The 72089-nt window shown below is 36.4% G+C and overlaps 1 protein-coding gene, 1 long non-coding RNA gene and 2 pseudogenes across 2 annotated transcripts; 3 read left to right on the forward strand and 1 right to left on the reverse strand.

Moving 5' to 3' along the window:
• The first annotated feature begins 11601 nt into the window (after positions 1–11601).
• On the forward strand, positions 11602–15982 carry LOC113293159 (annotated as a pseudogene).
• A 7534-nt stretch (positions 15983–23516) lies between these two features.
• Positions 23517–24918, reverse strand: LOC113299044. The gene is made up of 2 exons (XR_003334557.1): positions 24335–24918; positions 23517–24213 (listed from the first exon to the last, which is right to left on the reverse strand). It is a non-coding gene; the product is annotated as an uncharacterized LOC113299044 (long non-coding RNA).
• A 13718-nt stretch (positions 24919–38636) lies between these two features.
• LOC113299045 lies at positions 38637–44168 on the forward strand (annotated as a pseudogene).
• Positions 44169–44907: 739 nt separating this feature from the next.
• Positions 44908–47892, forward strand: LOC113299047 (laccase-6-like). Its single transcript, XM_026547970.1, has 6 exons — positions 44908–45056; positions 45155–45306; positions 45408–45652; positions 45758–45889; positions 46261–47202; positions 47419–47892. Exons 1-6 carry the CDS (start codon positions 44961–44963, stop codon positions 47547–47549), a joined length of 1698 nt encoding a protein of 565 aa, XP_026403755.1. The 5' UTR covers positions 44908–44960; the 3' UTR covers positions 47550–47892.
• Positions 47893–72089: the final 24197 nt, after the last annotated feature.

Consider the following 72089-nt stretch of genomic DNA (forward strand, 5'->3'; position numbering starts at 1 on the left):
ATTTTGTTATTCTCTTGTAGAATACCAAATAAAGCTTTCTACTGCATCCATCGTCTCTCACAAAAGTGTGTTGTCACGATGTGCAAACGGCCAAGAAAATCCCACTTTCCTTATTGGGTTGCGGTTCACAAACGGGTCCAAGCCCATTTTTTGGTCTTATAAAGAAGAAGTTCGTGCACCCTCTTCTTCATCACCCGTTCGCGTACGTAAACCTCTAAGGTTTTGTGTGTTTCCTCCATTGAAGCCTTCTTGGAGAAATTGAAAGAAAGGGTGTTCAAGATTCACTCCAAGTAAGTAAATTCCTCTTGTTCCTTTCAATTTCTTAGATCTCATGATGAACTCTAAGGGCTCAAAAAGAAGCTCCAAAAGCTCAAATACCTCTAGCATGGATTCTCCTTGTGATCAAAATTCTCTTAGGATTAGGTTTGTGGATGATTCTTGTGCTAGAAGTTTTGAAAAGATTTCATCTAAAGGTTTTATCCTAGAAAAGAAATTGGATCTCTCTAGTGGGCATGAAGAGGATTTAGCTTGCTTCAAAAAATTCAATCTTGGAAATATCTTTGATGGTCATGGTCATGGTCAAGGATTTGATTCTCTCACAAGAATTTTCTATGCCAACATTCATGATGTTGATCTTAATAAGATGGAATTCAAATCCATGATAAGTAGAAAAATATTTCTTGTTGATAGAGAATTAATTTCAAAGATTACCAACATTCTGTTGGGAAACGTGCGTCTTCCTAGACCAAGTGATGAACGTCCATCATGTGATGAAATCTCTATTGGGCTTTGTAGCAAGAAGGTAGCTTGGAATCAAGGAAAGTTTCCTACTAATGATCTTAGTATTGCGTTAATGGCGTTTGGAAAACTTGGTACCTCGAATCTTTGTCCCTCCACAATTGAGAATTCTTGGTGGAGTCATGAGTTTGCGGAATTGATTTATTTCCTTGAATCGGGTGTTCAAAGTCTCGATATTTGTGGTCTTATCATCTTTCAAATGACTTCAACCATCAAGATGTTAGGTTACCCTTGCTTTATTGGTCAAATTTGCCGTGATCGTGGCTTTGATCCAATTGGCAACTCTCTCGGGGTTCCCAAACCAGTTCGTCCCTGTATCTTCAGACGCATAAGGGAGAATGTATGCAAAAGACAAAGAGATGCTTCACTTAACGATTGTGACCATACCACCTTGAGCCTTCTTCAAAAAATTCACAAGGGCATGTGTAAGGTCGATTCAAGGGTGAAGTGCGTACAAGAACAATTGTCATTGGTTGCAACTAAGTTTCCCGAGCTCAAGGAAGAGTTGAAAACAATTCAAGCATCTTGGAGTATTTCCGATGAGGAAGACAATGAGTAAAAGATGATCTTATTGCCTAGTAAATATTCTATTCTCTTGTTTTTTGTTAGAAGAATAACTAGAGTTTGGAATAGCCATTATTGTGATTTCACATAGCTATGTCCAAGGTTTTCATCTTCATGTTTTTATATTTATTGGTTTAAATTCTAAATTTGTTTGGAAGATGATTTTTGCAGTATTAATATTTATGGTTTTATATATTTCAATATTGTTATGGGATATGTGTGTTTGTGTCCGTGAACTATGATTGTCCCATACCTTGTCAAAAGTAAAGTCTTTCGTATGTCGATATGCATGTACTGATAAAAGAATGAATAGACTTTTGAAAAATACAAAAGTTAAGCCTATTATGTCAATTATTGATGGAAGATAGGTTAAAATATTTTGTTTGCAAGGATTATGTCTATTGAATGTCGTTATGCGAATAGTGATGGAAAGTAGAATGAATCCTTGTGTATTCCGCAGTATTGATCTTCCCTGATCCATATTCTATATATTACTGTGAGGCTCCGTAAAGTGTCTTATGTTGAGCACTAAATGGCCAAGTTGATTATTTTTATGATTAGCTTAGTTGTTGTTCCGCCAGATACTTTATGTCGAGCATATTCAACTAAATTAATCATCTTGTTTGGTTATTTAGTTGTTGCTCCGTAAGTTTTCTTATGATGAGCATGACCAACTAAATTGATTACTTTTGTGATTAGTTTGGTTGTGTATTTCGATTAGATTAAGGTCCAATTACAAAATGGTCCTACTTTTTATAATTCGGTTACAAAAGGGTCATACTTTTGTAATTTTCTTACAAAATGGTCATGTTCTGTCCGACATAAATGCTGGAAAAAAAAAACGATCTTACTTGTCCCAAAAATACCCTCTATTTTAACTCAAAGATTTAACTGCAGTTAAACCATCAGACCTGGCAACTTTTATGCAATCCTGAAGACAATCATCTTCCTGTTCTTTTATACACCTGCAATGGCCTGTGACATTGTCTTATACACTTGCAATCCCACCACTAGACCTTCCTCCGACCTCTAAATCTTGAATCTCATGATCCTCTACCGCTCATAAATGAACTTGTAGTTGATGATGTTGTTAGAGCATAGATCGGTCGACCTCGTATGTGTTGTTATCTCACGAATGTTTGTCAATGTTAGTGATCAAAACCATGAGTCTTGATTTATAGCCTACATAGCTAAGTCTCGGACTAGGATAGAAAAGTGTAGTTGAGCCGAAGGACTTCATGGCGATTCATCATACAACGACGAAGATCTACTCAAGGAACTGTGGAACTTCATCAACAAAACGGTATGTGGAGACTTGAACTTATCTATCACTCAAAAGTCTATCTCTTCTATCTCCTACATCTTATGAGACAAAATTTGTATGCTATATAGACTGGATCATACACATTTGATATTTCAAGCCGAGTATATCTCGCCTATCTATATCTCGAAATCATGTGTTGGTAAAGCATTTCTCTTTGATCAAGTTTATCTTCACCTAGTGACGAAAGTCATGAAAAGTTTCAATTACTTTGAGAATTGCTCTGACGCGAAACGGTCTGTGAATAACGGCTATATAACGTCCTCTGAGAATGTATCAATGATTGGAATGAGAGTTTAGATTACATAACCATGTATTCCTTAATCCGAAGTTTTCGAACTTTGTTGATTGAGAGAAACCGAAGGAATTGGCTTTGCCAAGTCCGCGAACCCAGTCCGCGAACTGACGGAAGTTCTTGTACCGAGAATTTCTGCTGGGATTTTTCAAAAACTCGTTTGCGTGTAAGTCCACGAACTCAGTCCGCGAACCTAGTCCGCGAACTGGCGAAAGTCTCTTTGCCGAGATTTTCTGCTGAGTTTGGAAAACACCATCGGTTGTCTTAAGTCCGCGAACTTGTTTGTGAGATTAAGAGGTTATGATCTAAAGATGTACTCTGAACATGAAACTTAAATTACTAAGGAATGTTTTATGCAAAAACCGTGGCTATAAAGTTCATGAGCCGATTCAATCGAATCAAATCATCTTTGTTTCAATTGTGTCTTGTGTAGTTACATAAGATCTCATAGCAATTGAAAAACTCTTTAACTAGTTCATTTGAGTCAATTGAACTAGTTATGGTGAAGAAGAACAAGGTTAATATGAAATGCTAATATGGTTAACCTTTTGGGTTACTCTGTTGAACCAACATACACGTACACGTTTGGGCATGGTTTTCACAAACCCAATAAACGTATACCCAAGTGTGTGTGACAAGCTAAGTTTTCGATCTAACGGTTGAGAAATATTAGCTTGAATCTAAATCAGGTTTTCATCTAACGATGAATATGGATTGCTTTGTAACTAAGGCAAAACCCTGATTTGAAGACTATATAAAGGAGACATATAGCATTGTGAAAAACTAATCCCCAAACGTCTATGTGATACTAGTGCGCTCGCTAGAGTCGATTCTCCTTTAACCTTTGGTTTTCTTCTCTAAAACCAGGTTAACGACTTAAAGACTTCATTGGGATTGTGAAGCCAGACCGATACTACTTTTATCGTAGTTGTGTGATCTGATCTTGCATCTTCTATCATACGAGTACAATCTTTGATTGGCTTGAGATTGTGAGAGTTATCCGATAGGAAAGATAAAGAAGTCACAAACATCTTCGTCTCACTGTTTGTGATTCCTCGACAAACCGCATGTGTAGTCAGGAAGGATTGTAGAGAGGTGATTGATTAATCTAGGCTGTTCTTCGGGAATATAAGACCGTATTATCAATTGGTTCTTGTTCACCTTGATTTCATATCTTAAGACGGAACAAAACCTAGGGTTTATCTATGGGAGACAGATTTATCCTTTGATAGACTTTTCTGTGTGAGACGGATTTGTTTATTATCAAGTCTGCGATTTTGGGTTGCAGCAACTCTTGGTTGTGGGTGAGATCAGCTAAGGGAATCAAGTGCGCAGTATCCTGCTGGGATCAGAGGCGTAGGAGTACAACTGTACCTTGGATCGGTGGGAGACTGATTGGGGTTCAACTATAGTCCAGTCCGAAGTTAGCTTGGAGTAGGCTAGTGTCTGTAGCGGCAAAGGTAAGAGTGTTCATGTCTCTGAGGATGATCAGTCTGAGGATGATTTTTCGGATGAAGATCTTGACAAATCAGTCTCCTTGATCACAAGACAGTTTAGGGATCTTCTGTTGAAGATAAGTAAACGGTTTTCAAGAGACAAACCTAAGTCATCAGACAAACCTCACGATCGCGTACCTCCTAAAAACAGGGATGATGACGAGGCTGATGACGAGGACATGCCTCGGTGCTTTAAGTGTAAGGGTTTTGGCCATTTTGCTAACGAATGCCCAAATCGTAGAAAATACACTGGGAACAAAGGTCTAGCTGTAACACTTGATGAAATGTCTGAAACCTATGATTCCGATGAAGATGGGAAATCAAGTGTAGGGCTTCTTTGTAAAAATATCAATTTTGATACTTGTATCAATACATATATCAACCTCAATGGGTTCGGAGAAGAGGGAAACCCAATCAAGCTGGAAGACTCTTTGAATCCGATAACTGGAAACCCTTTCAGCGATGTTTCAGGATCAACTGTAAGGCATGGGTTAAACGCGCCTACTTCCTCCTTTTATTTTCAGATTGATGGGGTGTTGTGGGTAGGGCGTAGGTTAAACACACCTACTCCCTCTTCTTTTTCAAATAGATGAGGTGGGGTGGGTAGGGTTTGGTTGAACGCGCCTACTCTCTCTTCTTTTTCAGATAGATGGGGTGGGGTGTGTAGGGCATTGGTTAAACGCGTATACTCTCTCATTTACTTTTCATTTTGATAGGGTGTTGTGGGTAGGGAGTGGATTAAGCGCACCTACTCCCTCCTTTTCTTTTAAGATTGATGGGGTGTTGTGGGTAGGGCTTTGGTTAAACGCGCCTACTCCCTCTTCTTTGTCAAATAGATGAGGTGGGGTGGGTAGGGAGTAGGTTAAACGCGCCTACTCCCTCTCTCTCTTTTTTTTTTTTTGCTATTGTAGGATGGGGTCGGTAGGGCGTAGTCTGAACGCGCCTACTCCCTCTTGGTAGGCTATCTTGTTGGGCGTCTTTGGCATTCCCGTAGTCTTTTGTAGATTTGTCGGCCGACCGGACGCCTTTGACATTCATGTAGCCCTTTTGTTTATTCGTCAGCCGACCAGACACCTTTGGCGTTCCTGTAGCCTTTTGTTTATTCGTCAGCCGACCGGGCGCCTTTGGCATTCCCGCAACCTTTTGTTTATTCGTCAGCCGACCGGACGTCTTTGGCATTCCCGTAACCTTTTTTTTATTCGTCATCCGACCGGGCGCCTTTGGCATTCCCGTAGCTTCTTGTAGATTTGTCAGCTGACCGGGCGCCTTTGGCATTCCCGTAGCCTTTTGTAGATTTTTCAGCTGACCGGGCGGCTTTGGCATTCCTGTAGCCTTTTGTAGATTTGTCAGCCGACCAGGCGCCTTTGGCATTCCCGTGGCTTTTCACATCGTATTGCTCATGAGTTCAAAAGAGAAATTATTTTTACCATAACAAGAGGGGTTGTTTACAAGCTAGGTGTGATTCACCCTTCCATATTCCTCCTTTTTTTTTAATTGGGTTCTTCGCCTTTTCCTGCTCAATGGCGGGGAAAGGGGTCGTATTCAATTGATTGCTTTGCTGCCTCGAGTTCTCCAGAGGCGCGTTTTCGTGCGAATATGCTCCTTATGGCAAAACATTCCACCGTCGGATGTTCCAACCTCCGATGGTAGTGGCAATACTTGGTCGCGTTCTTGTCCATCTTGTTGACGTCTACCACTATTGGGGGCAGCTGGATTTCCTTTCTTGTGACCCGTTGGTTCAGGATCTCAATCGCGTGCTCTCTACTGCAGAGCAGGAGAGGTGGTGGATTTGAGTCTCTCCTGGTCCATACTCTTCTCCTTTGGCCTCCATCTACTGCTTGAAATTAGTTTCCTCTCTCCTTGTTAGTATTGGATCTTACATTACGTGGCGCCTCAGATATGGTATTAACTGTGTGGCGCCAGTTAGGGTCTGTGGGTACTTCTTCTACACAGTCAGCGATTCTTTCAGCTGCTTTTTCTAGCTCGACGAACGTCTGAAACCTGAAGTTGATTAAACTTCCTTTGAAGGCTGGTATCATCCCTCACACACATATTTCAACGAGCGCTCCTTCGCTGATGTCTTCATGACAATCTAGCGCCAGACATCGAAACCGCAAGATGTATTTTCCTATCTCCTCGCTTGTCCGTTGACCGCTCTTGCTCAAATCTATTGACGTAATTTTCCTCTTGGCTGAATAGAATTTCCCAAGGAAAAGCACAGACATGGTTGGCCAAGAATCCACACTTTCGCCTTTAAATTGTCGTACCAAGTGAATGTCGTGCATGTTAGTGACTTGGGAAATTCCCTTAAGCACAACTTCCATCGGAGGCATTGTCATTCATTGTCGATAGGAATCGGCTAAGGTGTTCCCGCGCGTTTCCTTGTCCATCATACGTCTTGAATTTTGGAGAAGCATAATCTTCGGGGTATTGATATTCTCGGATACTTGCTGGGTATGGGCTGCTCACGAGGCAGTGATTGTCTTGTTTCATCACGTGGTAATTTTGCTCCAAGTACTTTTCTATCTCTTCCTGTGATGTCATAATCTTGACATTTTGGCGTCCTTCGCCCTTTGTTGCTTCCTTGGGAGCACTTTGGCCCGCTTTTACTGCTTGTGTTATCCAATCCTCTAGCTCATGTCTTCTTTGCAAGCCCTCATTTAGCTCCTTTTGTATGTATTGCAAAACCGGAGATGGGGGCTCCGGTATTACTTGCATGTTTTTCTCCTGAGTTGCGCTTACCTCTCTGTTTTGGGATCCGCGTCCTATCGATTGCTTGATGGTATCTTGGGCTAGTATTTCTTCTGGCTATCGTCGTCTATTGTTACTTCGTCCATGTTGATGGGCTGATCGACGCATTTATGTGTCTAATTTGTCCTCAATGTTTCGTATTGTTAGTACCTGTTTTCGTCCTTATTATGGTGTTTTGTGTGTTTGTACGTATTTTTTGGAAATAAATATTGATGGAAAATTCGGCTCAAAAAGTTGTTAAAGGCAACCCGGAGGAACGTGTTATTCGGACTCTCTATTTCGGATAGGGGGCACCTCAGATGATAAGGGGTACCCATTTGATATTCACACCCAAGCATCTTGTTAAGGGGCGACCTTTTCTTCCCCATTTGAATTCGAAATTGGCGGGAAAAATGTGTTTGAAACTGCCAGAACTAGGGTTCGAGTTTTGGAAGCCTTTTAGTGAGACTAAAGAGCTGGAACAGTTTGGGTATCTTCCTTTGAGCCTAACATGATTGTTTTGGGTCTTTGGTTTGATGGTTCGATGGATTTTGGCTAGAACTCGAGTTAGAAGAAATCAGGGAGTTACGGGTTTTGCATGAGAAAACCCGAGAGTTGTTGTTTTTGATCTTGGAGACTTATGGAGTGATTCAATCACTCAAATGGATTGATATGGGCCTGTTACATCTAAACAAGACTGGTAAGTCCATCAAAACCGGTGAAACTGGGCTGTAATTGTGGATAGAAGAAAACAGGGAGGTTTGTTTGGCCGAGAAGACATTCACGGGAAATAGCGTGAAGATAATGTTCCTGCATGAGTTTTACTTCACCAGGGACTCATTATAAGCGTGTTTGGAGCATGACTGAGATTAACAAGGAAGGTCGGACAGCTGCAAATGCATGATTGTGAAAGAAAGGAAAGAAAATATCTCCAAAATATTTTCTTTCACTGCCGAATATTGGAAGGATTTTTCGGAGTAATGAGCGAAGATTCTTGTCCCTGTTGAGTATAAATAGCCTATTAGGGTAGCAGAGAAGGGGACGGAGAGTTTGGGAGAATTACAGAGCACCAGAGAGTCGAGAAGAGCAAATTGCAGAAACTCCATTTCTGCTGCTGCAAAGCTGAAGAACATGAAGAACAGACTTACCAGGACAGTCGTTTTCCAACAGTGACAACGACACTTAGCCGTGGGTCGTACAGCTATAGTGACAGCGACAGTTCTCATTTATCGTTCTCTGTAACAGCTAGTTTGTAACAGAAATAAGTGTTACAAACCCGATTTTTAATATTTTCTCTCCATTCCATCATTTGTACACCACCTTTGAGTAATAATAATGATTTTTGAGCGTGTTTCCAACATGATGAGCGGCTAATTCTCTCACAACCAAGGCAATGAGGAAGCTATTTACGCATGAATAATTGGTAATTATTTATTTTCTCTAATTTATAATTTATAATTCACTCAATCACTGCTTTTGCAGAGTTTTTAATTGTTTGAAAATTTTTCTTCATTAGCTGTGATTCAATTAGATAGGTTATGCTTTGTTTAGATAATCTATGCTTAGGGGATACAATTAATTTTTGAGAATTTGCCTGATTATTTGTGAATTAAGAAAAAAGAGACTTAAAAGATAATTAGAGTTTTGGGTTATTTACCATCATTCATTCATGTGTAATAGTGGAATCAGTGTCTTGGTTATTTTCTCATATCTTGAAATCAAATTTTGAGTTAAGTTTTCTTTAATTTTTAAGTCTAAATTCTTTTGCTTTCACAAGTCTCAACGAACCTTTTTACTACAACTCAATTGAAAATCACATCATGGGCCGATCGGTTAATCATTTTTTGCTGCGCCTGAGCTAGTGCTTCCTGGATGCGCCATGGTGAGCTATGCACGAGCCTCCGGGTGCGGTCGCCAAATGTTAAGGGGTGATTTTAGTTTTGGTTCTACCCGTCCTAGCTACACCAAGTGACCTCAACTTTCTAGGAATGGTAAGAGAGGGAGTTCCCTTTCCATTGTACCTTGTCCTTCCTTATATAGATTTTCCAAAAGCCCCTTCGTTTTATGACATCAGGCCACATGTCCTAAACCTCCTTAATTACTTCTAATGTCATTCCTTCCTTAATATAACCTCCTCCTTATTCATTAATTCCTTTCTTGTCCTTTTCGTCTCATAGGTATTTTCTCATTGAACTTGGGTTAAGTCAAGTCCCCATGTCTCATGTTAGGTTTGCCATCCCTTTTGGGGGACCCTATGCCCGGTAAGAAATATTATTTCTCATCTATCAACAACAGTACACAAACTAAATCCATTAATTCGGCCAGTTATAGTCAATGTGAACGGTTTCATCATTATATCGCATCCATATCTGTGAGGACCACCAATACGATACTGATACTGCGAACCATGGAATGAAGAGACATCGCTTAAAACCACCAAAAAAAAATATGCGGCCAAAATCAAGCAGGAAGGTGAATTGCACGTATGAATCTCACAGTTGTCGACCATACGCTAACGTCAAAATTGGTGTTCCACTGACTGATGGTTTTTTTTTAACCAAGGAAAGAACTTATATTAAACATGAGTAATTGATACATCACAATTTATGTAGGGAATTAACAAAGGAGGTGGATGAAACAACCAATCCCCACATAGATTATGTTTATAAGCTGCCTTCGCTATTGCATCTACAGCTTTATTACCAGACCTATACACAAAATTACAAGACCAACCATGATTAATATTACATATGTTTACACATTTTCGTAGAAGAGGAATACTCTGCCAGTGACAAAGAGAAGATTGTTGTTGAAGAAAAGAACAAATTCCCAGATTATCAGATTCAAAAATCACATGAGACCAACCATTTGAATCTGCCAGTTGCATAGCCTCCAACATTGCCCATGCTTCGGCCTGTTGAGCATTACTAGCTCTTCTCAAGGATCCCCTTCCCATGACATATGCCCCTGTAGAGTTCCGAATTATAATTCCAATACCAGCTAACAAAGAACTAGAATTTTAAGAAGCATCGATATTAATTTTTAGGTACTGCAAAGGAGGAGGTACCCATTTATGATGTAAAAGCTTATTATGAACATTAGGATGATTGTAGTTAGCAGGAGTGTTTCCTAGATGATGCTGGAGAATGTATGAAGTGACCTGATGGACTACAGAGTTATGGTTGGGAGTGGTATTGTTAAAAACAACACTACATCGAAGCTTCCATATGAAATGCATGATGCACATAGCTAAGTGAACAATCTCAGGGGACTTCTGGATGTTGATGATGGAGACTTTGAGTTGCCAAGTCTGAATCCAAGATAAGAGAGAAGAGTGCTGCAAAATAAAGTGAAACTGATGAGGTAAAAAATACTGCCATATTGCCCTAGAGAAAGGGCAATGAAGTAATAGATGGTCCAGATCTTCCATTTGATTGTGGTTGCAAAGTACACAGTGTAAATCAGCATTATGCACATGGGTGAAAATTCTTGCTTTGACTGGAACAGCATTGTGAATAGCTCCCCACAGGAAAATCTGAAATTTGTAAGGTACTTTCAACTTCCAAAAAGATAACCAAAAATGTTGAGATAAACCCATGGAGTTATTTGTTAGGATATCTTTATCACACAACATCTTATAAGTTGAGGCAGTAGTAAAAATACCGGTGGTTGTAAAGGGCCAGATTAATTTATCCTCTTGATCTAACTGAATGGGAATGGTTAAAATGGAGTTCACCTGATCAGCTGTAAAGAGAAGGCGAAGAAGCGACACATTCCACTGTTCAGTATCAATATCTATAAGATCAGAAACCAACTGATAGTTAGAAGTATTCAAATCACCCCAGTCCTGTAAAGCAGAATTCAGCGAAGGAATCCAGTTAGAAGTCCAGATGTTGATATGAGCTCCATTACCAACTTATCATTTAGCATTTTTCAACACAATCTCGAGCCCAATAGAGATACTTTGCCAAATCCAACTTGAATTTAAGTTAACCGGTGGAGGGAAGAAACGCAGGTCATGATGAGGAAAATGTTTACCTTTCAACAACTTCGCCCATAAAGCATCTTGGTTATGTAACAGTTGCCAAGCTAGTTTCGCAAGAAAAACTAAGTTATAGTTGTATAAATTTGTAAGTCCTAAACCACCTAGCCTTTTAGGTAAACATACCTTTCTCCAAGAAATGTACTTGTGAGAATGTGGCTTGATGTAACTGCGGAGTAAAGAGCATTTTATATTGAACTAAACTACGAGAATTCTTTTTGTTTTTTACTTGTCCGCGCTGTCTTTACTTGTCCGCGCTGTCTTGTGGGACACAATAAAACCTACGAGAATTCTTTTTGTTTTTTTTTCTGTTTTTTGTTTTTGTTCTTTTTGTTACCAAGGAAGAAACAAAGCTGGTGCTGGGCCTGCCTCGTAATCTAACAGAATTTTAAATCAAAATTTCTGTTCTGGCCGGTTTATTCATCTTCTTCTCAATGTCATCTACTGCTGCTGCATGCATCTGTACTCGTTTAAGTATGATTTTTACTTCGATCTTTCCACTCATACTCGAGCCCATTTTCCACTCCAAATAAAATGCGCAGATCCTTAATCTTCGTTATCCAAATAATCCCAAACCCTAATTTTATTTTACCTATTGTAATCTATTTTTTCTTGATTACCACCATGAATATAGTGCCTTGTTCTTCGTGTAATGATTTAGGTCATGCAAAATCATCAATTCCATTAATTTCCTTCTTAGAAAAAGTACAAGAAACAGCCCTTGATACTTTTGGTAGTGTCAATTTTGATCCTAAACTATACATAGATATGTCATTGAAATTCAATTTATCAAAGACTGAAAAAGTGGTAAAGATTAAAAAGTGGTAAAGTTTCTGTTAAAGATCTTTCAGGGTTTATTAAGATGTATTTGAATGAAGCAGGGAGCGATCTTGTTTATCATGAGCCTATTGATTTTGAATATGAACCAAGTGGATTTTTGCCAAAAGTTGAGAATTTGAAAGTTAGAAAGTGGGCATTGGAAATTCATTCTTTATGGAAGAATTTGAGTAGGAAAGTTGATGACAAAGTTATTGAGAATCCAGATTTATATACACTTCTACCATTGAAGTATCCAACGGTGATTCCTGGTTCAAGATTCAGAGAAGTTTATTACTGGGATTCTTATCGGGTCATAAGGTTAGTAGTACTAACGGCAATTATGTTTTACCGGTCGATAGTTTTAGAATAATGTATATTTTCCAGGCAAGATGTATGTTGGGGCAAGATCTACGTTGTTATATTTGAGTCTTAAATGAGTGTACACAGCGTGTATGAAAGAGTTTTAATGTTAATATCTCTGATTGAAGTTCAAAGTTGTCTTAAAAGGTTTGTTTATTGTTGTTTTAAATCAGAACATGCTCATTGGAATTGCTATCTGTTTTATTCAGGGGTTTGTTAGCAAGCCCAATGTATGAAAGTGCAAAATCAATCGTGTACAATCTTATTTCCCTTGTAGATGAGTATGGATTTATCTTAAATGGTGCCAGAGCATATTACAGTAATCGAAGGTAATTCATTATGCCTATCCTTTCTATGTTATATGTTAATCATGCTTAGTTGTTTTATTTTTGTCAATCCAATTTAGCTACTTGTCTCAATAAACCTGATAAATTGTAAGCAATAGTGCATTTAGAAAATCTGTATACAAACCTTGGAATGCTATTCATTCTTCGATTTGAGTTTCAGTCACGAGCTTCATTTGTTCTTCTTGTTGCAGCCAACCTCCACTCTTGAGCGCAATGGTATCCGAGATATACAATAGAACTAATGACTTGTCTTTTATAAAAAAATCCCTACCTGCGCTACTCAAAGAACATAAATTTTGGAATTCAGGTATTGTAAGATGATTGCTTTTCCAGAAATGCACACTCTTCTTCTTCTTTTCTGTTATTTGCTTTACTACATTAATGTGGGTATTAGTTTTATCTTTTGTCTTGATGAATAACAATTATGCCCCTTATTGAAAAAATCTCGTTTTGTACCTTAATGCTTTATATTGATGAAGGTATTTTACTTGTTACTTTCTATTTTAGGTGTACATAAGGTAAAAATACAAGATTCTAAAGGATGCATTCATAGTCTAAGTCGTTATTATGCGATGTGGAATAAACCTAGACCGGAGTCCTTTACAATTGTATGTATTTCTTTTCAAACCTGGGATCCCCTGCAAGTTGTGACACATTTGTATTTTGTAAATGACTACTGATATAGTATGTATTATAATCTCTTACAGGATAAGGAATCTGCTTTGAAGCTTTTGAATGACTGTGATAAGCAACATTTCTACCGAGAACTAGCTTCAACGGCTGAATCTGGATGGGATTTCAGTACGAGATGGATGAGGTTATATTAGTATACCTCATTTTTGTGGTGATATGGCTTCATTTGAACTACTATTATACAATATGTGTATAATGGATCTCGTTTTATATCAATCTTAAGTAGTTATTGTGTATATGTTTCCACAGAAATCAATCAGATCTTACAACCTTAGCTACAACTTCTATATTACCGGTGGATTTGAATACATATGTACTTAAGGTATGTTAAAACATCTCAAAACATTGTTTAAGTGGTGTTTGGTTCATAATCCAAATGTGATTTTAATTTTTATGCAAACAAGGTACACAGTTCAATTTCTTTTCAAAATGATATCGTCCTGAAACCAGTCCAAAATTTAATATAGGAGTGTATATATAATATATACATATTGTTCAGGCCCAAAAAAGTTTGTGATACTAGAATAATTTAAAGAAAACAACCTTGATATTTGAATTGTACCTTACTTTTTAAGAACTTGTTTCAAATTTGAACCAGACATGAGTGTAGTAATAGGTGAATGAGCATACGTTTAGTCGTTTACAGGATCTGACGTGTTGATTTACATATGTCTCAGATGGAGCTTGACATAGCTTTCATGGCAAAAACCATTGGAGATAGGTTAACTGCAGAACACTTTTTGGAAGCTTCTGAAGCAAGACGAACGGCGATAAACTCAATCTTTTGGAATACTGAAAAGGGACAGTGGTTTGACTACTGGCTTTCGAATAACTGTGAGGTATCCAATTCATTTGAAATTTGATAAACTATCATAGTAAATCTTGTTTATCGCATTTCGTGCTTATTGATACACCTAGAGGTTTTTTTAGGAAGTTCACCAGTGGGAAGCTCAAGGCGAGAATCAAATTAGTTTTGCATCAAATTTCGTTCCTATATGGATTGAGTTATTTAACTCTGGTATTTACTTTGACTTCTAATTGCAAATATTGCATCTGTAATCTATTCTTATTTCATGTTCAGTTTTGTTATTTTTCCTTTTAGTTTTTATGATCATTTTATTCTGTTAACTGAAATATAAACTTTTAATTGAGAAAGTAAAAGATTGACTAGATTCCTTTAATATCTTTCAGATGATTCCACTGTGAAGAAAGTTGTGAAAAGCCTTCAAAGTTCGGGACTACTTTGTGCTGCTGGAATCGCAACCACCCTATCACATTCAAGTGAACAATGGTTAGTAAACTATATTGTCATGAGTGTAAGTTGACCTCATTTTTCTCTTGTAGTCGCTATCTTTAACTTAATTTAATATCGTGTGAGCCGATGGCTCACCAGTCGCTATCTTTAACATTTTGCAATTAGAATAGCCATGGAAACTTAAACTTTACATTTAATTCGGATTTGTTTTACTAAAGCCATATAGGAATAACATCATTGGACAACGCAGATTATAATGGTATGTAGTTTGATAATGTGTTCTATGTAGCATCTCTGTATTTCTTTATTCTCTTTTCTTCAAATGTTTTGAAAACGAGAAACTGAACAGGGATTTTCCAAATGGTTGGGCTCCACTGCAACACGTGATTGTTGAAGGTCTAGCAAGGTCTAGTTTGAAAGAAGCGGGGTCTATGGCCGAGGACATTGCAATCAGATGGATAAGAACAAACTATGAAACTTACAAGGAAACAGGAACAATGCACGAAAAGTATGACGTTGAAGCTTGTGGGAAGTTTGGAGGAGGGGGTGAATACGTGCCTCAGGTAAGAACAAAATATAGTATAGCGCATTAAGTTACTCTTCGTAATGATAGCTTAATTAAGCTGTGGTTTATCCAGGTACAACTTTGACATTAGCACAATGTTTGAAAACCAATAGAGCTATTTACCATGAAAATATTCTGCAGTTTTTAAAATCTCCATTATTTTTAGCATATACAATCCCAATTTCCAAATCTTTAAACTATACTCCCTCCGTCCCTAATTAGATGACCTACATAAATAAGTGGAGTGATAGATTAGTATTATTATAAGGAATATGTAAAATTTGATAGCCATATTTATATTCATTAGATAGGTGTTTTAAAATGCTTTCCGATGATACAAAGTTTACGAAAATCCGTTGTATAGTTTGAGAGATAAATCATTTCTAAATTTACTAGTAAATTTTAACTAGGTCATCTAATTAGGGACGGAGGTAGTATTTCATTTCTCAAAGATCTACCACATGTGAAGGGAAATAATTTTCAATCTTATCCACTTTGATGTGTTCGCTGTTCCTTATGCTGAGGTTGTTAGCTTGATTAAGATTCTTGTTTTGGATGTCTTTGGTGCAGACAGGTTTTGGCTGGTCGAACGGAGTTGTTTTAGCATTTCTGGAGGAATTTGGATGGCCACAAGATCTAGAAATAGGTTGTTAACTATATTGTTTAAATATTTCTTAAAATTATGCATCATTAGCAATTTCTTAAAATTATGCATCATTAGCAAAAAAGAAAGAAAAAAAAACTCATAAAATATAATGCGCACAATTTTAAAATTTCAGTAAGGAAATCAGAGGTTTGATCATATACTGTGTTTAGATTGAAGGTAGTCTCTTCATGTCTTACAGCATGCATATCGGTCCATTAGGGGAAACAGAACTTTTCTTTTTTTTTGAGGAAATAGAACTCTAGTAAGCGATAGAGTGTGGTAATGTCGTAAAGAGATGAGTGACGCTAGCAAGTCTCTACTCTGTCCAAGTAGAACCATGTACACGTTGATAAAATGGAAGGAGAAAAAAGAGCAAAGTGGTGACATAAAGTAGCGGCAGTGCTATTCAACTCCCTCTTTTCTACCTCTCTACAATCTAAACCCCATATCTGGAAAATGGTGAACCCCATATCTGGAAAATGGATGTAAATCTATATCTAAATGTGTGGTTTAGATATAGGGAGGTGGAAAAGAGAGAGTTGAATATCATTTCCAATAAAGTAGCAACCTGGCTGTAGCAAAATAAATTCACAACCTCTAAGAAAATGAATAAAACCTGGCTAGTTTGAGCCATGGCTCAGACCGGCCAGTCTGACCAGTGAACCAGTCCAAAATCTGGGTTGGATTAATAGTGACCCAACAATTTCTCCAAAAGTGTGTTAAAAATGTTGAATCAGTGTTTTAAAACCCATCCCAGACCGAAGGTCTGATCGGAAAACCAGTGACCAGTCCAAAATCTGGGTTGGGCTAATAGTGACCCGGCAAAAAACCGTGTTAGAAATGTCGAATCGGCTGACCCGGGCAGTCCAACTGCTGACCCAGTTGGTTTTTTACCGGTTCACCGTTGTTTTTACTTTGGAAGATCTATTATTTATTTTTCTCTTTGCGATTGAATAAATACAAGTCTACAACTGTTTAAAAAGATGTAGCACCATGACATGTTTTAGTTTGTGGATTCATCATTGTTTGATGTGTGTAAAATGGTAAATGATTGCAATTTTTTTTTCTTAGTTTACATCTAAAATAGTTATCATGAATCAGGCTGTTTTGATTTTTTTTGGATATGAATATCAAATTGTTTGTTGGTATGGAAGATATATTAGATGAAATTGTGATAATATTGATAATCATAATGATGATTTTGGTGAATCAGTTAGCATTGTGATAACTTGCTAAATGTATTAATTAAAAAATTTCATGATAATTTGTGGCTTCTAACAGCCTTTTATGGTTGCCCTTACAAACCAAATAAAATTGATTCTTGGAAGTTTTTAGAAGGAGTCATGCTGTCATGCGCGCGTTCGCATGACGACACAAATGAACCCGCATGTCATAGCCATTGGATTTTCATCATCCTTGTTAGATCTAATTATCAATGATTTTATATTATTTGCTAAGATTTTGTTAGTTGAACATCCCTAAATTCTGTAGGTTTTTTAACTAAACCCATATGGATGTTAATAGATAATAATATTTTGTTCTTCATGTTTCTTAACTCTGTTTCTCCGTGAATTTGGAAATTCTCTTTGAATGCTACTTTAATCTTTTTTTAACTCATGTTGATCAAACGATTTCCTACCAAGGAGGTTCACCAGAGTGCTAAAATTAGTCAAGGTGATATATTCATTTACCATAGAAAATTGGGTATCAAATCTATTGTATAGGTTAAGTTAATGGAGATTGTATTTTCAGTAGTACTAGGAAACATTGATCATATTGTAATAACTAAGAAGGAATATTGAGGAATGAAAATGACAATTTGGATGATGATTGAATTGGTTCGGTGCAATTAGATGGTATAGAGGTGTTAGAGCACTGCTCGGTCGAACTCGCATGCGTTGTTATCTCAAACATGTTTGTCAATGTTAGTGATCAAAACTATAAGTCTTGATTTCTAGCATATTTTATAAATGTCTCGGACTAGGACATAGATTGTGTGGTTGAGCTTAGTTTTCACGGCGTTCATCATTTGAAGACGAAGAACTACTAAGGGGAGCATGTGGAACTTCATCGACAAAAGTTATGTGGAGACTTGAACTCATCTATCACTTGGAAATTCTATTTCTACTCTATCTCCTATATTGAGACATAAGTCGTATTACGATATAGTTTTTTATATACACATCTGAGATTTCGAGCTGAGTTTAACTCGCTTACATATTTCTCGAAATATGGGTTGGCAAGCTTTCACTTCGACCAAGTTCATCTCATATCATGTGAAAATTGCCGAGTAGCATCTTACATGGTTTGTTTGATACAATCATTTGGTGTTGTCTTGGAATGTTTCGTTATGATTATTTCAATAACCTGAAAATTGCTTTGATGTAATAGTGTGTGAAAACGACTATTGTCATCCTCTAAGAAAGTTTCAATGATTGAAATAAGAGTTTAGAACACTTAACCGTTATTGGATATGTCATATTGTGTACTCTTGCACATATGTAATCCATGTCCGGGAACCATAGTATGCGCACCCATTTGCGTACCTGTTGGTTTGAGAAATCCGGGAACCTAAGTATGCGTACCCATTTGCGTACTGGCGTACAAGTTCATGTCCGAGAATTTATGCTGGGATTTGAAGTTTGCGTACGTGTTTGCATACTGGTGTAACTCAATCTTAGTCCGGGTATTTCAAGTATGCGTACTCGTTTGCATACTTGAAGGTTAAAGTTCTAAAATCGGTTTTAAACATGAACATAAACATTTATATAATAAGGAATGCAATCTTTGCAAACCGTGGCTATAATGTTCATGATTGATTCAAGTGAATCAAACTGATTTTGCTTCAATTGTGTTCTTGTATAATTCTATGAGAATATAGCAATTGAACAACTCTTTAACTAGTTTCATTTGAGTTATTTGAACTAGTTATGGTTAAGATGAATAAGGTTGATATGAGAGCAATCATATGTCTAACCTCGGTTAACTATTTGTGAACCAACATGGTGTACACGTTTAGGTACGGTTACATAAACCTAAATGAGGGTACATTTCATTTGTGTGTAACAAGCTAAGTTCGATCTGACGGTTGAAAGATATTAGCTTGGTTGAATCAGGTTTTTCATCTAACGGTGAATATTGAATGCTTTGTTACCAAGGTAACTTGGATTGCAAAACCTGATTTGAAAACTATATAAAGGAGAACTCTAGCAACTGGGAAACCTAATCCCCACACCTCCTGTGTGTTACTAGTTGCATAACTAGAGTTGATTCTCCTTTAACCTTAGGTTTCTATCGAGACCCTGTAGGTTAAAGACTTCAAAGACTTTATTGGGATTGTGAAGCCAGATCCAACTATTTTCTTTGTAGTTGCGTGTTCTGATCTTGCCCGATACTATCGTATTGAGTACAATTGAAATAATTGACTCGAGATTAATTTCTTCGATAGGAAAGATAAAAGTAATCACAAACATCTTCGTCTCATCGTTTGTGATTCCACAATATCTTATTTCGCTAGTCGATTAAGATTATTGTGAGGTGATTGAAATACTAGGATGTTCTTCGGGAATATAAGTCTGGTTTATCAATTGGTTCATGTTCACCTTGATTTATCAAAAGACGGAACAAAAACTCTTGGGTATTTCTGTGGGAGACAGAATTATTCAATCTATAGACTTTTCTGTGTGAGACAGATTTGTTTATCAAGTCTTCGACTTTTGGTCGTAGCAACTCTTGGTTGTCGGTGAGATCAACTAAGGGAATCGAGTGCGTAGTATCATGATGGGATCAGAGACATAAGGAACGCAACTGTACCTTGAATCAGTGTGAGATTAGTTAGGGTTCAACTACAGTGCAGTCCGAAGTTAAATGGTAGTAGGCTGGAGTCTGTAGCGGCTTAATACAGTGTGGTGTTCAATCTGGACTAGGTCCCACGGTTTTTCTACATTTGCGGTTTCCTCGCTAACAAAATTCTGGCGTCTATGTTATTTCTTTTCCGCATTATATTTTTTTATATAATTGGAATATCATAGGTTGTGTGTTAAGATCAATCAATTAGAATATCCAACCTTTGGTTGTTGATTTACACTGATTGACACTTGAACATTGGTCTTTGGTACCGTTCAAGTAACTCCTCTTATATTAAATCGGGCTTGCAGATTTCTGTTTGCTGATTGCGGATTAAATTAAGAGTTAAAGATATTGAGATCTTTGATATACTTTACTCTAGATTGAATCTGACTGTAGTTGATTCTCTAGAAGGTGTATTGGAGTAAGTCCTCTCAGATTGCCAAATGAATTGTTGGGTGTGGTTATTAGAACCCCGCATGTTCAATTGGTATTAGAGAAGGCAAACACATTAAAGACCCCATAAGTCTGTGTTTGTAGCGATCTGATATGGACAGAGGTGTTATCTCTATAAACGTACCACCAGTCTTCGATGGCTCAAATTACTTGTGGTGGAAAATTTCTATGTGTGCCTTTCTTCAAGCGCGTGATTTTCAATCATGGGTTTATGTAGTTAATGGCTATAATGCTCCCGTTGTGGCAATAGGGAATGCGACAGTTCCTAAGGATATTGGTGCATATGACGCTGCTAAGATGCTTGTTGCAAAGCAAAACTCCGACGGTTTTAATGCCATCATACATGTCATTACCCCAGATCTTCAGCACCATGTGACTACGTGCACTCGGTCTAAAGATCTAAGGGAATACCAGTGAAAATGAAGCTAGGCTTCAAAACCTTAATTCTGATTGGGAAAACCTTCATGTGGCAGATGAAGATTCATTTGATGAGTTTAATCACAAAGTGTCTGAAATTGTTAATGCATCTTTTGCATTGGGTAAGACTATTCCTGAACAGGACATTGTGATGAAAATTCTCAGATCGCTGCCATCTAGATACGATTCTAAGAAGCATGCCATTGTTGAAGGAAATAACCTTGATGCTCTCTCCAGAAACACGCTGGTTGGAAAGCTAAAGATCTTTGATCATGAGCATACATCCAAAATCAGAAAGGATGTTGCCTTCAAAGCACAAAAGAACACTAAATTGCTTGGCAAAAGTAGAAGTGTTTATGTCTCTGAGGTTGATCTTTCTGAGATTGATTTATCATATGAAGATCTTGACAAGTCAGTCTCTTTGATCACAAGAAAGTTTAGAGGTATTCTATTGAAGATAAGTAAACGGTTTTCCAGAGACAAAGCTAGGTCATCAGTTAAACCTCACAATCGCATTCCTCCTAAAAACAGGGATGCTGATGAGGATATGCCACAGTGCTTTAAGTGTAAAGGTTTTGGTCATTTTGCAAATGAGTGTCCAAACCGTAGAAAATACACTAGGAACAAAGGTCTTGCTGCAACTCTTGATGAAATGTCTGATCACTATGATTCTAATGAAGACGAAAGATCAAGTGTTGCACTTCTTAGTGAAGATATTGATTTTGATAATTGTAGCAATACATACATCAATCTCGATATTCTTCTAGAAGAAGACTCAACCAATCTGGAAGAAAAAATTAGCCTTTCTGTTGGAAACTCTCTGTCTGATTTTTCAGGTTCCACTTTGTGTCTAGCAGCTTGCACATCCCAGGCGTCTGAATCATCTTATCGATTGACATTCTCTTATTGTTCACTCAAAGGTCATGAACTTTCAAAGTGTTTCAAGTACAAACACAAGATGAGATATGTCAATAAACTTCAACGAAGAGCAAATCTCCTAGAAAACAAGCTTAAACTTGTTCAAAAAACCGCTGAGGTATGTAAGATTTTATCATCTTCAGAGAAGTTGGTTTCCAAAGATAGGTCAAGACCACTAGAGAAAAGAGTATGGTCCAAACATTTTGATAGACATAGTTCTATGAATTCCAATCAAAAAGGATGTGATGGACAAATTATTGTTCATCCCAGCACAACTTAAATTGTGTTGGTTAGTGCATCTTGTCTCATGTGCCTGATTAAAAGAGACAAGATTCTGACACCTCAGGCTTTTGAAAAAAGAACAATGGTTTTAAATTTGTTTTTTTTTTCTATTTGTGTTTTTCCTGTTTTGCAAGATTTGGAATTCTTTCATATCTAATTGATATTGAAAGGGACTTCCCTGTTTAATCAATAAAAGAGGGTTTTCTCGACAATTCAACCCTCTCTAGGGTTGTGAATTGTGCATGCGTGAACCTGTGCGGTTAAAGGTTTCGTAACCCTACATTCCTTTTTCCTTCCTTGAAACTCTTTTTATCTTAAGACTGCTTGTTGAGCTTAAATTGTGATTTCCTCTCACAAACCCATACACTCGTGGAAACTCCAAGCATCATGCCTTCTGATGGAAAAGATGTTAATATGATTGTTAATCCATCAATCATGAAGGAAAAAGAGAAATCTCCGTTACCTCCAACTTTGAAAAGAAAAATAAGGAATGTGAGGAAGCCAAGAGTTGTTCCTTCAAATTCTCAGAAGTTTTCTGGTGTTCTTGAAGAGTTGAAGGAAACAAGGAAGGAGATTCAGCAAATAAAGGCTTTTGTCTTGAGAACTCTTGAAATTCAGAAGGCCCTGGTTCGACATCATCAGTCTAGAAGGTTTGTTGGAATTGACTCCTTTATTCACGAACCTTATGTTCCTATGGCTGTTGAAGACAAGGAGTTCGGGGACGATAAAGAATTCTTCAGAGGTCTCAATGTCTAGTAAATCTTCTTATGAGAATTTATATATTGTGTTTTTAGAAGAATAACTAGGATCTGGAATAGCCATTATTGTGAGTACACATAGCTATGTCCAACGTTTTCATCTTCATGTTTTCATATTTATTTATTTAAATTCTAAGTTTTTTGGAAGATGATTTTTGCAATTTTATTCTTTATGATTTTATATATTGCAAATTATTATAGGATATGTTATTTACGTCTGTGAACCTATGACTGTCCCATACTTGTTCAAAAGTTATCTCTATTATGTCGGTATGAAAGTATTGATAAAATATAAAATGAACTTTTGACTTACAAAAGTTAAAAGCCTTTTATGTCATTATTTGGGAAGAAAGGATAAAACTTTTGTTTACAAGGATTATGTCTATTGTATGTCATTGTGCAAATAGTGATGGAAAATAGAATGGATTCTTGTTTATTCCGCAGTATTAGTCTTCTGTGGTCCACATTCTTGTGCATATACAGTTCTCTTATGTTGAGCATGGCCAATTGAGATGATCACCTTCTTGTGGTTAATTTAGTTGTGTATTCCAAATCGAACTAACCATGGGTGTCCTTGTGGTTATTTCAATTGAATTTTTTGGATACAAATTCATGTTTTCATGTGATTTGGTTTTATCTAAAGAAATCCTTCTTTTCTTGTAAAAGCAAGGTCGCCTTTGTTGTTCTTTCGGGAATGACATTTTATGGGGGGAGTTCTTTTTGAACTTGTGCTTAATTGTCATATCTTTGTGGGGAGTGCGGCTGTGGAATATTATAGGGCTTATCTTGTATATTTATAAGGGATAATTGGTGTTTAATACTCAGGTTTTTCCCAACACTAGGCTTTGGTCTAACATTTGTCCAACGTTAGTGGTTGGTACCTGGACCAGACGTTGACCCGTGTTGACTCGGTTAAACTAACTTCTGTTTAGATATTATTAAAACAGAAAATAAATAAAATGCATAAATTGATGGCATATTTACTATAATAACCTTTACTTTCCATCTTTTCCCTAACACCACCCTCTCCTTTATTTCACTCATCCGCTACATCAACTCAGCACCACCACCTTCTCTGAAACAACATCTTCTGCAACACATCGCCCCAGAACCACCACAACATTCTGCAATTCAACCACAAACCCAATCTTCCAATTCCAATTCAAAGTCATCTAGCACCCTTTGTACACAACAATGACAGTAATACATCACCAGATATTCTTCTTCTTTTTGTGTTCATCACCGTCTTAGGCAGCAACTTCAAATTTTCCCTAATTCAACTCAAACTGAACCATGTTACTGCCCATTTCAGGCTCGAGTTTAACCCAAGCTTCAACTGACTCTTGTCTACGAATTACCATTTCCACCATAACAATGAATCCATGATAATCAAATAGTCAATTCGATTCAGTTCAAATCCCTACCTTCAATTCTTCATCATGTTCTTTCGATTCTTCTCAATAGATCCCTAATTTCTCTGCTTATTTTAATCTCTTGGTTACAACGACACAATCTCCTTCTTTGTTTCTTGCTCATCTCAAAATCTCTCTCGATCTCGTCACTCATTTCTTCCCATCAGCATAATCACCAGTTTCACAGTATCATCTATATTTCAATTAAGAATCAAACCCATCAAAAATTGGAATCAAACCCATCATAAATTGATCAATTTCACACCAATTTCGTATCTAAACATCAACCAATTGAAAACCTTAATTCAACTTACCATTTTTAAGGAGAAGAAAATAAGGAAAAGCTTGAAATCTAACAGGAAAAGAGAGGAGGAAGTAATCAAATCACCACCAGCAGAAGAAGCACCGAGATTAAAGTTACGAACAACAACACAAGTAATCAAACAAACCTCAGGATTGAAATCGGAACCTTAAATCAACCACCATCTTTGACTTTCAACCACAATCCTTCAAATCCCACCTAAATCGTACCCCGAAATCACCACATAATCATTCCCTATTTGTTTGAATTTTCATCATAGATCTCCTCTATCAAAACCATATCTACTGCACACCCTAATTTCTTATTTTCTGTCTCTTCACTGATTCAAACCAGCAGTGCTGATTTCTCCTTGAATTAACACAACCATCTTCGAATTAACACAACCATGTTCAACTCAGGATACGTTTATATGATAGCTTTCAAGGAAAAGAAAGAAAAAAAATACATATGAGAAATAGAATGGAGACGACAATAGAAGGGAAACGGGAGAAGAATATGTTGTGAATGAGCCAGCCTGTGCAGAAGAAAGAAAAGAATAGAGAAATCAGGACAGCAGATTTTCTTATTTATTTATAATCGTTGGATCAAATCCCCTCTAAGGATACAATTGTAAACTTAGAGCAATTCATATGGTAATGTTCAAATACATTTGTTTGTTGAGCCACGTGGATGGTCAAACATGATTCTCCACTATGGAAAAGAAGTGAGCGACAAATAGTTAAACGCGCGATATAAACTCAGACGATGGCGCTCGAACTACAAGCGCTGGCGCTATTGTAAATGACGCCTGCGATAGGACTACGTGCGCCAGCGTTTGAGGCACGACCGCAAACGGCAACGATAACTTTTTAACGGTCACCCGAACGGCTAGTTTCCAGCTCTATAAATACGACTCGAATTTGATCTCACAAATACACAACAATCTTTCATTCGATCAATCTTTTCTTAATTTCAATTACTCTCAATTTTCAATCATGAATTCTGATTTTGATTCTTCTGGGGAGGATATGGAGATGGATGACATGTTGTACGAAGAAGATGAAGAAATATATATGGAATTTTTGCGTCAAATGGATATTGATGCAGATCAAGATAGAAGAAGACGAAATTTTATGTTGCAATTACAAGTCGGGATCATGCCAAAGCCGTTAGAGCCATATGAAGTTGCGACTAGAAGATGGACGTAGCGGAATCGACATTTTTACCACGAAAAGCTGATGCATGATTATTTTAATCATGATTGTGTATTTTCCAATGAGAATTTTCAGGGTCGATTCCGCATGGGCCGCAACTTGACGCAAAGGATTATTGCTTAGCTTTGTCAGGTACAGTACAACCTTTATTTAATTATCAGTATGATGCACGACATATGCGAGGTTTTAGCCCAAACAAAAGGTCAATGCGGCCCTCTGTATATTACGTTACAGGGTACCAGTGGATTCCACGGACGATTACATCCGTATTGGGAAAACAACTGCCTTTAGGTATCTCAAACTGTTTTGCGAAACAATAGTCGAGCATTTTGGTCCAACTTTTTTAAGAAAGCCTACTCAAGAAGATGTTCAAAGAATAACTGCATAAAACACCTATAGGGGTTTTCCAGGAATGCTAGGTAGTCTTGACTGCATGCACTGGACGTGGCATGCGTGTCCGGTAGAATGGGCAGGCCAATATAAGGGTCATTATCCAAAACCAACTGTAATTTTGGAAGTTTCAGCTACTTATGATTGTTGGTTTTGGCATGCTTTTTTTGGACTCCCGGGTTCAAATAACGATCTCAATGTTTTATATAAGTCACCATTGTTTGAAGATCTTAAGAATGGGGTCGCGCCGCACTGTAATTTCACCATCAACGATAATCACTACACTCAGGGTTATTATCTAGCAGACGGAATCTATCCAGAATGGTCAACTATGGTTCAAGCTTATAAACAGGTAGGCTTTGGTCCGACGACTTCGAAGGATATCAGTACTTTAACTCACAACAAACGACATGCAGAAAGGATGTTGAACGCGCTTTTGGCATATTGAAAAGGAAGTTTGCCATCATAGCTGGGACGGTGGTTGTTGTAGTAGTAAAGATTCGAACTCTAAGACTTGTTAAGATTAATTTTAAAGGAATAAAATAGAGAGTTACTGGGTCTAGGATTCGGCCAAACTCATATCAATAGGTTCAATTATTCATTCTCAAACAATTATCGCTCTACAAATAAAACAACATCGACTCTTATTCTTGCCAAGGTAGATTCTCCAAACATTAATTATAAATTGTAAGCATGGGACATCAAACATCTAAGCAAGCATGACCCATCTAATAAAATAATATCTAATTTTTTCAAATCATAATTCTATTTTAATTAAGTGCAAAAGTCAAATAGAAAATAAAACAAATTCACCCAAGTATGAAGTCCGGCTTCCTCCGTCGACCCAGTGTTGGGGTTTAGCTCCACATGGTGAAAACACTCTCAAAATAATATTTCATTGCTCAAAAAGGTGTTTACAAGGAGAAAAGGTATAAAAATAGGGCTTTTATAACAGTTATAATTGTTACAGATACAACAATAAACTGTTACTGACGATGTAGCTTCTACGACTGTCACTATGTGTCGCAAACACTGTAGATATACGACCCACGGCTCTGTGTCGTTGTCACTGTTGGAAAACGACTGAATTTGCAAGCCTGTTCTTCGTTCTTCACTGTTTTTCTGCTGCTGCTGCAGATTTCTCTGCAACAATTCTCTCGACTCTGTAGCCTCCCCAATCACTCGATATCCCTTCTATGTGATCCCATCTCCCTTTATATACTCGACAGGTCTCAAATCTTTCGAAATAATTCCATATAATCCTCTCTTCAATTCTTTGCAGATACGGGAATATTTTTCCCCTTTTTATCTTCCACACGCGCCATTTCCAATCTTCTTCACGGGTTATTCTCACAAAAGAACACTCCAGCATGTTGATTGTACGTAGAATATTGAGTCAAGCTCGTTGAATCCACACACATCTTCTTATCCCGAGAATATCTTCCACAATAACTCTGTTTTCTTTCAATTAAAGACTCAGGATTTTTGTTTATTTAATCTTCCTTCTGTTCGGTTAGAAACCCTACCAAATATAGCATGTATTTCGCAGGGAAGATATCCTATTTTATACTCCACATACTTTCTGTTTTTAACCCAAAGACCCGAGACTTCCTCTTTCCCTATGTTGTCGAGATATGACAAAATCTTCTCATTAACGTGAGTTTGAAGCTCTTACCAATCTTGTTTAGTCGTAACAGGGTGGTATCAATCCCAAGCAGGCAACAAAACCAACCAAGTCACAACGCAGAGTCCGACCAAATCATGTTGAAAAATCCCGTGAGTATCAACCTCCACTGTATTGCTCTGCAATGGATTATCTAGCCAATTTTAGCTAATTCCAAAGACCATACCACCCCTGTCTCTCTGAACTGAGTCGACCCAACAAAAATGAGCTATTGAATCTCATGAAATCACGTCCAAAAGGGGAACCCTAATTCTGCTAGTCGCCTGCAAAAGTTTCCCGCCAAAATCCATAAACACTGTTTTGTTCAAATATTTACATTCCAGCCAATTCTGGATGAATCCAAGACCTTTACCATCTCTGTTTGGGTCCTAAGAATAAACCCATTTGATTTCAGCCATTTAGTCTCACTCGATCACCTCCAGAACCGAAACCCTAAATCTGCTGCCATTTTTCCCGCCAAAACTCAAAATTTGAATTGTTGAAGATGAAGTGCCCCTATCCTGAACTGGGGTGCGAATAGCAGATGCCTTTTGGGGTGACCTGGGGTGCCCCTTAGTAATTGAGGTGCCCCTTATCCAATGGTGAGAGTCCGAATAACACGTGTCCTCCGGGGTACAAAAACCACTTTTCGAGCAACTTTCTTCAAAAGAGCTTATTTCACAAAAAAACCTACAAACAAGTTTATTAGTGATAAAATGAGTCCCAGCTAATGTATTTATGGGTGAAAATGTGTCGCACTTTCGTGCTCATCAGACGGCGCGCTTTTTTGATATTCAAGAAATGAATAAAATTATGATGACTTGTATTATTCTGCATAACATGGTCATTGAAGAAACCAGGCGTGACCCAACCTAGACTAGTTTCCCAGATGAAGATTTAACCAAGGATCTTGTGGTAGAGCGTGGGCGTCCGACAAGAGAATATAGACTTGCCACTGACAGACTCCACAATCGGGGAATTTATGCACAACTAAGACAAGATTTAACAAAGCACCTTTGGGTTTTAAGAGGAGCAGCAGATGGTGTGTGTGTGTGGGGGGGGGGGGGGGGGGGGGAGGCAGAGACAGGGGGAGAAGAAGATTAAGATAAACGTGTACAATTGAGGCAATTATATTAAAAGTTGTTGTTTATTTTAATTAGTATGTTTTTTAATTTAAGTTGTTTGTTAAAATTGAGGCAATTATATTAAAAGTAATTTTAAATAAACTAAACTGAATTAAATTAAAACGACTATACTGAATTAAACTAAACGTGTTCATTCATTAGCAAGACTGAATTCCTCTTCGTTTTCTTCCGACACATCATCTTCGTCATCCACATTCACATACTGCCTAGTTTGTTGAGGGGGGACTCCAGTTTGTTGGTGGGAGACTTGTCGGCCTGGACTTGTTCGGCCTGCACTTGATCGGCCTGGACTTGTTCGGCCTCGACTTTATCCATTTTCTTAGTCCATATAGCGTATTGTCGTTTATTCATTTTGCCGGTGTCCAAGGAGAGTAACTTGTTTAGCTTACAATCCATGTAGTATTGTTCTCGCAAAAGAAGACTTTTCTGTTAATTATTTAAAGAAATGGCACGGTCTCTGCCTCTATCTGCCTCCATTTGCATCTCGCTGCTTTTCCAGCTTTCACACCACCTCCTCTTCTTCTTTTGCAGGTGGTGTTAACGTATAGATTACTATTGTGTTGATCCTGACTACCTGGAGTTCCATCAAGTGAGGAAGCAGGCCCTCCATTATGAAAATCCTGCGAGATTGGACCATGTGGTGATCTTCCAGGCACTTGATGACCTTCTAGCAAGTATGGATTAAACTTTTTAAGCACCCTCATAATGGTGAAACATCTTTCATGTTGGAAGCTTGAACCTTTGTGGGATCTTTGCCACTCTTCCCGACATCTTCGTTCCACATCCGGTTTGCTTTCACCACTTCTTTTGTTGTTCCACATTTGAGTGATAATAGCTACATATTCACTAACGGCTCCTGCAATTGTGCAAAAATGATGACACAACCCATCAACATCACGACCATGAATGTTACCGGTTTCTTCAAGAATTTTTTGTAAAATCTTACCATAAAAAAAAAATTCTTGATAAATACCATTGATATCATCTAATGTATATAATACATAATTTCTGCAAAGTGACTCGTCTTCATCCATTGTATACTTGGGACCACGAATTCTTGTGTTCCTTTGTTGTGATTGTTGTGTTTCTTGTTGTGTTTGTTGTGGTGTTTGCGTTTGTTGTGGTGTTAGTTGTGGTGTTTGTTGTTGTGATCGCTGTTGTGATCGTTGTTGTGAGGATGCCATATTTTTTAAAGATGAAATTTTTCTAAGAGATTGAATTGATATGAATAGTTTTGTTTGAAAAGAAAAATAAAAGTTGAGAGAGTATGAAAATTGTGTAATGTTGAGGAAGGTATGAGTTTAAGTTTGTAGACGAAGTGAATTTATAGGGAAAGGAAAGGAACAATACGGGTTGTACGGGAATAAAAGGTGGAGCTATTAGAAAGAACGCGGCGAGATTACCAAAACCGCTGGCGTCCTAGTAAAGGACGCGCGTTGGTGGTGAAAACGCGAGCGTTATTAGTGTTGACGCCAGCGTTAGTAGGGATGACGCACGTCATTACAACAGACGCGTGCCAGATGTTCCGACTCGATGTTCAAATCAACAGATCTGTTCATTTGAACATCCATTTTTCATGTTTGTTCATTCCATAATGGGAGAAAAATGAACAAACTCTGAGTTTGTTCATCCCATAGGAACTGCTCTTATTATTTTTACTGTATTTTCATTTTATAAAATTAGTCAAATTCTAGCCATAAACGGTCAATATAGGTCAATGCCCAGTCCAGGTACCAATCCCTAACGTTGGACAAATGTTAGACCAAAGCCTAGTGTTGGTCATAACCTGAGTACTAAACTCCAATTATCCCTATTTATAAACTCCTTGATGAATGCATTTAGCTCCGACTTTATGATTGCATCTAAATTAGTTGGTATGTTATTCTCTTTTGGTCATGAAGTATCTCTATGAAAATTTCATGAGGATCCCTCTAGTTTTTATACCTTTGCCAATTTATATTGATAAAAAGGGGGAGAATTAATGTGTAGTTTCATACTACAAATACATATAGTTTACGGATCATTATGTAAGGGGGAGTGGTTTTCATGTTGAGATGAAGTATTGACTAAGGGGGAGTGATACATATCACCATAGTATTATTGTCAAAGTTGTGATACAATTGAACTTTGATGTTGTGTAATAATACTATGACATTGTATAACAATGATTGAGAGCATTTGTGTTCTCGTTGTTATCTCTACAGATCTTCAACAACTATGATGTTGAGATGAACACGTTTAGAATCATGGAGTACTTGGAAGTGACGAAGTTTTCGAGTCGTGTTGAAGATGCCAAGAAGATCAAGCATTTGGATGAAAAGCTACAAACTTTTATTTATTTTGTAATCCAGATGTATTGATAGTTTTATCACTAAAATTGACAAAGGGGGAGATTGTTAGAGCACTGCTCGGTCGAACTCGCATGCGTTTCTATCTCAAGCATGTTTGTCAATGTTAGTGATCAAAACTATAAGTCTTGATTTCTAGCCTATTTATAGATGTCTCGGACTAGGACATAGATTGTGTAGTTGAGCTTAGTTTTCAAGGCGTTCATCATTTGAAGACGAAGAAATACTAAGGGGAGCTTGTGGAACTTCATCGACAAAAGGTATGTGGAGACTTGAACTCATCTATCACTTGGAAAGTCTATTTATACTTTATCTCCTATATTGAGACATAAGTCGTATTACGATATAGTTTTCTATATACACATCTGAGATTTCAAGCTGAGTTTAACTCGCTTACATATTTCTCGAAATATGTGTCGGCAAGCTTTCACTTCGACCAAGTTCATCTTATATCATGTGAAAATTTCCGAGTAGCATATACATGGTTTCTATGATACAATCATTTGATGTTGTCTTGGAATGTTTCGTTATGATTATTTCAATAACTTGAAAATTGCTTTAATGCTAATAGTGTGTGAAACGGCTATTGCTATCCTCTAAGAAAGTTTCAATGATTGAAATAAGAGTTTAGAACACTTAACCATTATTGGATATGTCATGTTGTGTACTCTTGCACATATGTAATCCATGTCCGGGAACTATAGTATGCGCACCCGTTTATGTACCTGTTAGTTTGAGAAATTCGGGAACCTAAGTATGCGTACCCGTTTGCGTACTGGCATACAGGTTCATGTCCGAGAATTTCTGCTGGGATTTGAATTACCTACCCGTTTGCGTACTGGCGTACAGGTTCATGTCAGAGAATTTCTGCTGGGATTTGAAGTTTGCGTACCCGTTTGCGTACTGACGTAACTCAATCTTAGTCCGGATATTTCAAGTATGTGTACCCATTTGCATACTTGAAGGTTAAAGTTCTAAAATCGATTTTAAACATGAACATAAATATTTATATAATAAGGAATGCAATCTTTGCAAACCGTGGCTATAATGTTCATGATTGATTCAAGTGAATCAAACTGATTTTGCTTCAAATGTGTTCTTGTATAATTCTATGAGAATATAGCAATTGAACAACTCTTTAACTAGTTTCATTTGAAAGATATTAGCTTGGTTGAATCAGGTTTTTCATCTAACGGTGAATATTGAATGCTTTTTTACCAAGATAACTTGGATTGCAAAACTTGATTTGAAAACTATATAAAGGAGAACTCTAGCAACTGGGAAACCTAATCCCCACACCTGCTGTGTGTTACTAGTTGCATAACTAGAGTCGATTCTTCTTTAACCTTAGGTTTCTATCGAGACCCTGTAGGTTAACGACTTCAAATACTTTATTGGGATTGTGAAGCCAGACCCAACTATTTTCTTTGTAGTTGCGTGTTCTGATCTTGCCCGATTCTATCGTATTGAGTACAATTGAAATAATTGACTCGAGATTAATTTCTCTGATAGGCAAGATGAAAGTAATCACAAACATCTTCGTCTCATCGTTTTTGATTCCACAATATCTTGTTTTGCTAGTCGATTAATATTATTGTGAGGTGATTGATAATACTAGGCTGTTCTTCGGGAATATAAGTTCGGTTTATCAATTGGTTCATGTTCACCTTGATTTATCAAAAGACGAAACAAAAACTCTTGGGTATTTCTGTGGGAGACAGATTTATTCAATCTATAGACTTTTTTGTGTGAGACAGATTTGTTTATCAAGTCTTCGACTTTGGGTCGTAGAAACTCTTGGTTATCGGTGAGATCAACTAAGGGAATCGAGTGCATAGTATCTTGATGGGATCAGAGACATAAGGAACGCAACTGTACCTTGAATCAGTGTGAGATTAGTTAGGGTTCAACTACAGTGCAGTCCGAAGTTAATTGGTAGTAGGCTAGAGTCTGTAGCGGCTTAATACAGTTTGGTGTTCAATCTGGACTAGGTCCCACGGTTTTTCTACATTTGCGGTTTCCTCGTTAACAAAATTTCTGGCATCTATGTTATTTCTTTTCCGCATTATATTTTGTTATATAATTGAAATATCACAGGTTGTGCGTTAAGATCAATCAATTAGAATATCCAACCCTTGGTTGTTGATTTACATTGATTGACACTTGAACATTGGTCTTTGGTACCGTTCAAGTAACTCCTCTTATATTCAATCGGGCTCGCAGATTTCTATTTGCTAATTGCGGATTGTATTAAGAGTTAGAGATATTAAGCTCTTTGATATACTTTACTCTAGATTGAGTTTGACTGTCTAGTTGATTCTCTAGAAAGTGTATTGAAGTAAGTCCTCTCAGATTGCCAAACGAATTGTTGGGTGTGATTTTTAGACCCCCGCATTTTCAAGAGGAACAACGAAATATCTGCTAAGATTTTTAAGTTATGGGTTCTTACTTCCTTTTCAACTAAACCATCCAACAATACCAGATCAGAATTCGTGATCTCATCATAAGCTGATCAGAATTTGTGATCTCATCATAATCTTTCCGTCCATTTGACAATACACAATTCATCTCTGCTAAAAAAACCATTTGATATGACTACAATTTTGATACAAAGGACTCAATTAAAAGAATAAATAAGTATAGGATTCCTTAATAAAATTTTGTTAAAAGAATATAATATAATATAATATATTTTTATCTAGATTTTGATAGATGATACGAATCCAACGGCCATAACCTGCGGGTTCATTTAAACTGTCATGCGAACGCTCGCGTGACAACATGACTTTTCTAGAAGACATAACTTCTAAACTAGCTCACTCTGGCATGCCATGAGTTGTAATGGTGGATTACAATCAAATTCTTGATCCTTCAGAAAAAGTAGGTGGTTTGACTTTGAATAGCATGGAAGCGGAGCCATTTCTTGGAATGCTTCAAAGAGCTGGTCTATCAGACTTAGGTTCCTTTGGTAATATATTTATTTGGAATAACAATAGGGAAGGGAATACGAATATTCAAGAAAGATTGGGCAAGGCTTATATCAATGATGATTGGATAAGTTAATTTCCTGAATCTTCACTTACTCATCTTCCTCACATTGGTTCTGATCATAGTCCAATAAGATTAGATTTAAATCCCATCTCTGATTGTGCTCAGTCTCTTCCTTTTAAATTTTTTGATACTTGGCTTAAGGAAAAATCTTGTATTCAGCTAATTATTAATACTTGGGACTCTTCTTTGATGAATGTTACTGATGTAGTTTTACATAATTTGAAATCCCTAGGAGAAAATCTTAGCATATGGAGGAAACAAGTATTTGGAGTTCCAGAAAAAAAGATCTCTAAACTTTTAAAAAACATTGAACACATCCAGGCCTCTAGTCAAACCAAAAATAAACAACTGCTTCTAAATTCTAAAACTCTGAAATTAGAAACCTTTACGATACGCAAGAAGCAATTGCAAAACAAGTTTCTAGAGACAACTATGCGAAGTTAGGAGAAAGAAACACTAAATATTTTCATGTTAAAACTCTCAAAGAAGGAAAAGAAACAAAATCGATAGCTTAACTAATCAAAATGGGAAGGTCTTGAAAAATAAATCTCGAATTGCTGATGAGTTAAAATTACATTTTGAAACACTTTTTACTGCTACTACAACCACCTCTGATCAGGAGATTTTGAGTTTAATAACAAAAGTTATCTCTGATCAGGATAACGTAAGTTTGCTTACTATTCCATCAGCTGAGGAAGTCTGGAAGGTAGTTAAATCTATGAAATTCGAGTAAATTACCGGGACCAGATGGTTTCCCGGTGAGTTTTTTCAAATATAATTGGAATTTGGTGGGTAACCATATTGTTTTAATGATACAAGAAGTTTTAAAACTAAAAAATCAACCCAAAAATGAATGAAACTTTCTTTTCTTAATTCCTAAAATTAGACAACCTAAAACCTCCAATGACTTCAAACCTATAGGTTTAAGTAATACCTCCTATAAGATTTTATCTAAATTATTAGCTAATAGATTAAAAATCTTTTTGGAGAAAATGATTTCTCCATATCAGTCTGTTTTTCTGTCCTCAAGACAAATTGCAGACAATATTGTGGTGGCACATGAAGTTATCCATTCTTTAAAGAAAATGAAAACAAAAAATGGTGGACTGGGAATTAAAATAGACATGTCAAAGGCTTTTGACAGGGTAAATTGAGACTTTTTAATGCAAACTTTTACTGTTTTTGGCTTTAGCAAAGATTTGTGCAGCCTTATTCACCAATGCGTTTCTACGACATCCATTGAACTTTTACTTAATAGGATTCCTGGGGAGTTCTTCACTCCATCTAGAGGTTTAAGGCAAGGAGATCCACCGTCTCCTTACCTTTTCCTCATTTGTATGGATGTTTTCTCTAAAATCTGGTAGCTAAGGAAAAACCTAAACACATATCTGGGATCAAAATATCTAGACACGGTAAACCAATATCACACTTATTATTTGCAGATGACCGTATGTTTTTTTCCAAAGATTCTCTTGTAAGTTGCAAAAATTTGTTATATATTATTAATCAGTTTAGTAAGGCTCCTGGTCAACTAATAAAATTTTCCAAATCAGGTGTATTTTTTAGTAGGAGGATCCATTCTAAATGTCAAAGAATTATGATTAGACTCTTAAAGATTAAGAAAATCAGCATCACATATTCTTACTTAGGAGCACCTTTATTTGTTGATAGGTCAAAAATAAAAACTTTTGATAAAATTGCCACTAACATGGAGATAAGAGCTCAAAGTTGGAAGGGTACAACTTTAGCACAATCCAGTAAATTGATCCTAAACAAACCTGTGTTGTCTAGCCTGCCTATCTATCAGATGGGTTGCTTCTCTTTACCAAATAAAATAACGGATAAAATTGACGCCATTCAGAGGGACTTCTGGTGGGGTAAACAAAATAATTCGAAAGGTTTTTTATCCGATTAGCTGGGAATTTCTCTGTGAACCCATAGAACTAGGGGTATATAGCCAAACTTGCTTAGAGAGTAGCAACTCAACATAATACTCTTATGGGATCTGTTTTAAAAGATAAATACTTTAGGAATACAACTGTTCTTCATTCTGAGAAACATTACAATGCTTCTTAGATATGTAAATGTATTATGCAGGGGGTCTCTTTGATTCTTCAATTCAGTTGCTGGGAGGTAGGTGATGGTAAGCTAATACATATTTGGACTGACAAATGGATACCAGGTGTGGAAGATAATCTCTTAACCTACTGTGGTACTAAATTAAACTCTTTAACAATTGTATTTGAGTTATTGGACTCAAATACAAAGAAGTGGAATGAAAGGGAAGTTAGAAATAACTTATTATCTGATATTACTGAAAGGATTTTAAACATTAGATTATTTACAGATACAAATGATAGGATGAAACAAGATAAACTAAGATGGTTACTAACTTTATATGTAAATTTCACTGTTAACTCCATGTACCAAAAATTGAAAAATCCATCAATTGTAACTAATGGAGCAGATAATGTTTCTTTCTGGAAGTCCTTTTGGAAGCTTAACATTTCTCAAAGAATGAGTGGAAATGTATTCATAATGCTTTGCCTGTTAGGAAAAAGTTAGGACAATTTATGAAGGATATAAATATGAAATGTAAATTTTGGGCATGATTGTGAATCCTTAAGACATCTTTTTTTTTTGAATGTCCCTATGCTAAATCTGTGTGTATGTTACCACCATTGGTAGGATTAAATCTTATAATGATGCAGTTCCTTTGCCTAGATGTATGCTAATTGGATTGATGGGGTTTGCAGAATTAGTGATATAGAAATTATGGCAACAAAATGCTGGTTAATTTGGAAAGAAAGATGTCCTAGGATATTTGAATCCAAATCAACCACTAGTTTACAATTAGCCTTAGCATTCTAGAGACATTTGAATATTTGGTCCCCTTAATTTGCAAAATATAACTGAAAACCATCATAATGGAGTTATCTCTACATATGGCCTACATAGGAACAACAATTATACAGAGCAAGGATAGACAACTCCTTATCTCAATCAATTAAAAGTAAATATTGATGCTTCCTGGGTGGATCTTTCTTCTCCTACTGGTTATGGTATATTTTGCGTTCTGACACATGTGCGACTATTCAAGCTTCAACTGGGACTTTCAATGCCTCAACTGCAGAAGAAGCAGAGGCTCTGAGCTTACTAGAAGTGGCTAAATGGGCAAAGAGTTTAGACCTCCAAAATTTCAGTGTTGAAGGTGACTGCCAGAGACTCATTCTTTATGCTCAAAATAAGCCTAGAAACATTTTTCTTGGAGAAATCTAGCTATCATATCAGAAGAAATTAAGATTTTAATGTCCTGTGACAACTTTTTGGGTATCTTTTTTAAGAATAGAAAATGCAACAAATTAGCGGATATACTAACAAAGGAAACAAGGAAAAAGAACATCCACAAACATCACTGGTTTCACATGCCAGATTGCATTTCTAATGCCTTACAATCATATTCTATATTTTCAAGTTTTGTTGTAACTTCCCTTTCTAATGTAGTAGGTGCTAACAATATGTTGGTAGGGGCCAATATCTCTAATCAATGTCATGAGATAAAGATAACCAACACATTGAGTATTTCTCTGTAATCAGTTTTGCTTCTTTAATCAACTTAATTTCCAAAAGAAAAAAGGTTAGTGTTTTTCTCATAAACCTTAAGAAGTTATAGAAATTTGACAGGTTGACCCTAGCCCGTTTGGTTGAAACAAGCCGTGCTAGGATCAACCCGCAGCGCGTTATTAATTGACAGCTTTTCTTAACCTTTCTCTTAACGTGTGTCAAGAAAACCTTAACTTGTGGTTGGTAAAGATGGATGTACCTGTAGAGTGCATTTTCCAGATACCAATACCTTTTAGAGAATTATTTATGCTTCAAGTGTAGTAAAACCCTACCATAACCCCAGTTTGTTCGTTCAGAGCAACTGCAGTGGTGCGATCAAAACCAAAGATCAAAGATCAAAAAAAAGACCAAAATTTGGGTTTAGTCCGTGGTGTGACGCAACGGTACATGATCAAAATTTCGTCAGGCGGACTTTAAAAGTCCGCCCCATTAAAATTTCATCAGGCGGACTTTAAAAGTCCGCCCCATCCTTTATAAATTTTAACAGGCGGACTTTAAAAGTCCGCCTCACTAAAATTCCATCAGGCGGACTTTAAAAGTCCGCCCCTCTCTTTGCAAATTTTAACAGGCGGACTTTAAAAGTCCGCCTCATTCCTTTTTTTTTTTATTTAATTAAAATTTCGTCGGGCGTAATTTAAATCTCCGCCCGTTAACAAGCGTACTTTAAATTTACGCCCAGCAACAAGCGTACTTTAAATTTACGCCCGACTATAATAGAATTTGGGATTTGGTCGCGACCATATTTGGTCTGAAATTTGATCTTTGGTCCAAATTTGATCTTTACTCCGTCCCAGTGTGTTACGATCTCATCCCATAAATTTGGTTATACTCGCCCACTGTGGATGCTCTCACTAGCAGAATCAATCACGGGAAACCCAAAATGGGATCTTTGATTCCTGAAACAGCACGAAGGTCTTTACATCAGAAACCCTAAGATCAGCAGCAAAATAATCAGAACGTCTTCATGTTGTTCCTCTTCGACTTCGCAGAGCCATTAAGAAATACCTTCGAGGTAAGTCAACAACAACAAAAAAACAAAAAACAAAAACATACCTTCATTTGCTCTTCGTTTTTACTAATGGCCCTTAAATTTCTTATACTTATGGAATTTATCGACTACTAATTCATTATTAGTGGAAGCTGTAATGGGTCACTAAATTAGTAATCTAAAATCGTGTGATCGAGTGAGCAGGTTAATGGAGGTTGTACATCACCGATATGATGGTGGTCTTTTATTCAATTCAACTCATTCTATCACTAAGTTAAGAAGAGATATATCTTGTCCTGTCTTTATACTTTTGTATGTAGTACCAATGTTTGCTAAATTGTCTGTGTGAAATATAAAAATTCATGTATATAGAATGTTCTGTTTCCATCTCTTTGATCCTGCGATAGACTTTGTTTTTTTATACAACTATGTGATTTACAGAGCAGGAAAACCCGCATATGAAGAGAAATGTACTGAGTTTAAGTCAGTCTTTTGTTAATATAAAGAGCGATAATGAAACCCTAAATGCAACTACCTCGAGGGCATTGGTTGAAGACCCTTTGAGATCCCAAGATCAATTAGGGAAAAGATGGAAAATTAAGACTTCCTACGGTGATTGTGGATTAAAGTATAGAGATGACGAAACACTAGCTTATGTTGCCTCTCGAATGCCCGCTGTTTATTCAGCTTGTCATAGAATTCTTAGAGAGGTAAAAACCCTTACTTCAATTTTTTCTTTTTAATGAAAGGCTTAAGAGGTTTGAGTTAACTGTTTGTGTATTTAGGTTAGGAGGAGATTACCTGGTTTCCAACCTGCTACTGTTCTGGATTTTGGGTCCGGTACTGGTTCTGCCCTGTGGTAAGAATCTGGCTCACTTTCTAAATTGGCTTATTGCTTTGTAGTCGCGTGTTTCCAATATTTTTAGGTGTGAAAACAATGCAGGGCTCTGAGGGAAATATGGCCTCACTCGCTGGAGAAAATTAACTTAGTAGAGCCATCTAAGGCGATGCAACGAGCAGCTCAAAGCCTTACATTAGGTAATTCAACTGCGCTACTCAAGTATCTAATAACAAAGAAAAAAAATTCCTGGATTCATAGACTTCTATGCTATGTAGGCTGGGAGAAAACTCGAACTTGTGGTGATAATACTATCATCTAAGGCATTATATGTCCAAAGCTGTGTTGTAAAAGGCGCCGCCTAGGCGTAACTTAGGTGACAAAGTGGGAGTTTTGGTGCTAGGCGTCTCATCCAGACAAGGTGCCGGGTTCTTTGTGAAGACCTAATTAACCAACCTAACCCTGAATATAGCACACATGCCTTCATTTTCATTTATTATCTTGGGTTCACTTCTTTCACTGGGATTAAAACCCCACTTATTGTCTTTTGAGTAATGTATCACCTAAATTAGGTTTTCTGGCTGGAAAATAATGTATGACTAGCTCTGCCTCGCCTTGCCACGAGTCCATATATTTCAATGATCTTTCATGTCTGGTGAAGGTTTGACGGAGATTAATGCTTTAATAAGCTCTTGATTTTTCTGTGTTTGAATTTGAGGTATGAAGGACTTGCCACTAATTAAGAGCTACGACAGCATTCAAGCACTAAACCAAAATATCGATAAATCTGAGAGGGAACACGACCTCGTCATTGCTGTAAGTCTTGTCAGTACCCTATATGGTATTTTATTTGGCTTTTTATGTGTGTATCTGTGTTCTTTGATGGCACATTTGCGTAAATGATCTTGTGATTATGAAATTTCTTGCATTTGGATCTTGCTACACTTTTCTGAGATGTGTTGAACTTTTTCCCAATGACAAATTCTCTCTTTCTCAATTTTTTGTTAGAGGGCCTTTGCTTTTGGCGAGATGAGTAGCTACACTGGTTCTGTTTAAGTTCTACCAAGCATTTGTAGGAAAAATTGTGTTTCCTCCTAATAAAGTTAATACACGATTGGACCGTCTATGGGTGGTTGATAAAAGGTTATGCGTAAACTAGCCACTGCTAAAAAACATTTAGTACTCACGGGTCCAAAATCTTTTCCTACAGATATACCATGTTTGCTTCTTTGCCTCTCTTTCTCGAATTTCATCCTTCTTGTTTTTCCCCTCCATCTGTGAGGCCCATAAGTTAATGGGGAAGTGTATCTGAGCCATCAACTTGTTTACCATGAAGTGGTCGTACCAGTCTTCTAGTTCCCTCATCCTCTTTTAATGCAATCTTTTTTTCTGTTTACTTTTATTCAAGAAGAGTTATTTTGGCTAATTGTTGCTTATTTATTGTTTCAAAATCAAGTCGTACGTTCTTGGTGAGATACCATCGCTCCAAGATAGAATTACAGTTGTTCGGCAGCTTTGGGATCTTACACAAGATGTCCTGGTATGATCATTAATTGTAATGTGGATGATCTTTATGTTTGACATGTATCTGTTAGCCCCAAAATGAACTCGAGAATTGTTATGGGTATTGAATGTATACTTGATTCAACCGGCCCTTGCCCTCGCCCCTCAGTTATAATCTCATTAATCGCCAAAATTTGATCATTCTGAATCTGTTACTAGTGTTCCATTTTGCTCACATAATCAACTGCTATAATCAACCTGAAGTGTATCTAGTTCAATGGACTAGATGGTAGGGCATCATAGGTGCAGAACTGTTGTGATTTTTGCTTTACTTGTATTTCTTAGGCCCAAAATGAACTCGACATTCTGAATTGTTATTAGTATTGAATGTACACTTGGTTTCACTGGCCCTTGCCCTTTCCCCTCGTTATAATCTCACTAATCGCCAGAATTTTATCATACCAAATATGTTAATAGTAATGATGTACTTGGTTCCATTTTGACACACATAATCAACTGCTATAATCAACCTTAGTGTATCTAGTTTAATGGACTAGATGGAAGAACATTATAGGTGCAGAATATATCTGTTGTGATTTTCGCTTTATTTAATTTTCTGAACAAGGTTCCAGGTTGGAATAGGTTTTGGTTGAGCCAGGAACACCTCAAGGGTTTAACATCATATCTCAAATGCGGTCTCATATTCTTTGGCTGGAAAAAAGGGTAAGAAATTCCTATCTCACAGTTATGCTAATCGATTGGAAGTTTATTTTTGTTTACCAATTTCATGATTCACTTTTTAAGAGATGCCACAAAGCTGATGATGCTTCTTCCAATGCTCTGGAGGACCTAAGGAGTTTGAAAAAGGGTGCATTTGTTGTTGCTCCTGTGAGTCTCTTTTATTCAAATCTGACTTTCCCTCTTCACTACATATTATTTTACACATTGTTTTCAAACACAGTGTGGACACGATGGAGCTTGCCCTCTAGAGAATACTGGAACATATTGTCATTTTGTTCAGCGTATGCAGAGGACATCTTCACAACGTTTGTACAAGGTGAATTTCACTTCAAATAATGTACTGCTATGTAGCATACTTCAGTTCGCCTTTTCACATTATTTGGTCTAGGATTTTAATTTCTATCATTTTGCAGATTTTATTATTTCCGAAATTGGCCAAGTTCTATTACCATTTCAGTTCCATATATTAGTAAATGTTAGAGAAATTTCTTTATGCAGCGTAGTCAGATTCTTTATACTTTCTTTAATAAAAGTAATCTCGACATTTTTTTAATTTCTATCTCAATATCATCTATCATTATTCCCAGAGATCCAAAGGTAAACCTTTACGTGGTTTTGAGGATGAGAAATTCTGCTTTGTTGTTCTTAGAAGGGGGCAGAGGTCGAGGCAAGTATCTTTATTATAAATAACCTTTTTTTTCCTTGCAGTAGGCAATAATAAAAGTTCATGTTTCTGTTTTCTTTTTCTTCATGTTTCTGTTTTTTTTTTTTTGAATTTGTCTAGGCTCTTGGAAAATTGCAATAGTATGTTTAGGTTCTTGCTGACTGTATTGCAGTAACTGTTGTGTGGTTTAAAGTAATTTTACAGTTGGTTTCTGGATTCCTTGAATTTTGAATTTAAAGTAACAAGTCTGTAGCTTAGGATTTGGTTTCTATGTAGCTAAGACTAGGTTACACCTATGGAAACTTTGTAGCCTGGAAATGTTTTCGGTCGTATTCATCCTTCAGGGAAATCTGACTTTGAGTGGATTCACGTTGGAATTTTCCAACCAAGATTAAGCATGATTACACAGTTTCGCAGTGTCTAAACCTGTCATTGTCTTTTCACTTTACTAAATTATAACTAATAGCTGATGATAAATGTCTTCTCCTTTAATGGTCTCGAAACATTTGCAATGACATGCTGCAAAAGAGTGATCTAAATTATGGTACCTTCCCTTCGAAGGTAAGACTTTACTTTTGAGACTAGTACTTTAAATTTCACATACATCATTACGAATTGTAGTTGACATAAAGGTGTCATCAGATATTTTTCTTTTAATTGCATCATTCCTTTTTGGTGTTAAAAGTAATTAATATTTAAGATTCTGTGACTAAGACAATGAAAACAAGGTTAAGCTATTGGACAGATATCTACACATAGACTAATAGTTTGTGGTAATAAATTTGGTTGGCTTGGTTTTTTTGATTTGCTAAGCAGTTTCCAGTGTCCACTTGATGATACAAAATTTGGAACTTTAAAGGAACAACGTGCCAAAATTCCTGAAGAACTTGAGAGTGACTCGGGTAATTGTCTCTCCATTGTTTTAATTAATTCAATTGTTTTGTTGGAGAATAAATGGTACATTTATACATAGAAGGATTATACCCTTTCTCAGATGACCAATTTAATTTTGGCGAAGATGAGGAAATGTCAAGCGAAGAAAATCCAGTTTCCGGGGATTCCAATGTTCCTGAAGATGCAGCAGATAAAGATGACAATGAAGATTTAGTTTCCTATAACTCTGATGTTCCAGAAGATGAAGTAGATAAATATGAAGAAGAGAAGGAAGAAGAGGAAGTTAAAGAATGCCCGGCTGATCTTGGAACTGGTTGGGGTCGGATTATATTTGCACCCATGAAAAGGGTAAACAAGTTTTGATGCATGTTTGTCGATCCTCCAAACGTGATGGTTCCGAGGGTGCTTTGGAGCGTGTTATCGTGACACAGTCCAAAAATCCTGCCTTACACCGTCTAGCTAAGAAGTCCTTTTGGGGAGATTTATGGCCCTTAAAGTGGGAAGACAAACAGATGGCATTATCCCAACAACATAAGGCAGCCAAAAGCAAATTTTAGAACGGCCCCTTGATATGATTATTCATGAAGTTATTGTGTAGCAATTCAATTACAAAGTAAAAGTTTTTCAACTTGCCCAAACTTTTCTAATTAGTACGTAATTATCAAAATTTTGACACTTATCTCTAGTTATTATACGTAGGAATCATTTCCTAATAGGATCAGACGTTGAGTTTGTAATGTATTATACTAAGTTGTTTTCTAATTAATAATGGAATTAAGGGAAACTTAGGGTTCCAAATGGCACCAACCAAACTTCACCGTGGTTGATTGGTTGGGAAAGTATGTCTTAGAAAGCCAAAACAAGCAAGAAAAGTTGTTTTTCTTTATAGCTCCAGCAACCACCAAGCAGTCAGTGCCCTAGTTCTTTTGAGATCATATCAGTAACTGGGATTTTGTGTGTGGGAGGAGTGATGGGTAGGTAGTTTGGAGATGGTGGAGGTCAGAGCATATAGAAGTTTTCAGAGTCCAAATGGTGAAAAAGGGTGATGGGTCATAAAAGGAAATCTTGAGAGGAGACCCACATTGGACACACTAAATATATCACGCCCCCAACATCTTATTATCACAAGACCCCATGTTAGACAAATCATGAAATCCGACGTGACATAATCATTCTTTTATACTACGAATTATTCAATTTAACTTCTGTGTATCTTAATTTTCATAAATGGGTCGTGGGTTATCAAGAACCGAACTGGTCAATGTTTATCGCGCCAAACCCATCTTCGGATTGCTGACTGATTGATATAAGACAGTTTAACATGATTGTTGTAGCATTTCATGTTTCCTTAGAATAATATCTAGTCATTTGCGGTTCAGGCCATGGCACTGAGGAAATATTTAGTCGGATTTCGGTTCACATTGAATCCACGGGCATTATTAAGATATAAAAGTAACTTAAGTGGGAGTTTGAGTCATCACTTTGATCGAATAGCCCTATAAAATAGGGCAAGCCTCCCCTCTTATTACACTCACTCTTTAGCTCTAGATTTTTTGACAGGAAAACAAGGGAAAATATGTCCAACTGCTGGATATCTTATTCCTGCATACTCTGGTTAAGTATTGTATTTAATCTCCATGTTTCAGCAACCACAAGGTTCTATGATTTCAAGGTCTCTCTCTTTTACGCTCTACTCCTTGTTGTTATTATCAGCAATATATTGGTTTAACCTAACCAAGTGAATGTTTTGGTAATAATATGCATAATTAGGTTCAAACCATGAGGATTACAAAAATGTGTAAGAGTAAACAAATCGTGTCGATCAATCAAATGTTCCCTGGACCAGTCATTTATGCTCAAGAAGACGATCAAATCATTGTTAAAGTCACTAATGAAACACCTTACAACACTACACTCCACTGGTAATAAGAGAGAAGTCTTGATCGATTAGCTGAAACTACTTAATTATGATCATATGTAATTTTTATGTTGTTGTTGCTCTTATGTTTTATATATATTTCAGGCATGGTGTCAGACAAAAACTGTCATGTTGGTATGATGGACCTTCCTACATAACTCAATGCCCGATTCTATCTGGACAAAAGTTTGTGTATAAATTCACTCTTGAGAAGCAGAAGGGTACATTGTTTTGGCATGCTCATGTGTCTTGGCTTCGTGGGACTGTGTATGGTGCTATCGTCGTATACCCTAAGATGGGCATCCCTTCTCCATTCAGAAACCCCTACAAAGAACAAATCATATTACTAGGTATATATCTTATGAAGTTTTTAGTTATAACAAGGTGAATTAAATAAGAATTTTCTCTACCTTAGTAGAATGTAATGTTAGTTTGATCACAATTAATTGATTCAGGTGAGTATTGGCACAAGGATGTTGTACAACTAGAACATGAAGCACTAGAAAGTGGGGGAGCCCCTACACCAGCAGACGCTTTCACCATCAATGGCCACCCCGGACCCAACTACAAATGCAGCAGCAATAATGGTAATAAAAATGCAAAAAAGTTGGGGAAGAAAATATGTGCCCTCTACAATGTAGGATTCGTTGTGAAACTAATCAAAAGCTAGTTTCTTCTGGTGATAAACTCATTTTACACACATGTAACATTACCATATTACCAATTTGAGTTCGGCAGTAGATAATTAATGGTTTAAATTCAAACCGGCAGTAGATGGTAAGGTTGCGTATCAAAAAGTATGCTGCTACTTTATAAAAGAGTAATGCATAATGAAAAGCATATTTGCCAAATTTAATATAGTTTTTGTTTAAGCGACCCAAATGGATAACGCCATGTTAAAGGATCTTCCCCTTTATAAATATGCTTACTCGATTTGCTTAACCATGTTCTTTTTCAGACGTATACAAGATGGTGGTTATTCCAGGGAAGACCTATATGTTGAGGATAGTAAATGCAGCTCTGAATTCCGAACATTTCTTTACTATAGCTCATCACAGAATGACGATAGTAGAAGCAGATGGAGAGTATACGAAGCCGTTGATCGTCAACCATCTGATGATTGCACCAGGTCAGACGATCAACGTTCTCGTGACTGCAGATCAACCAATTAACAGATACTCAATGGCAATGGGTCCATATGTGTCGGCTAAAAACATTTCATTTCAAAAATTACCAGCAATATCTTACTTCCAGTACACTGGTTGTACACCAAAGCAAATCGTAATGTCGGCCCAGTTACCGACTGTTAACGATGATCTAGCTGTGAAAACGGTTATGGATGGATTAAGAAGTCTTCATCCTGTTATGGTTCCAAGGGAAATTGATGTAAACCTATTCTTCACAATAGGATTGAACGTCGAAAAATGTGGGTCTTCAAATCCTGATAAGAATTGTCAAGGACCACATGGAGGGGTTTTGGGTGCTTCTGTTAATAATATTTCGTTTACTAGTCCTACTTTTTCACTTCTACAAGCTTACTATAAAGATATCAACGGTCATTTTACAAGAGATTTTCCTGATACACCCCACAAAGTTTATGATTATGTCAATGGAGCTCCTAATAATATCCCTCATGATACTCAGTCATTGGTTGGAACTAGAACTAAGGTATTGGAATTTGGTTCTAGAGTTGAACTGATTTTGCAGGACACAGGAACGGTTAGTACCGAGAATCATCCGGTTCATATGCATGGGTATAGTTTCTATGTCGTGGGGTACGGATCAGGGAATTACAACCCTAGAACAGCAAAGCTGAATCTGGTGGATCCACCCTACTTGAATACCATTGGAGTTCCTGTTGGTGGTTGGGCTGCCATTCGATTTGTAGCAGACAATCCTGGTATGCTTACTGTCTTTGGCCTCACATTTCTCTTTATCAATTCTGACACCTCGATTGTCCTTTAGAGACTTCAAATGAATGATGAAAGCCATATCGGCCCACAAGACAGTGCAAGCGTAGTGTAAGAAGTAGGGTGCAACTGCAATGCGCAAAGTCAAATCCGAGTTTATATATATATATACAGTGTTCTAATTGAATTTTTTGGATTTTCTCTAGGAGTTTGGTTCATGCATTGTCATCTAGAGATACATATGTCTTGGGGACTATCCATGGCGTTTATAGTGAAGAATGGGAAAGGAGAAATGCAAACTCTTCCTCCTCCTCCCGGAGATATGCCGACCTGTTAACGAGACGTACACTTAAGGAATGTGGATTAATTTACAACTCCAATATATCTTATCGATTAAGATTCTTTGATCAGAGGAAAATTGTATAAAGAGATACAAGTGATATGGGTATACAATTATATCAAAGAATATTATTTTAAACTCTGATTTGTTGTTAGCATTAAGCACCATGTTTAGTAAATTGAAACTTTGAAGAGTCACCGAATTTTTCTGGTACAATATAACTTTGGTTTCTGCCAAATTTTGATACGTTGTAATGAAGCTCAGTATGTATGTACTCGGTTCATTCCTGGGTCTAAACTGCATGGTTATATTTCGGTAGCTTAACCAATATCATTTGTGATTACATCCTCTACCAATTATAGTAATATATGTGTTGGATATTTTCAAATGCCATAGAAAATAAATTAATTTTTGTCAAAGAAAGCGAAGAAAAAATATTTTGGTCAAAAATTTGGTTATCTAGCTTAAGCAGAAATATAGGAAAAGAAGTTGCAAAGTTTATGGGGTGTACGTGGGAGAGAGTATGGCTGGGTGGGTGTCAATCACCAAACTGAACCCAACTGATAAACTGAAAACAGTGAGAACCTAATAATTGGAAACTTTTTTTTGTTTTTTTTTCGATATAACCATTATAGACATTATATTTTCTTTGAAGCATATATTATAGACATTAATCTTCCTCCTCTCATTTTCTTGTTTATCGGGAATCATCATCATTTTTATTCTAGTGTGTTCTTTGTCAAATTGGTGTTCTACAAACATTTAACTCGACAAGATAATTTGTTATTGGGCTTCATCATATCCCGAAGACCGTAAACAATTGAAGGTCAAACAAAAGAGGTCCCAGGAGGATGTAACTACATTATAAGAGCATCTCTAATGGGAGGATGTGATGATCCTATTTTAATGGATTATGGTACTTTTTTCTAAAAAATCATCTTCAACAGGAACATTAAGAGAGGATGTGAAGCTTATGTGGAAGACGATTGTATTCACATCCTCTAACCCATCCTCTGATTTCAGAGGATTTCTTAGAGGATTTGATATGTATTTAATCCCTAAAATTTAGGAAAAAAAACTCTCAACCAATCAATATATGACAACCGTAAATTCTACTTCTTCACATTGTCTACGGTTGGAGATGAAATTCATGAACTTCCTAAAACAAAGGAAAAAGTTAGTAAAAAGGAGTAAACTAGCCCATCCACACATTAAGGACGCGGATGTGCCATTGGAGATGCTCTGAATGCTCTAAAAACTCATGTTTACGACGACCATCAAGTATGGAAACTGTAAAACATTTAACTCGACAAGTTAATTTGTTATTGGGCTTCATCATACCCCAAAGACGGTAAAAAATTAAAGTTCAAACGAAAGATGTGCGAGGAGGATGTAGCCACATTCTGAATGCTATGAAAACTCATGTTTACGACGACCATCAAAGTATGGAAACTGCAAAGGAACTGTGGGCTGAGCTTAATAAACAAGTACAAAATTACTCGTTAAAGCATTGGTCGGTCAAACTCACAAGTTTTGTTATCTCAAGTTTGTAGTAAATAGCAGTTGCACAAAACTAGATCTTGATTTCTAGTCTACTAGTGTTAAGTGTCGGATATAGACGTCGTGTGCTTGCGGTTTATAATCGTAGGTTTCTAAGCCTACCAAAATTGGAGTATTCCTCGGGAGCAGCGCCAAAAACTTGGTAGGCTTAGAAACCTACGATTATAAACCGCAAGCGCATGACGTCTATAACGCAGACAATGACAAATGCGGGTCGATCCTACGGGGAGTTGGATTGGAGAAACTAAACCTCTAAGGTTCTACTAATACTAATTTAGAGACGGTGTTTGTCGATACGACTGGATATGAATGATTATACTGAGGAAGCAAGATTAAAACAAGTATAAAGATGACAACGGTTTCGAATCTACCTCCTAAATGCATAAACTCCCTAATTTGATGTACTAGTTCTCTTTTCAATCAAGGAGCTATAGAGGTTCTAGCCTCAAACTACCTTGAAGATGTGATAAATCACTTGTGCAAATAGATAATTTAACCTCGGCAAAATATGTGTCAATTACTAGAATTACCTATCTGTTTAAGGCATAGATAATCACAATTTGAACTAAATCAGATTACATAGAGCTTGAATACATAAAAAAGGATTGCTCAAACTACCATGGATGCATGAGATACAAGGTGAATGTAATTTGATATGATTTCAGAGATTAAATCATGGTTTTCAATATAGATTCATGGAGAGCAAGTAAATCAAACCAAAGGATTTTAATTATTTAGGGGTTTCATCTCAACCAAAAGAGGAATTTAAAACATTGAGAATACTAAAATTAAACCTAGATATTACTACTAGAGTTTGGTGCACCGGCTACTCCGGGCATGATTTTCCTCTGCAACCCTCCTCTCTACTCATACATAAAGTTCCCACCCAATATCAATAGTATATAACCATAAAATTAGGTATAAGAATTTTGTCACTTACTAGTTGTCTAACTACTTCATCTTGACCACTTACTGTCTTCGGTATGGCACTTCCTTTTATTGACCTAGTCTTCACAGATTGATATGAAATTTCATGCTCATTTTTCTTGATGAAATCGGTATACCTAGGAGTAGCTTCAGTAGGCAGGTGGACAATATAAAACAATTACAGTAAAGGAGAAAATCAGATGGTGGTTTTGGTGGTGAAACAAGTATATGATAGAGGAGGAATGTGGTTGAAAAAAATGAGAGTATGGTACTGAAAGAGAGAAAACAAAATGGGAGAGAAGGAAATGATGTAGACGTGTGAGATGAGATTTGGGGGGAGAGAAGACTTGTCTGTGAAAGGACATTAGGAAAAGGGTTTTCATTTTGGTGCGGACTTGTGGACCCTTTTGACCAAATCTTTAATCAAACCTATTTGATGAGTCCATCTCCTTGGAATAAGCCTGCTCCTCTTCGTATAATCACAAGGCTACAACCTAGCTTTTCGGTGTACCTTTGAATCTCTCTTATTACACCTCCATCACGCCAGACCACTGATTTCCTGTCACTTCTATTGAATCACCTATAAGCAACACAAAATGAGACTATTACGATAAAATTACTCGCTGACAAATGTATACATGAAATACAAGATTTGGAAGAAAATTGTATATTAAAGAACTTCAAATGCAATTAACACGAACAAAATGATATAGAAATATGCATTTCTAGACACTTATCAATCTGCCTCTAACAGAGACAAGCCTATTTGATTTCCCTTCTGATTTTATAATCTAGATTTGGAAATCTGTGAGCAGTAGAAAAAATCCAGCAAACCTCACAAATCTGAAACACTTACACTCAGTTAGCTGAGAATCCTGGATTACTAACCACCTCTCAAGAAAAATCCAAACAAATCAAAGAAGAGTTTAGGTATCTATCTTGAGAAATTACAAAATATGAGACGAAGAGAATTTGTGATTTCTATCTATCTCGTTCCTGATCTGAGATTATTGAAACCTCAAAGATTTATAAGAACAAGATCAGGATATATGAACTATCAGGTAAAAGATAGTCTAGCCGGGTTTCACGAATCCCTAAGTGAAGTCTTCAAAATCGTAACCTCATTATGTTTCAAAGAGGAAACCTAGGTCATAGAGAATGACTCTAGCTTAGCAACTACAACACAAGTGTGCCTGGAATTAAGAAATCCTTTTGCAAGTGTCTTTATACTTATAGATTTTCAAGACTCCAGGTATCTTTGAATTCAATCTAGGGTTACTTGGAATTCAAGCAAACACTTTCTAAGTTTATTAAGAATTTATGTAAGCATGTAAGATGTCTGTTGATAAGTGCTTAATTTACATGTTTAGAGTGTCAAATCCATACTTATTTTAGCTATAATTCTTGCATATTACTTGTTATTATGATTTTTTTCTAGTTTATGTTTCATATTAGGTGAATCATCCAAAATTGATCTATAAAGTGCTTAAAGGAGCAATGAAATGAAGTGATATCAGGTGGAGAAGGACCAAAGACCAGATTCAAATCATTCAAATCCAAGTGTTCTTAATATCATCTCAAATAGAATGTGAATATAAAGTGAATGTAAAAATAATGAGGTCATTCCAAGTTCAGTCGAAGAAGTTATGGGGAAAACAGTCGAAGCGAAAAAAAACGATCTACAACACAACCATGTCGGCACAGTTGAAACCATGTCGGAAGTTACACTATTTCAGACAGATTCTTTGTGTGTTTTTTCTCTAAGTCGTAATGGTTCACTTGGGAATAGACCATGCCGGCAGTAGAAAGTTTTGAGTTTCTGAGCTATTTTGGTCCTAAGTCAGCATTGTTCATTAGAAATCGACCATGCCTACTGTGGCGAACCTAAGGGATATATTTTGACTTCTAAAACAAGGAAACATAGTTATGAAAGGATTCTAAACCCTATAAGGAAAAGAGTCTTAAGGGCCAAGCATTAAAATCTACAAAATAAGACATCTAAGTTTGTCCAAGGTATAACTTACCTCTCATATCACAAATTCTACATCTTAAACCTAGGAGGGGTAAACCACCATCATTCTTCCACCTTCTTCTTCTTTGTAATATGAGTAGTTAACCTTTGTTAATCAAGGATGAATTCAATTCAATGTTTTAAGCATGAATCTTTATTAGATATACAAGTTTTTTTGAAGTTTTAATCATCATCGTTTGTTTTCAGTAAATCTAGGATTTATGATTGATTTATAGATTGTTCAAGTGTGCAATTGGATTATTCTATTGATCATTATATTGATAGTAGAGAGTTGACCGATACATAATTGTCGAGCACCTCCTACGTAAGTAGAGAACGCGAGATCTCGTCAAGGGATTTTGTAGAGCAATCATGTGTGAAGACAAAACTTGTAAGTGGACCTTGCGCTAAGAGTCTAACTGCTAGGATCAACCTAAGTTCACATAACTTAAATCTTTCGATTGGGATACACCTTGAGTGCGCTACTACTTGATGGTTTGATTGTATAAAACTTGATATGCAAGCGCTTCGGTATATGGTTACACAAGGAACTTTGGGGATAACACATTTCTAGATGTTATGCTAATCGGTGAATGCTTGGTAACGACGAAGGATTTATTAATTATCTCTTTTATTCTTATTAGTTAATTAATCAATCAATCCCCCTTAGTTATTTTCTTTTTATTATAGTTTTGTTAATATAAATAACTTATCAATTACACAGCTCTATGTGGGAACGATCCTTACTACCACTATAATACTAGTTAATTAGTAGGAAATATCTTGAGTAATTTTTTGCACTTAAGACACGCATCATCTGCCTTGAAATTACACAAAGAAATATGCACTATGGTCAAGGGTTCTGGAACTGTGCACAATGACGGTTCATGTTGGAAAGTATGCTTATTTAACTTACAAGCATAAGTGATGTTCAATAATAATCAAGACTTAAACCATGATCCACAATCTCAAGAGATTTTATGAAATAAGTTGTCTTATATGTGTCTACGAGCGTTGTATCAAAGTAGAACATGTTTGTAAAACCAGTTTGTGAGCTTCTGCTTAAATCGGAACTGGGTAGGTATGCGTACCGCGTATGCATATCGATGGACAATTCACAAATTCAGGCTCAAAGAGTGCGCCTACCAGGTATGTATAGCTTTGCCAGTTCACAAAGTCAGATCCAGGGGTACGCGTATTGGGTATGCGTACCTTCCCCCATTCCCGAACTCAGATCAGCGGGGTATGCGATTGCGTACCAGGTATGCGTACCTATCCTGTTCACGGAATTCAGATTGTTACGAAAACTCTCATTAAAATATATAAAACATTTCCAATATCCATACACAAGCTTGGGCAATTTCCAAATGATCAACTTGAAACAAAAATAGATCATGAACAATAAATTGTACTTAACCAAGAGTGTTAAGGAACTAAGAACATCTATTGCTTGATCATATTTCGAGATATTTATCAGTGCAAGCTTGACTCTAAATTTGTTGTTTGCAATATTAAATCTACTAAAATCATACGACATAGTCTCATAAGATAGAATTTTAAATTCCGTGAGTAAATAAGATGATGGGTTCAGTGTCCAAATACCTCTTTGCTGATCAAGTTCTCTCCAATGTCTTAGTTTGCTCTTCAGTCCTCAATTTCCGAAGGTTATTCAGTGATGTCTGATAACTACCATGCTTTAATCCTAGTCTGAGACTTGAATTAAGTGTTAGAGCATAGCTCGGTTGAACCCACCAAGCGTTGGTATGTCAAGTTTGGCTGTCATATTTTAGTGAATCAAAACTCAATTTAAGAGTCGCATGATTATGTACTAGAGACAACTTCGTATAGGTTAGGCTAGAAAGATTAGGATAATGAGACATACAAGTATTACTCGAAGACTTGAAGAATGTGAAGAAGTAACAAGCTACATCGACGACATCGACGACATCATCCTTCCTCTTGAGGTTAGTAATATTTTGACTTGAACTGTTTCATTCCCAACGTATCTTTCAATTCGTGCTATATTAAAAACATAACTGCGAAGCTGTGAATGATTATACTCTAGTAGACACAGTGTTAAGGAATTACAATACAAAGTATAACGCTTATCTTTTGAACTTCGTATATAAGACATCGACATAATCGTATGAATGCTATTGTGATTATGTGTATGGGTATGGGTGAAGATTTCGTCATAGGAAACAATTTTTACATTCGTTTAAAGGAAGTACATTCATGAACTTGTTTTCTGAATCGAAAGGGAAATCACTAGGATTATTGGTATTGTTATTCATTGCATATCTTTGGATTACCAATGTGTGTAAGTTAGTAGAACCGATCATAACTTGTTATGTATCTTGGTAAAACTAGTCATAATGCCTGACTTATGTATTGGTATGACTTTTATTAGTGTAACCGATCCTAAGTAATCACCTAAGATGGTATGATCGATATTTGTAATTGGTGTAATCGATCCTAGTAATTGGTGTGACCGATCACAAAAGAATGTGTAATCGATCCTTGTAATTGGTGTAACCTGTCCTGATAACTGGTGTAACCGATCCTGGTAACTGGTGTGGCCGATCACAAGTAATACCATGAGAATATGGTAACCGGTCCTGGTAATTAATGTAACCAATTTGGCAACTGATGTAACCGGTCCCACTAACCATATTAAGGTAGAACCGATTCTTGTGTTTGGTAGAACCGTAAACCCATGATTAGTGTGTTGATTTGATCAATCACATAGTTCTTGGAAATTCGATGAACCAGTTCTAAACTTGTTTGAAAGTGTGGTATAATCGGTTCCAAGATTGTAAATATGAAAGAGCACTTACAAAGAAATAAGATGTCGACATATATTGAACATGTTCAGTAACTCTTATTTTTTATTGTTCAAAGATATTCCTTAATAACTCAAGGAGATCCCAGACTGAAATAAGTTGAGAATCTTTTAATTAAGGTTGTTAATTTTATATGCTTTTAATTACCAGCAATTAAAATGCACATCTCTGGAAAATAAAAATTAGTAATGTGCATTTACTAATTGGAGATTTTCTAGTAGGATTTCGGTCAATATTGGATAAAGCATTTCTAGAAATTATGAAAACCGAATTTGGAAATATATTGCATATCTTGATAATATTTTCGGTTTTGGAAATTCCTTGGGGTCCAAAGTTCCTTGGTCTATAAATACCCAAGTTTGCATTTCGATAAAACTATCCTAAAAGCCAACAAAACTACCTTGTTGTGTTGTCACAGGTGGAGCCGTCTATTCGGAGAGGAAAGTACCCTAATTAGGCGAAATCTCTTACGACCACTCATTTAAAGACTTCTGTGGGATTAGGAAGCTCTACGAGTATCGTTGGTGGGAAACTGGATAATTGCAGTATTATTAGTTTTCGACTTGATTTTATTGACCAACGGTTGTTGAACTTTGATTGCACCTAGTTTGTTTATTCTTGAGAATCTTCTCTTCTGATATAAGATTCACTCAAACTAAATTGAAGTGTCGACGGGATCTTTAGAACTGTTTGTAGACCTAAAGGCGTCTTGTGATAATCCATTGCTAACAGACTCCGTTCTGTGCGTGATTGATCACAAGAGATTCAAGTTGTAGTGTGCAGGTGTTTATTGAAGATTTAAGAAGATTTCAAGACGAAGAAGATTTCTGATTTGGGTTCATAATCTTTGGTGTGCACAAAACTTGATCGGCTGGGATCCAACTATAATCGGTTTATCTTTGATAGATTTGATTGATTAGTTGCGTAGATCGGCATCAGTATTTAGCATCTTGATAGATCCTGAAAAAGCGGGGGTACAACAACCTCACCCAATATTTTGATTAGCAATCTGTATGGACAAACTCCAATATACTTTCAAGAGAATCAACTAGATTCAATCTTAACAAAGTATATCAAAGAGTTATATCTCTCTTTCTCGATTCAATTCATACTCAAGAAAATAGTAATCTGCGAGTCTAATTGAATACAAGAGAAATCACTTGAACGGTACCAAAGACCAATGTTCAAGTATCAATCAATTTCAATCAACAACCAAAGGTCGGATTTCCAATTGATTGATTCTAACGCACAACATGTGATATTTCAATTATATAACAAAATATAATGCGGAATAGAAATAACACAGACACCAGAATTTTGTTAATGAGGAAACCGCAAATGAAGAAAAACCCCGGGACCTAGTCCAGATTGAACACACACACACTGTATTAAGATGCTACAGACACTAGCCTACTACAAACTAACTTCGGTATGGACTGTGGTTGAACCCCAATAAATCTCACACTGCTCCAAGGTACAGTTATGCTCCTGCGTCTCTGATCCCATCAGGATACTACGCACTTGATTCCCTTAGATGATCTCACTCACAACTAAGAGTTGCTACGACCCAAAGTCGAAGACTTTAATAAACAAATCTGTATCACACTAGAAAAGTCTACAGTAATAGATAAATCTGTCTCCCATAAAAATACCTACAAGTGTTGTTCCGTCTTTTGATAAATCAAGGTGAACATGAACCAATTGATAACCCAGACTTATATTCCCGAAGAACAACCTAGTATTATCAATCACCTCATAATAATCTTAATCGACGCGGCAAAAGAAGATATTGTGGAATCACAAACGATGAGACGAAGATGTTTGTGACTACTTTTATATCTTGCCTATCGGAGATATTAATATCAAGCCAATCATTACGATTGTACTCAACACGATAATATCAGCAAGATTAGATCACACAACTACGAGAAAGTAGTATCGGTCTGGCTTCACAATCCCAATGAAGTCTTCAAGTTGTTAACCTACAGGGTCTTGAGAAGAAACCTAAGGTTAAAGGAGAATCAACTATATCTAATACAACTAGTATCACATAGGAGGTGTGGGGATTAGGTTTCCCAGTTGCTAGAGTTCTCCCTTATATAGTCTTTCAAATCAGGGTTTGCAATCAATGTTAGCTTGGTAACAAAGCATTTAATATTCACCGTTAGATGAAAACCTGATTAGATTCAATCTAATATCTTTCAACCGCTGGATTGAAAACTTAGCTTGTTACACACAAATGAAATGCATGATTTTAAGTTTGTGTAATCGTACCCAAACATGTACATTTGTTGGTTCAACAATACTTAACCAAATGGTTAGACATATGAGCACTTTCATATCAACCATATTCTTCTTTACCATAACTAGTTCAAATGACTCAAATGAACTAGTTAGAGAGTTGTTCAATTGTATAAATCTTATGTAACTACACAAGACACAATCGAAGCAAAAACGATTTGATTCGCTCGAATCGGTTCATGAACTTTATAGCCACAGTTTGCATTTTGCATTCCTTAGTTTTTATAAATGTAAGTTCACAAAAAAATCGTCTTTAGATATAACCAACTTAAGTTCCCAGACTTAGTTCGCGGACTTAAGTTCCCGGAAGGAGTTCTCAAACTCCAGTAGAATTTATGGGGAAGAGAACTTCCGCCAGTTCGTGGACTGAGTTCGCGGACTGAGTTCGCGGACTTAGCTCACAACACTTATTCCGGTTTTCCTGATCAACAAAGTACGCATACTTCGGTTCAAGGAAAAATGACATATACATATATGTGTTGACACACAATGCTTATATCCAACAATGGTTATATAATCTAAACTCTCATTTCAATCATTGAAACATTCTTAGAGGACGTTATTGTATAGTTGTTATTCATAAACTATTTTTCGTCAAAGCAATTTTCAAAGTGATTGAAACATAACATGACTTTCGTCACTAGGTAAAGATGAACTTGGCCAAAGCAAAAGCTTTCCAACACATATTTCGAGAAATAAATAGGCGAGATAAACTCGTCTCGAAATAGCAAATGTGTATAATCAAAGTCTGTATAGCAAAACGAATTTTGTCTCAAAATAAGAGATAGAGTAGATAGACTTTTGAGTGATAGATAAGTTCAAGTCTCCACATACCTTTTAGTCGATGAAGTTCCACCAGTTCCTCGAGTAGCTCTTCGTCTTGTATGATGATTGCCATGGAGTTCTTGAGCTCAACTACACTTTCTATCCTAGTCCGAGACTTAGCTATAATAGACTAGAAATCAAGACTTATAGTTTTGATCACTAACATTACAAACATGCTTGAGATAGCAACGCATGCGAGTTCGACCGAGCAATGCTCTAACAGATCCTATTATTGATTTCATAATCTAAACTCTGCTACTTTGGTAGTTGTTGGATAGATTGATATAAACTCGACAAAGGAGTTTACTGGATTAAACAGAAGAGCCTTTGTCTAACTCATATCACTGAGATTGAATAGAGTTGTTACCGAACAGATTTGTTGTTCCTTTACTGTTTGGAATACGAACCAAAGGAATTGTTCCAGTGCGTGCACTTATTGAATGTCGGAAGCGTAGGGATACTTAAGAAACTAGGTAAATTATAGGTTTAGTTGTTTGGTCTCAAATATACGAAGTTGGTATGATTTTGTATAGCGGCTTAATTATGAGAGTATTCAATTCTGGACTAGGTCCCGGGGTTTTTCTGCATTTGCGGTTTCCTCGTTAACAAAATCTTGTTGTGTCATTTACTTTTGTTATCCGCAATTATAATTTTTGTTATTATAATTTAAAGTAAATTACACAAACGTTAACTCCATATTACTAGATAGTGATCCTATAGAGTTTGGTTAAGTTCGAACCTATTATCAAGTAATAACACTTTGATTGTTGTTTTGTCTCGATCTCGTATCCATTGACGATCACACAAAGTGTGAATACCGATTCGTTGTATTGTCTCGACTCAGTCCATAGATATTCACTTTCGGTAAGAGGACTTATAGGTGGAAAAGTTTAAGATTGTGGTAATTTTGGGTACCCTCGTCTTTTCAATTGGTATCAGAGCAGGCAAACACGAAAAGATCTAACAATTTGTGTTTGGTGCGATCCAACCTATAAGACTGGAATCTAAAAATGGTTTTTATAGAACCTGATAATGATTTAGTTAACGTAAAACAAGACATCGAGAGTTTTGAATTAACACTTGACGATGGCATCTACGATTCAATATCTGAAGAACATCATGAAATCATCTCAAGAGAATCTACTAGACAAGTTAATCCTGTTAATGATGTAGAAACTGATGACGACTGGAAAATTTGTCTACAAGAAAGATTGGACGAAATTTCTGATGATGATGACTAAAATTTTGAACGTGATGTAGAAGACGACGTCTCAGAATATTCTAAACTTCTGAATCCTTTGAAAAATAAAAAACTGAGAACTTCAGATTTTCTTGGTTTTATGACTCCTCTTTGTCGTGAGAACAAGAAACTTAAAAAGGTTTTCCAAGGATATTATATTGGTTATCGCCACAATGACTCTCTTCTTAAAGATCGTACGGACGGGCTAAATTCTAAGAAATTAGAATGTGAAAATCTTCGAAGAGATCTCTTTTTGTCGGAAAATAAACTTGTTGAATCTGAAGCAAGGGTTAATTCTCAACAAAAGAGTTTTGAAGAGAAAGAAGCTGAATATCTCTCACGAGAAAAACGCCTTGAGGGTGATCTAACTAGTGCACTTGATAAAATCAAGACGTTGGAAGAATAAAATTTGTACTTGAAAAAGTCCAATGATAGCACAAACAATTTATCCTCATTGTTAGAATCAAGAAGATATCATGGTGATACACGTGGATTGGGATATAAGGAATCAAGTGCTCCCAATGATAACAATGAGACAAAATTTATTAAATCTACAAATTCTTCTCAACCAGAGGCTTCCACTGATGTCAAAAATGATACTATTTCTTGTAAAGAAGTAAAGCCAGTCAAGCCTAAGAGTTGTGTTCAACCAGCAGCAATCAAATAGAGCACTTCTGCTAATGACAAGAAAGCAACAACATTGAACAAAGATAGGAAAAAGAAGAAAAAAACTCGTCGAGATCCAATGCAAGCGGATCCACAAAAAGATAACATTAAAACTCATACTCTTTATGTTACTAAGCATTGTTATTATTGTGGTAATAAAGGACACTTGCAATGGGGATGCAAAGTTTGTAAGATGCAAGATGCACTTTCTTTTGTATCCAACAAATTGGATAAGTTTTCTCCCCAAAAGAACTCAGATCGTTATTGTCCTAAGTTTAGGCAAAATAATTATTATAATGATAGTTCAAAGCTAACCTATCACTCGACAAGGTCATCTCATAAAAGACCCAATTATAAAAGGAGAGATGACTTTGTAAATGCTAAGACAAGATCTGATGTTCCAAATTGGAGAAAAGTTGTTTCGTAAAAGGACAATAGTCCTAATGGTATGAAGGAGAAAGCTGCTCCTGCGAAACCGAACTCTAAATGGGTCTCGAAGTCCTCCATAGCCAAGAAAGGACCAAAAGTTAGTCACAAGAATGACTCTCAACTGTTAAATATTGATAACAATGTTTACAAGAGTCTTTTTGAAAGACTAAAGAAAGACTTCATGTTGTCTAAAGTCTCTTGTACTAATGAACGTTGTGATAATGACACTCTTCATCACAAGTCAAAGAAGAAAAACAAGAGATGGAACAAGAGAAAACAAACCAAACAAGAGATCAAGAATGATGATTCTGTCTTAGTCCCTTGTGAAAAAGATGACAAGGCTCAAATAAACACAATCTAGTTGTGTTGGAATGTGCATGCTCACCTTTGTGCTCAATCTTATGATAGGTGAGGAAGCACATGCAAACTGAGCACATGATCTCTAGGTTATTATATGACTAATTAACATCTTTAGGGAGATTTATTTTCTTCTATACTCATACCTTCTCTATCTATATTTGGGCTTTTGATAGAAACGGTAATTTTGAGTTTATGATGTTGATATCTACTGATCATATATGTGTAGATCTTGTTTTTATGGTTAAAACGATCCAAAAATCACTGAATTAGGACATTGTATGCAAAAGTTATGTCTAAATAAGTTTCATGTGGATTCATGTTGTGACCCGTCACAAGTAATCATTGTAACCGATCCTAGTGATTGGTGTAATTGGTCCATACGAAGGAGTGTAAAACTGTTTTGCCCATAACTTCTTCGTACCTCATTCTTTTTGCGTTGGTTTCGTAATTCAATTTCCTATAATATTGAGGTAATTGCAATACTTGATTATTTTTTGAATATTTATGGTTTATTGCATTTGAGTTTATGGGATGTATGATTTCGGTTTTCATAACCTTAATATTCGATCTCATATGATGTGAACCCTTATAATTGTGTGGCTTTGTGATTTAGCAGGATTAAGTTATAGCCCATGTTGGTAGGCTTTATCAAAGGATCATAAGGTGTTCCTATTGAAACTCATATGTGAAAAATTCACAATATGTTGAATTTTTTTTTAACATAAAATCATATGTGTTTCGGGATTTTCAACTTTTGCTATTTGCATTAGTTAAAACCGATTCAACCTTTCTCTGGTAAAGGTTGTTGTTGTTGTTGTTGTTCTTTTGTTCTTGCGAGAGGATGACAACACAATGGGGGAGAGTTCTAACTTGAACTTGTGCTTAATGATATATCTTTGAGGGGAGAAGAGGATGCGGAATTTGACGTAACGAATTTGTTAGTTAATCGTTTTTTTTGTTTAAGAAAAGCATGATTTTATTGCATATATTTTGCTTTTGCTTAAAAAAGTTCGGTACAATTGATATTTTCCATTATGTGTGTATGGATGTATGTGTGTGATTCAATTGTTTTAGGTTAAGAAAAACTGGTTTGATATCCTTCTTTATTGTTTGGTATCAATTGTTTTAGACTTAACGAAATTTCGGTGCTTTAATGTCTATGTTTGTTTCAATTACTTCCGGTTAAGAGTAATAATTGTGCAAGTCAATTTATTTGGTTTGTATGTATTGCTTATGGCTTAACAAAATAAGGGATCATTTGTTTAGTCTAATTTGATTCCGGATAAGAGAAACTAAGTGAATTCTGATCTTAGTTAGACTTATGAAAAGTAAAGGATTCGGTTATTCAAGTCTAATCGAATTCCTTGACAAGAAATATTAGTTAACTAACCTAGTATTTGTCTTTTCCAAAGTGAAGGGTCAAAGTTATTGTCTGAATAATTAGTGTCTGATGAGAAAAATAAAGTTAATTCTGATCTTTATTTTGGTCTTATCGAAACAAGCGATTGTACTTGTGCAATCGGTTTAGCAAGCGAACTAAGTTTTCTTAGTCAATTTGTTAGACTATTAGGAAAATTTCTTCGGGCAATTGTTTCCTTGATAACATATTAAAACCAAATTACTTGTAGTTTCGGTTTTAATATTGGTTATCTAAAGTGGTATGTGAAACCCTCGTGCTTAACTCTTATAGGTTGTACAATTCTTTTAGATTGTAAGATCCTTTCGGTTTTTGGTATTTGCTCGTACCTTTGTCATTTTGTGACAAAAGATATGGAGTAAACAAGTGATTTGTAATCCCTTAGGAAAGGACAATTGTGCTTAAACGTTATATCTAACGAAAGATTAAAACATTAACTAAGGGGGAGAAACATATCATATGATGATTGTAGTTATTTGGACTACAAAGGGAAATAACAAAGATGTGCGGATTGAAAATCTACCTATCTCACCTTTAGGGGGAGTATTAGTTTTGTTATTTAAATGTCTTCAGCGGCATTTATGGATAGAATATATGCAGGGTATTATGCCGTTGAAACTTGGAATCAAGCGTATGTATAATGAATTGTTGTAATTTGTTTATCCATATGATTGTAAGAGTTTTGTCACTAAAATTGACAAAGGGGGAGATTGTTAGAGCATATCTTGGTTGAACCCACCAAGCGTTGGAATGTCAAGTTTGGTTGTCATATTTTAGTGAATCAAAAATCAATTTAAGAGTCGCTTGATTATGTACTAGAGACAACTTCGTATAGGTTAGGATAATGAGACATACAAGTATTACTCGAAGACTTGAAGAATGTGATGAAGTAACAAGCTACATCGACGACATCATCCTTCCTCTTGAGGTTAGTAATATTTTGACTTCAACTGTTTCATTCCCAACGTATCTTTCAAGTCGTGCTATATTGAAAACATAACTGCGAAGCTGTGAATGATTATACTCTAGTAGACATAGTGTTAATGAATTACAATACGAAGGATAACGCTAGTATTTTGAACTTCGTATATAAGACATCGACATAATCGTATGAATGCTATTCTGATTATGTATATGGGTGTGGGTGAAGATTTCGTCCTAGGAAACAATGTTTACATTCATTTAAAGGAAGTACATTCATGAACTTGTTTTGTGAATCGAAAGGGAAATCGCTAGGCTTATTGGTATTGTTACTCATTGCATATCTTTGGATTACCAATATGTGTGAGTTAGTATAATCGATCATAACTTGTTATGTATCTTGGTAAAACTAGTCATAATGTCTGACTTATGTATTGGTATGACTTTTATTAGTGTAACCGATCCTAAGTAATCACCTAAGATGGTATGATCGATATTTGTAAATGGTGTGACCGGTCACAAAATAATGTATAATCGATCCTTGTAATGGTGTAACCGGTCCTGGTAATTGGTGTAACCGATCCTGGTAACTGGTGTGATCGATCACAAGTAATACCATGAGAATATGTTATTCGGTCCTGGTAATTGATGTAACCAATTTGGTAACTGATGTAACCGGTCCCAGTAACCAGTTCGATCTAATGGTTGAAAGATATTAGCTTGGTTGAATCAGGTTTTTCATCTAACGGTGAATATTGAATGCTTTGTTACCAAGGTAACTTGGATTGCAAACCCTTATTTGAAAACTATATAAAGGAGAACTCTAGCAACTAGGAAACCTAATCCCCACACCTCCTGTGTGTTACTAGTTGCATAACTAGAGTCGATTCTCCTTTAACCTTAGGTTTCTTCTCGAGACCCTGTAGGTTAACGACTTGAAGACTTCATTGAGATTGTGAAGCCAGACCCAACTATTATCTTTGTAGTTGCGTGATCTGATCTTGCTGTTTCTATCGTGTTGAGTACAATTGAAATAATTGGCTCGAGATTTTATATCTCCGATAGGCAAGATAGAAAAGTAATCACAAACACCTTCGTCTCATCGTTTGTGATTCCACAATAACTTGTTTCGCTAGTCGATTAAGTTTATTGTGAGGTGATTGATAATTCTAGGTTGTTCTTCGGGAATATAAGTCCGGGTTATCAATTGGTTCTTGTTCACCTTGATTTATCAAAAGACGGAACAAAAACTCTTGGGTATTTCTGTGGCAGACAAATTTATTCAATCCTATAGACTTTTCTGTATGAGACAGATTTGTCTATCAAGTCTTCGACTTTGGGTCGTAGAAACTCTTGGTTGTGGGTGAGATGAACTAAGGGAATCAAGTGCGCAATATCCTGCTGGGATCAGAGACGTAAGGAGCGCAACTGTACCTTGAATTAGTGTGAGATTGATTATGGTTTAACTACAGTCCAGTCCGAAGTTAATTGGTAGTAGGCTAGTGTATGTAGCGGCTTAATACAGTATGGTGTTCAATCCGGACTAGGCCCCGGGGTTTTTCTGCATTTGCGGTTTCCTTGTTAACAAAATTATGTTGTTTGTGTTATTTCTTTTCCACATTATATTTTGTTATATAATTGAAATATCACAGGTTGCGCGTTAAGATCAATCAATTAGAATATCGAACCATGGGTTGTTGATTTACATTGATTGACACATGAACATTGGTCTTTGGTACCGTTCAAGTTACTCCTCTTGTTCAATCGGGCTTGCAGATTTCTATTTGCTGATTGCGGATTGAATTAAGAGTTAGAGATATTAAACTCTTTGATATACTTTACTCTAGATTGAGTTTGACTGTCTAGTTGATTCTCTAGAAAGTATATTGGAGTAAGTCCTCTCAGATTGCCAATAAAATTATTGGATGTGGTTGTTAGACCCTCGCATTTACGATCGGTATCAGAGCAAGCAAACACGTTAAAGACCTTACAAGTCTGTGTTTGTAGTGATCTGATATGGACAAATGTGTTATCTCTATAAACGTACCACCAGTCTTCGATGGCTCAAATTACTTGTGGTGGAAAATTTTTATGCTTGCCTTTCTTCAAGCGCGTGATTTTCAATCATGGGTTTATGTAGTTAATTACTATGATGCTCCCGTTCTGGCAGTAGGGAATGTAACCGTTCCAAAGAACATTGGTAAATACAATGCTGCCGAGATACTTGCTGCAAAGCAAAACTCCGACGGTTGAATGTCATCATACATGCCATTACCCCAGATCTTCAGCACCATGTGACAACGTGCACTAGGTCTAAAGATGCTTGGGATATCTTAGAAACCGTATTCAAAGGAAATACCAGTGAAAAGGAAGCTAGGCTTCAAAACCTTAATTCTGATTGGGGAAACCTTCGTATGGCAGATGAAGATTCATTTGATGAGTTTAATCACAAAGTTTCTGAAATTGTTAATGCATCTTTCGCATTAGGTAAGACTATTCCTGAAAAGGACATTGTGATGAATATTCTCAGATCGCTGCCATCTATATACGATTCTAAGAAGAATGCCATCATTGAAGGAAATAACCTTGATACACTTTCCAGAAATACTCTTGTTGGAAAGCTTAAGATTTTCGATCTTGAACTCTGTCAAAGAGAAAAACGTCACTTATTAAGCAACCATGTTGCTACATCTGATAAAAGGTCTTGACGTCCTAAATTGATTGATACAAGGGATGAGAAATTCTTTAATTCAGCTATGTCACTGTTTATACAACAACTTAAGAAAACTCTTAAACAGAATAAAAGAAAGTCTCAAGAGAAAGCCCAGTCAGTCAGAAAAAGGGATAGAAAAGTTCAAAAAAACTATGATCATGAAACTTGTTCTAAGTGCTATAGAAGTATTCATGATACTTCCAAAAATTCTGATGAAAATTTGAGTGAGTTAACTAAAGCATGGATGGATACTCTCGACTACTGTCCTGAGGACGATATCTGTGATAGTTCTCTTAACCTCTTTGCTGATAGTAATACTTGTCCTCCTAACAGTCCTGATTATTCCATGATGCACAATCCTACTTCTCCAGAAGTGTTTCAACTGGAAAAGAAAATCTTGATTAAAACGGTTGAAGATCTGGAATGTCAACTGTTTAACTTAAGACAGGAAGTTGTCGTCACTCATAGTTGTGATACTTATAAGAAACATCGAACTTCTTCGATTAACTCTGTTAAGCATTATCAGCAAATTTCTCCTGATTTTATACCATTCTCAAATCACTCTGAAAAGTATGATATAAAGAACTACAAGGGCTTACCAAATCGTTTGGTCTCCTTCTGTGAAAATCAGGGTCATCTAGAAATTGTATGCACTAAAGATCGAGAATATTTCTCCTCTGTTAAACCTTGTTTTCAGAAGATGAAAAGGAAATTGTCCAGGAAATCTTCATCCACTTCAAAAAGGATTTCCAAAGCTATTCATAGTTTGCGAAAATCAACAAACAAGGCATTCAAAACTGTGTAAAAAGGGAAAAGAATGATGTGAGTAACTCTTCTTTCCTGAAGGAAAAACAGAAACAAGGAAAAACAAATTTGTCTCCCCATCGTAAGAAGTCACCCAGTCCTCTTTGGGATTGGAAGGATTACAAGATGTAATTCTATTTTAAGATGGTTCTTGTCTTTCTCTCTTAGACAAGAATCATAAACTTCAAGAGGGATGTGATATTTCTGTTAAATACCTTGTTTGACTCTGTTTCTCTTCATTTTTTTAGTCAAGAACCGTTTGGGTACATAAACATTTTTTTTATAAAGACTTTTTTCTTAGGGATAAGCAAACTATGTTAGGGTTTGGTCAAAGGTATTTTTGGAAATTTTATCCCCTATCTTTACTCTCTTTAAGATGAAGACTTCTCCTTGATATGAGCATTTCATTTTCTCTTCTTCCATCATGTCCTCATCAAGTTTCTCAAGCAAAGAAAGTGATGTTTGGAATGTTCTATTTCCTTCCAAGAAGGTTCGTTTTGATTCCTCTAATAGTGAGATGTGCTCTAACAAGCATGATTCCTCTTATGATGGGAATCCCTCTACCTCTCATTATGACAAGCTTTCGTTAACCATGAATCTCATCTTGGAACAAATTCATGCTCTGAAAAATGACCTTGAATCCTCCTCCAAAAGACTAGAAGAAAAGATGGATAATCTTGAATCCAGGATTGATCGGATTGAAGACGAGCTTGATGATTATAGGGAATATGAGAAGAGTATCCAAAGTAAGTGAAATGATTCATAGGATTTGTTTTTTATTATGTCTAGTAAATCTTCTTTTTATGTTTTTAGAAGAATAACTAGGGTTTGGAATAGCCATTATTGTGAGTACACATAGCTATGTCCAACGATTTTCATCTTCAATGTTTTTAGATTTATTTATTTAAATTCTACGTTTTTGGAAGATGATTTTTGCAATTTTAATATTTATGATTTTATATATTGCAAACTGTTGTGGGATATGTTGTTTACGTCCGTGAACCTGTGACTGTCCCATACTTGTTCAAAAGTTATCTCTATTATGTCAGTATGAATGTATTGATAGAACATAGAATAAACTTTTGATATTACAAAAGGTAAAGCCTTTTATGTCATTGTTTTGATGGAAGAAAGGATAAAACTTTTGTTTACAAGGATGAAATCTATTATATGTCATTGTGAAAATAGTGATGGAAAATAGAATGAATCCTTGTTTATTCCGCAGTATTGGTCGATCTCCGATCCACATCTTTGTGCATATACTGTGTTGCTCCGTACGGTTCCTTATGTTTGAGCATGACCAACTAAATTGATCATTCCCTTTTGGTTATTTTAGTTGTTGCTCCGTAAGTTTTCTTATGTTCGAGTATGACCAATTGAATTGATCACTTTTGTGGTTAATTTAGTTGTGTAATTCCGATTGAATTCATCATGGGTTTTCTTGTGGTTAATTTAATTGTGCATTTCGATTGGATTAATCATAAATTCTTTTGTGGATAATTCAATTGAATACTTTGGATTCAAATTCATGTTTTCATGTGATTTGGTTATGTCCAAAGAAATCCTTCTTTTCTTGTAAAAGCAAGGTCGCCTTTGTTGTTCTTTCGGGAATGACATTTTATGGGGGAGAGTTCATTTTGAACTTGTGCTTAATTTCCAAATATTTGTGGGGAGTGCGGCTGTGGAATATTAGGGGTTATCTTGTATCTTTATAAACTCCTTGATGAATGCATTTAGCTTCGGCTTTATGATGGCATCTAAATAAGTTGATATGGTATTCTCTTTTGGTCATGAAGTATCTCTGTGAAAATTTCATGAGGATCCCACTAGTTTTCGTACCTTTGCCAATTTATATTGACAAAAAGGGGGAGAATTAATGTGTAGTGTGATACTACAAATACATATGATTTACGGATCATTATGTAAGGGGGAGTGGTTGTCATGTTGAGATGAAGTATTGACTAAGGGGGAGTGATACATATCACCATAGTATTGTTGTCAAAGTTATGATACAATTGAACTTTGATGTTGTGTAATAATATTATGACACTGTATAACAATGATTGAGAGCATTTTGTTTTCTCATTGTTATCGCTACGGATCTTCAACAACTGTGATGCTGAACTTACAACCTTTAGGATCATGGAGTACTTGGAAGTGACGAAGATTTCGAATCGCGTTGAAGATGCCAAGGAGATCAAGCATTTGGATGAGAAGCTACAATTTCTATTTATTTTGTAATCCATATGTATTGATAGTTTTGTCACTAAAATTGACAAAGGGGGATTGTTAGAGCACTGCTCGGTCGAACTCGCATGCGTTTCTATCTCAAGCATGTTTGTCAATGTTAGTGATCAAAACTATAAGTCTTGATTTCTAGCCTATTTATAGATGTCTCGGATTAGGACATAGATAGTGTAGTTGATCTTAGATTTCACAGAGTTCATCATTTGAAGACGAAGAACTACTAAGGGGTGCTTGTGGAACTTCTTCGACAAAAGGTATGTTTAGAATTGAACTCATGTATCACTTGGAAAGTTTATTTCTACTATCTCCTATATTGAGACATAAGTCGTGTTAAGATATAGTTTTCTCTATACACATTTGAGATTTCGAGCTGAGTATATCTCGCTTACATATTTCTCGAAATATGTGTTGGTAAGCTTTCGCTTCGACCAAGTTCATCTTATATCATGAGAAAATTGCCGAGTAACATCTTACATGGTTTGTGTGATACAATCATTTGGTGTAAGACTTGGAATGTTTCGATAATGATTATTTCAAATCTTGAAAATTTCTTTGATGCTAATAGTGTGTGAAAACGGTTATTGTCATTATAGAAGAATGTTTCAATGATTGAAATAAAGAGTTGAGAACGTAACCATGTTTGGATATGAGCGTATTGATAGACGCATTTATGTGTCTAGTATAGCTCATTTGTATATATTGTTAGTGCTCGATATCGTACTTATTTGGTTATTTTATTTATTTGTAGGTGTTTTCGGAAGAATAAGGCTTTGTGGCGAAATTGGCTAAAAATGCGGTATTTGGACCTCCGTTGATAACTACCAGAAGCACCCCAGAAGTATGTTGGAGACAGCTAGAAATACCCCGGAGGAACCCCGAAAAAGAGCGGAAAACACCCCGGCTGATAAAGGCGGCACCCCCTTCTTCACGTTTCAAAAAAACAAAATTGGCGGGAAAAATACATGCAAGAACTGGTGAAATTTCATTTCGATTTTTGATGGGCTTCTGAAGATATTCAATCGCTGGAAATTGTTGGGTTAAGCCTGTTAAGGCTAAACAGGCCGAATACAAGTAATTTTAGCGATCAAGTTGGGCTGTTTTGGCCTGGAGAAGGATTCAAAGTCCTAACAGGACACAGTGTTCTGTTTTGAGTTTCAAAGATTGGTGAGAGATTTTTGGGGGATTTTCTACGTTGGACAACCATGTATTTAGCCGAGTTCAAGTCAGAGAAGATTTTGGGAGCAATAGAATAGCTAACAGACGCATACAAAGATCGACAGATGGAATTATTGTTCAAACTGCACGTGAAGAATAAGAGATTTATTCTCGAATTTGATCGAGTTTCTAGGGAATCGGAAGGCTATATATAGTTGGGTTTTTGTCATAGAAGGGTTAGAAAAGTTTAGAGAGAAATAGGAGAGAGTTTAGAGCCGAAACGAGGAAGATACCATTGATTGTTGCTGCTGCTGCTGCTGTTCAAGGAGGAAGACGAAGAACGAAGAACAGACGCTCCTGGAGCATCGTTCTTCAATAGTACCTACAGCAGCATAACTGTGTTGTTATTTTGCTGCAGTTCAGAAGTATCGTTTACAGGCAGTCTTTTTCGAACATTGTAACAGTCACACTGTAACATTTATACAGCGTTGCAAAAATTCTGTTAAACACCATATCATCAATAAAAACATCTATTTAGCCATGAATTTATCTTGTGAGTGTGTTTTTGGGATGAGGATCTAAACCCAAACCCAGGGGTGACAGAGGAATCCATTCTCACAATAATTATGTGGTAATCTCTATTTTATTAATTTATGCAATATTTTTATATGATTGATTGCATTGATAAAAATGATTTAAATGGTTTTTATTAATCAACTGTGTTTTCCCTTGATAATGCATGCTTAGTTTTAGACTCTTGATGCATTATACTTGTGATTAACATTTGATATTTTGGAAAATCTGCTTTTGGCAATATTTAGAATCAACCCAATTATTTAAATTACATAGTAAAAAAAATATTAGATCACATGAGTATTCTTGAATGGTGGAATCTTAACCCCTATTTCTCAATAAAATTTTACGTCAGTTTGCTATTTTCCTAAATTTTATTTAAATCTAGAAATTTTGTTACCTTCACAAGTCTGAAAAGAACCTTTTTACCACTACAACTACAACCATTTTGAAAAACCATCAAATTTTTGGCGCCGCCGACGCGGACCTGTGTTTAGTTAGCATTTTTTTTTAGATTTATTTATTTGTTCTTTTTTACGTTTCTGGTTTTTGTCTTTTTCTTTCAGATTCTTGAAGTTGGAGCGAAAGAAATTTTTGCCAAAGTTTTTGGTGGACATTTAAAGACTTGGAGTAAAAGGCAAAGCAAAAGGAGCAAAAGAAGAAGAATTTTATTTATTTTTTTGATAAAAAGAGAGAAAAAAAATAGAGACATTTTTATTTTTGTAATTTTTTTTAGACTTTCTTTTCTTTTGTATTTTTTTTATGGACTTTGGACATTAATTTTTGGACATTTTTATTTTTATTTTTAAACCCTACGGAAGGGTATCCTTAAATACAAACTGTGTGCAGGGAAGGACGTCGATTACAATATCGTCTCGGCCCCTCGGGTTCGCACATGACATAGGAGTCGTGGCTCGAGTCGACTTCAGCGGTTCATCGCCCGTCTGGTACGGGAGGTAAGTCTAATCGAAACACTCGCGAATCCCCTGCAAGCGAGTTACTGTATTCCTTAAGGTGATAATTGTTTGAGGACGAACCGGACTGTCTTTATTTTCCTAGTAAAGGGCAAGGCCTGGACAAAACAAGATAAGGGTTCGGATTTCATCATCGTTCTCTTCTTGCCCGCCTTAGGAAAACAAAACCTAACGCGAACCCAAGCTTTAAAATCTGATTAGAAAGAGACCTACAGGGTATCGAGCTTGTTAGGAAAATTTTTTCGAAGGATATTGGTCACCTTTTAAGCAATTTCAAAGTTCATGATGACTTCTGGGAGTTGAAACAAGCCGCCTTGTAACGCCGGTGAGGCCTTGGGTATTAAAGCTCCATTGAGCTTCCCTCGCCTCAGTTTCATCTCACATTAGATCGGATTGATCCAGAGGGGTTGCTCAAACTGTAACGAATTCCCCTTCGAAGGATTAAAAGCTGGTCTAGAAACAATTTAAGTGGAGCCATCATGCTTTTTGTTTGCTAGAAATCTTTAGGTTTGCTTTGGTGAAGTCGAGTCAGCCTGCTGTGTGTTTGTTAGAACAACCTTCCTTGTTAGGT

This window comes from Papaver somniferum, chromosome 7 (assembly GCF_003573695.1).
Source record: "Papaver somniferum cultivar HN1 chromosome 7, ASM357369v1, whole genome shotgun sequence".
Taxonomy (NCBI): domain Eukaryota; kingdom Viridiplantae; phylum Streptophyta; class Magnoliopsida; order Ranunculales; family Papaveraceae; genus Papaver; species Papaver somniferum.

Bases quoted from the DNA above. Each gene is read 5' to 3' on its own strand.
- LOC113299047 (XM_026547970.1), top strand. From the start codon at position 44,961: ATGTCCAACTGCTGGATATCTTATTCCTGCATACTCTGGTTAAGTATT. The intron at 45,890-46,260 runs GTAATAAAAATG...GTTCTTTTTCAG, and splicing joins CAAATGCAGCAGCAATAATG to ACGTATACAAGATGGTGGTT. The intron at 47,203-47,418 runs GTATGCTTACTG...GATTTTCTCTAG, and splicing joins ATTTGTAGCAGACAATCCTG to GAGTTTGGTTCATGCATTGT.